The sequence below is a fragment of the Vipera berus genome (assembly GCF_964194415.1).
Source record: "Vipera berus genome assembly, chromosome: 6".
NCBI lineage: Eukaryota > Metazoa > Chordata > Lepidosauria > Squamata > Viperidae > Vipera > Vipera berus.
The window spans coordinates 66,112,199-66,184,287 of NC_138208.1; the positions used below are offsets into that span (position 1 = coordinate 66,112,199).

A 72,089-nucleotide genomic window follows, 5' to 3' on the forward strand; every position below is an offset into this window, starting at 1 on the left:
CAAACCATTTGATCACTCAAAAGTGACTACTTGTCCACATCTGTAAATAAAACCAAGATGGTTAATTCTACAGCCCTGTTATTCTCTCCAGGTCTTTCATCACAATTGGATTAGCTTCCAACTGAAACCAAGTCAGCCTGGTGCTGCCATCTGCAGTCAGATAAGGTATTCTATTTATTCTTCCAAAGCTCCCATGCTGTTTGCTAGGCAGAAATAAAACACGCTCTTTTCCAGAACAGGGAATGTTTACATGAAAAATGCTACTGTCCAGACGACGTTCAGTATTCCAAGATTCCGTTCCTGTGATTTTTAAGGACTTGAGTTGGCAGACCTCGACTGAGATGCCTAAAAGTAGAAGACTGTACTCTCTAATGCTGGACATGTCACTATCCTATTTAGACTTTCTGTAAGATAGTAGATAGCATGATCATCTGTGCATTGTAGGCCTTTGCTGACCTCTGCTGGTCTAGTTGTTTCTGCTCTCTTAATGGGAGCCAGTCTGGCATACACGGTAGTAGTAAATAAGGCAATCAGGCCAGAAACTGGGAGTCTGTGAGTTCTAGTCTTGCCTTAGGCAGGTAGTTAGATAGCTAATTTGGGGCTAGTCATTCTTTCTCAGTCTTAGGAAGCAAACACTTCTGAAATCTTGCCAAAAACTGCAAAGATTAGTCCAAGCAGTTGCCAGGAGTCAACACTGAAGACAACAAAATTTAAAAAAAATAAAAAAATAAAGGTGTGAGGCACAGCAGAAAGTGTTTTTAAGGAGCCCATTGAAAGGAAACCATGATGCTTGTAACATGTGTGGCATCTTGCTGGAATGTATTGAAATTGGCCAGTGACACAATACATGGTAGGAGAAAGAAAGCACGTAACCTCCCATCCTATGCTTGTTGACTGACTGTATCTAAAACAAACACACAGAGACATATATGGAGATTTTCAGTCATCCGGGTCCCAAAGATGCTTTTTTCAAAAGGCACTGAACCTTATTTCATTTCAGTTCTGAAGAAGATGAGAAGCAAAATGTCTTCAGGAAAAAAACAAAGAACAGTTGCCTTTTGAAAAAAAGCATCTTTGGGAAAACACAGAGACAGACACAAAACGCCCCTAATTGTTTTCCTCATAATAATTTACCATTACAATGGAAGGACTAGTTATGGAGTAAACTTGCTTTTTTTTTTTGCTAAAGTTTCTTTGGTCTTCTCCTTTTTGCATGAATCTACCATTTCCTGCAGGGTGCAGTCACCAGCCCTATGCATTCTAAATCCTTTGAAAAGTCCCTAAACACTTCTCAAGCACGTCCCTGAACAGTAATTTTTAGTGAAAAAGCAAGGAAAATTGTTATCTACATGGAAGTAATCATATAAACCACACTTCATTTAAAATGTCATTTAAAATTGATATCTAACATTATTTTGTCCTGTCTCCTTTTAGGAGTGAAGCCCCAGGTGCACTACCCAAGACTAAAAAGCACCTTTCTCCTGAAAAAGGATTGTGCAGCCACGATGTACGGTCATTTTCAACAGAGAGTAAGAGCACACTGGATGCCCTTCCCCCTGCCACAGCCAGTGTCCTTGATGTGGCCTGAGGGAGTGGTCAAAGGCAAAGGCTGCCCCACGTCCAAGAGTTGGGGCTCTCTTTCCCATGAAGATAAACTTGTACACAGTTCAGAAAGATCAAGAAAAGATAGTGCTGCACTGTTTTGCATCATGTGATTCCATGTGACCTTGTATCTAAAAAGGGATTTGGAGTAAACGGCACTTCTATCAGAGGGCTGCCCTCTATCAACTTGAAGCCAGCTCCTCTTTCTCCAGTTTCCAAGAGGACATTTGATATCAACAAGCAGCAAGTACAAAGTAAAACAACACCTTTGGTCACCTGTTTTTTTTTAAAGGAAGGATTTCATTTCTTGAAGGCTGAATACTTAGGTTATAATCAGGACTGCAAGGATGGAATGAAAGAGGAAAAAAGTACAGTAAATGAGTGTCTGGAAAGTCTTTCTACATCTTTACAGGGAAAGCAAATACGGTACCCAGACTGTTCCCCTGAAGGAAGGGAAAACAGTCCTGTGAAGTCTATTGACTCTTAATGGTGCTGCAAATAATATATTTGCTGGATGTAAAGGAGAATCAAAACAACAAGTATTCTAAAAATGTACATACATCTTTATCTCGAGGGTGCTTATTTGTAATTAAGTCCCTCTTATTTCAGTGTGGCAAACTTCTTGGATTATTTTAAGATGCAATGTTAATTTTAATTTAGTGATCAGGAGACTGGATGACTCATTTTTGTAGCCCACCCGCCCCCACTTACAGTGTGTGCCATGACCAAACCACTAAAATGAAGTAGAATCCTGTTCATTTTTAGCAGCAAATCTCATCATTGCCCCAACAGGCCAGGAAATAAATGAATAAAATACAGCTTCTGGATTGGGAAAAAAAAAGTGGCCGTCACATTCTAGTTAGACTACTTAAATTAAAAACAAACTGCACAAATATTGCAGGGTATGAGTCAGCCTCTAGACTATGTTTGATGGTTAAATCCAGCACCTGAAAGATTGCAGATTGTTCTTCTCTGCCTTAAATGTGCATTTGACAAACTCCAAATATTCTTTCAGAATAATGCCTCTGGTTTTAAGCACCAGTATTTTTTTCTGAAGGATAGCAAGTTATTTTGTCGCTGGGAAATGAATTATCATTTAGAGGTTTGACCCGCTGTTTACATGAGAAAACAGGTGCACAAGTTCTTCAGGTAACCTGCTGCATAAATGTCTTTTTCTAATACCAAAAGGCTACAAAGTTCAGTCAACAAAAGGATTTTGTTATACTACCCCTCCTCAACAGCACAAAATAACTGTGTAGCATAGATATGGCCAAAGCCCCCTTTTTGGTTATCACAGTCATCCTGCATTAGAGAACTCCTCATTAAGAGTTCTGCATATGGAGTAGCAAAATTAAAGATAGTCCAACACAAGACAAATGTTGGCAGAACATTCCAGATAGGTAGCAGAATAATGGAAGTGCTTCTCATCAGCAGTTTGGGATGGACATGATTATGAGACTGACTGGGATAGTAAAGGCAAAAGGTCTGTTCTGGACAATGGCAGCACAGGAAATAAATACACCTATAATAGCCAAACCCTCATTAATAACTTAACTTTTTAGTACTTATCTGGCCAGCACCTTACAAATATAGTAGTTGTGATGTGCACAGTATGCATAGATACAACTCTGGTATTGACCTGGGTAATTTGTTAGGAGTTACTTCCTTGCTTTTCTTTTCTTTTTGGCTAGGAACTACAAACTCTTGCTGAGAAGCCTCCTTGTACTCTTTCTCCACATTTGATTAGAAAGTGTATTATACTGTAAACCAAGCCCAAATTTCACAGAAAGCATGTATTGGTAGTGAAGTCATTTCTTTAATATGGCATATACAAAGCAAGTCTCCCAATTTCATGGCATAATTCAACATTGCCTCCCCCCAAAAAACCTTTGTTTAACCTGGTGAATGTCATTTGCAGTTCTTTCTGAGAATGAAAGTGGGACGCAATCTAAGGGAAGATTATGGTGGAAAGAGAAAAGTCATGATAGTAGGTTTCATCAGATTCAATTTCCCCCCCAGAAAAGTCTTTGCCTCCTGAACATTATAGCTTTGAACACTGAAAGAAGAAAGCCTTGGAAGAAATTGATACTGCTCAGAATTACACACTATGCAGCTGGTATCTGGACTGAAGAGAGTATGTGCTTGGCTTGCAAGCAGAATTCTTCATGCAGAAATAGTGGTATGTAACACAGTGTTACATGTACATGCATGTATGAAAAAAGACCATAAGCAGTATTCTTTTTTCACAGCAAATTGGATCCCCTATTGCTAGTGGAGAAAAAAAATACAGAAAAGCTAGCTAAGGATTGAAACAACTGCCCAATTTGACAATTTTACATAACTACCTGTAGGATTGGGAAAAACTGACAAATCCTACTACCCATTTTCAGCACAACCTTTAAGAGTCATCATCATTAGAGAAAGATACAAAACAATGAAGAACGCACCCAAGACTGCCTAGATCTCCCAAGAGAAATCCCAATTCATCTGGCAAATGCATTTGACAGCTCTGCAACCTCTTCCTACTGTTTGCTTTGCTTTAGTGTCCCCTATTGCAGCAATGATTAACCTAACCCAAAGGCGTCTGGAAAGAAGGCAGGAAGAAGGAAAGGGGGAGATTCTCTTCTCTGATCTTGTCTCCTTTGGATTCCCCTCTCTTCCCCAAGAAGTGCAATGCAGAGCAGATAGGCCCTCTTGTAACCACGGCACACCAATCCGCAGAATGGCTCATAAAGCGAACATTGCATCTTCAGCTTTGTCCTTCTTTTGCCGAGGACCGGACTTAGTAGACATGGAAGGAGCCCCTGTGGGGGCACTGGCAAGGGTAGGAAGTTGATCTGCCACCTTTGCACGCTCCTCAAGGAATCTGTCAAACTCTGGCAAGAAAGAATTAGGGAGAATTTTAAGAGAGGAAGAGGAAGAATTAAACCAGGCCTGGAAGGGCACTAGGAGGAATTATAGCTGAAACATCTATGAGGGCTTCTTGGTGCTCTCTGAACTTGGTTGTTTTCTTTCAGACATTTCATTACCCGTTTGGGTAATGAAAGGCCTGCAAGAAAACAACCAAGCTCAGAGAGGACCAAGGACGCCTCATTTCAAGTCTGAGTTACAACTATTCTCTTCTATTGGTGAAACACCTATCTGGAGTTGCACAGTTTATATCGCTGTGGTAATAATCAATCACAAAGAGTTGCTGAAAGAGCTAATGCATAGCTACAAGAACTAATAGATCTAACAGATCTTGGTAACCCTATTAGGGGGTTACAAAAATTATAGGTATGCTAAGAAATCATATGTGTGTGTTGTTTATATAGGATGGTTTGATTTTAGACTTTGTACACAAGGGGGTCAATAAATGAAGAACATTTCAGGCCTAATAGCTGGGGAATATTAGTCATAAGAACAGGATATATGATTGGGTATAACTTGCCTTCACTGGTGACACCCTTTGGATCCACTGTCTCGTTTCCCTGAGGAGGGAAAAAAAAGGCAATATGGAAATGAAATAAGTTAAATGGAAACTTACAGGGCTTACTTGGAACAGAATGTTCTATAAATACTAAGATCTGGTATATGTTCATCCAGAGTAGATAGTGTTTCAAGGAGCAGTTGAGTTTGGGACACAGATATCAAATTTCTGTTTTTAATGCTGATATGTCAATGACAGACAGATCTGGCCATAAAAAAGGAAGAGTAGACATTTCCTTTTCTGCCTCAGAAGAGACTCAAGGAGAGTAGTGCAAGAGAAGAAGTCTCAGTAGTTAATACTTATCATCTCTATAAGCTAGAGATAGAATCTAGGATTCCCCCCCCCCCCCCGATATACCATTTAGTTATTTATGTCCCTCTCCGAAAGACAGCTGGTAGGATGTTCCGGTAATTAGCTCCTTATACACAAGCATTTCATCTTCATTACATACCACTTCAGTGGAGATCCACTGTTCAATTTCTTCCATGAAAGCAGCCTGGGGTACAGGAATCTGACAAGGAAAGTGAGAAAAAGAAAAAGGCAGAATAGACCTTGCATACCCATGTTTGTGAAAAAAATATATCCTCAAACCTCAGGTTTAAAAAATCACAGTTCAAATCAGTGCAATTCCTGGAGCCCATTTTTGATTCAACATTTCTTAAATGAAGAAATGGTTAAAATTCTTTTGCACCCAGCTTGGGTCTTCTTACCTTGCAGGTACAGATGTTATGGATAACATCATAATGTATATGGAGAGACATAATTAATTAGAAGTCTTTGATATATGTTTTAATTTTATCAAGCAAAGCATAAAAAGCTTCTGTGTTTTAGTTTATTTTAGGTCATACCACTGTATTTAACAAGCTTAAAGAACATTTTTCAAAACAAAATCAGGTAATTTATGTCTAGCAAAAGTGCTTCTGCGGGCTTCTGCTTTACTCCCATCTTCTAATATAAAGGCCACTTTAAGCTCTCACTGTGCCACTCTGGTACAACAATCATACAGTTAAGATCCGACAAATAAGATTTCTCAAAGTTTCACTTCTTTCCTTTACACTTTTATCTTTTTTGGCTAATTATTACCTCTTACACTAATCTTCTTCATACAATTGTTTATGTGGGGAACAAATGGAGGAAAGAGTGATGTGTATGCTATTTGGAGTTTCTGAATGAAAGGTAGGATGTAAATCCAATAAAAAATTTAAATAAGATTCTCAGATTTTGCCCATTTCCTGTGTTTAGTAAAATATTTTTAACATATTCTTAAAATTTAAAAGAAATAGGGTTTCTTATATAAACACATTGGTGTATTCAGTCAGCCATTTTTACTTATCGCTGTTAAGCATGTAACCTGTGCCTGTAATACAAAGGGTTTTGCTTCCATTACAAACCAAAAATGAAAACTTGCCTGGGGAATTATATTGTAATTTCACAATATAATGATGAAACTCCACTTCTTACTTCCCCACATCTTCATTTTTAAGTTCATGTTCCTATCTTAGACCAAGTATGGTAAGCTTATCTTGATAGCCAGAATGTGCAAATGAAAGAATATGTATTTTTTTTGTAGCTTTTATTTTTCAAAAGCAAGCAGGTGTGGTCTCAATAGACAGATTCTTAAGTTAAGAAAGAAACGTTCAAAGTTAAAGCACAAATACCATTAAGGCAGAAAAAGTATTGAGCTTTTGTTTACAAAAACAAAGAGAACTGAACCAGAGGAATAGAAGCCAACTAGCCCAAGGGAAGAAATCATGCAATCAGTTCCATTAAAGCCACTCCCAGAGTCTGATCTATTTTTATCTCATTCTCTTCCCTCTGCCAAGATAAAGCTCTTTTTCCCCCTTCAAACTGGGTTGAAAATTTGGCAAAGAGAGGCATTATTAAGAAAAATGCAGTCATATTTTTTTTTATTCTCAGAAGAGCTTTCTGGAACAGATGGAAATGAGAGCTACAAAAGTAATCTAGAACAGTGTATGGGTTCAGCTTGGACAAAGCAGTACAATTCCAATCCTAGGTTGATGTTATTGATTAGTTCAATGGCATTTACAATCTTGGAATCTCAGGATCAAAATGATAGATAGCTGGATATTGATTCTAGTGTTTGTGCATATATTTCTCCTGAAAGTGGATGCTATAGAAAGTCAAAAGAAAAAGCAAAGCAGAACTTGCCATTAGATAACTGTATGTGCCCTATGTGAGAGTACAAATCCTTGCTTGATATGGAACCATAGGATATGGTCACTTCATAATCCTTTATCACTCTTCCTCCTCCCTATCCCCCACCCCTGAAATATGGAGAACATTTCTAGTCTCTTACGAAGATAGTCAGAAAGAAACAATGGATTTTTCGTACATAATCTCTGGATTGTAATGCAATGCAAGTGCATTCAGAGTTATACACATTGTTACAAAGATGGTGGGAATACATTAAAAAACTGTAAAAGATTCTATTTTGGCTATTGTAAAAACTTTTTCTCTACCCAGGTAGTATCTGGAATGTGGCATTTTGAAGAAAAGCTTTCTTAGCTTCAAACCTAATCATATCACTTTGTCTGCTGTTGTGCCCACACAGTGTTCAATCTGTGCCACAATATGCTTGATATTCTTTAAACGCTTCTTAAAATCTTCCCCAGCAGTGATACATTCTCACCATTCCTTGGCGCATCATCCAGTTTGTAATCGGGGCCTCATCAGTAGAAGCAACTGGCTCCAGCTAATTAAGAGAAAATTTGCTTTCAAAGAAGATAGAAAATGTGGGTGACGAGGAGAGCAGGGAGCAATGTTCTCAGTGGGGGAAACTATCTCCTCTTTATCTAAAAGATCATGGGGGACCTTCTCTTCTGCCTGTTATTCTTTTTAATAAAATTGAAGGAACGTATGGCCGAAGTCCATAAGAGAAGGTTGAATTATCCATAGAACAGAAAGAAACTGAATGGAGAAACAGTGCTTTTTGCTCTTAAGCACTGAGTTTAAAAAGGACCTATTTAGGAGTCTAAATCAGACTTCGAAAGAAGCTCGATTCAGATGAACTATATTTGAAACCTATGTTACTATAAAGTGGATTCAACACAAGAAGATGATATATTTAGAGAACTCATCTTTTTGACTGTATTTACCCCAGGATGAATGCATAGGACTAATTCTCTTTTGCAGTTTTTTAGTATTGTATTTTTGGAGCTTGATGACTGTTAATTGATTGAAGAATTTTGATGATGCATACAGCATTTTTAATTAGCATCTTTTCTTATGGCTGAGGTATAATAACTCCAATATACTGTATTGTAGAACAAAAGTATTATGAGGATTAAAATGTTATATAGGTAAATATATTCATATACAAATTCTACATGAAAACATAGAAACCTGTATTATCAAGGATAATTACTACAATCTCCCCAAATTTAGCATCCTTCAGTTATGTTGAATTACACTTCACATTGTCTCAGCAAAAATAACTGATCATGCTGGTTAGAGATCAGTGGTACATATGGGGAGGTACATGATGCCTTGAACAGTTATATAATTACGTAGTTATACATACAACTGTCTAACAGTTTGATAGATAGCTACTCACTGCTCCTGTATTCTGTTGTCTGGCATCCAAGGCTCCAGCTAGACCTTTTGTTGCTAAAGGATCTTCATACTTCACCCTGAAAGAGGAAATCAGGTTAGCCGACATGGGTTTGGGCATTTTATCCAAAGCACAGACATTGGGGGTGCTTTACACACAGACACACACACATCCCACATAGACATACCAATAGTCAGGCCCAATAGAAATGTAATATAAATTATATTAAATGTCTGATTTGTCATTTTCTTTTAAACTTTTTTACTCATTTAATGCATAACAGTTGAATGTTCTTAAGTAAACTACATTTTCTCTGAAGAAAAAACCCACTGTGATTGACTTATAAGACTTGACTTGTGGTAATCTATCTATCTATCATCTATCTATCTATCTATCTATCTATCTATCTATCTATCTATCTATCTATCTATCTATCTATCTATCCTGCCCATAATTTGGTAAACACTGGTACATACATGTACTCAGGTTGGCCGTAAAACCAAATTTTAAAAAAAGGTGAGAGAGAAAGGATTTAGAGAAAATTTTAATGTTAAAATGAATAAACTCCCCTTCAATTGTCTCTTTTTATAGGCTCATACAATATTAAAGAATTTTCTAGGAATATATGGTGACATCAGATATTAGATTTATGATACTGATTAGTTGTGGACATTTGAGGATGAAATAAAACAGCAAATTCAACTGCATCAGAGATTGGAAAAAGTAGCTACAAATAGTTCCATACACAGTTAGAATTCATATTTAGAAGTAAAATATCAATCAGGAAAACAACTATTTCATTATTGGTAATCAGTAGAACTCTCAGATGAATTATTTACAATGTATGTTCACAGTTTTGCTGGACATTCTCAGAATAGTTGCTAGCAAAGCTGTGAACTTGCAGGCTCTTCTGTGTATTTATGAGTGATTGAAAGACTATACCCAATCTCTGCCCAAGTTCCATGAAAAAACTGCTGACTCCTAGAGTTTGTAAATAATTGCTTAAATGTAAATATCAGTAGTTGTTGAAATACATTTGGATAGCATTAATAAGGTTGATAAGACACTGGCAGCATAGAAATGCTGGTGTCAATTTTCCTAAATTCTCAAGCATTCTTTGTAATATATCCTTTAACCACCCATCAATCTCAAGTTTGTACAATCCTTCATACTTTAAGAAATGACTTACTTTGTATTTTGAGAAGGCCATGTGAAAACTGTAGAAAAGTTCTTTCTCCACATTCCATCTCTGTACGTTTTCCACTGTAACTGTAGTACCAGAGTTATGAAATCTTATTCTCAGCTACTTAATCTCTTTTAAGAGGCATGTGAAAAATGTTTTGCCAGGCTGTAGCTATAGTTGGATGATGCTACTGGTGTGAATTATTTATTATTTTTAGTGGACTTAGAATGGCTGTAAATCATCTTAAGCACCAATGTGCAGGAATAAAGTGTGCAAAGGGTTAAGAAGATGCCACAAAGATTTTAAGTCTAAGTCTTTGATAGCTAGATCTTTCTCTATTGCATATTGATTTGCATGCATATATACTAGGTGAAGCAGTTGCAACTGTTTCATCCTAAAATTTAACATTCAATTATACTTTCACTGAACTTTACTGTATGTTTTCTCAATGATATAAAGAAAGTCAAGATTGCATACCTGCAGAATCTGTTTTGTTTTTGACTAGAATTAAAGAATTCTGAGTTTACACATCTATCACCAGAACTAAACGGAATGCCTAGTCATTCCACATAAAAATCCATTCAGTCAGCTTAAACTTTATTTTGGTATAATAGTTTACAACTAATATAGAACCAATTTGTTTGCTGCTAAACTGAGATTTAGAATAAGTAATTTTAGAAAAAAAATAATTTATTACAAGAGTACTGAAGTGGGTTGGCTGAGAATAGGTGAAAGGCTGTAAGTCACCCAATGATTCCGAGTTTTCTCAGCCCAACATCTTACAAACTAAACCTTAAAAACCCAGTTTGTTTGAGAATCTAACCTGATCCTCTAATCAAATCTATTTCCCATTTTGAGAAAAAAAAATATAGTTTTGCAGCCTGCATACACTAAGCAAATAAAACACTTTTGCACGCTATCTTTCAGTTTGATATTTTACAGAAGTTATTTTGATGTTGGTAGTTGGTGGGGAAGGTTAAAGGATTATAATAGCTATTAATCTGCTGTGCCCTGCCCCTAGCAATCTGTCTATCTGCTTGCTTTTTGCAAACATCATTTTAAGTATAGCTCTACAAGAAGAGGGAATAAGATACTTTCATTTAATAGTTTTTATAAGCACTCGATATAGAACTGCTCGTGCACATAGATCTACATTTAACTCTATTTTACTTTAATATATGAACCTAACACACATTACACGCTCTCTTTTACAGATAAAATTAGACTGGCATAACGTTTCCAGATTAATTAATGCATACCGGTAGTTATTGCAATGCCTTTTCAACTGAACATCATCTCATAGAAACTGTTTCATAGAGTTACACACTTTTTGACAAAAATAACTATTTTTTTGTTAATTACTCTAAAGTATAACCAGATCTGCCTTCTGTCTACATTCTACCTAAATAATTTCTTATACAGGGTCAGTGCAATCTTGGATGATGTTGCCCCAGAAATGAGCTCCCCCAAGCTCATATTTCTGTCCCACCCATAATTACTGGGACTTGTTCCTTCTTGCAGCCAGGGGGTTGGGCCACCTCTGCTCAAACTTTTCAAAGAAATGCTTGTCTGTGAAGGGCCCACTGTGCACAATAGCATCAAGGATGAAGCAGAGTGCCACCACCATACCAGTGATAAGGCAGAAAGGTAGGAATGGTTTAATGTGTTGCCAGAACTTCTGCATGATGCTTATGATGTTTGGAAAGACACCCAAGCCCAACTCCAACAAAGTTATCTTGATCTGACAGTCAAAGCATAAAAAAAAAGCACAAACGTATGTGGAAGTAGAGGCAGGCTGCAGAATAGATAATCCCAATCTGGTTTCCGAGCAAAAAAATTAAAATAGGAAGCAACCAGTCCAACTTGAGATAGCAGAATAAACCGAAGGTGTCTGTTTATCAGAAAGATTACATTTGCTTAATCATAAGAGGATCTAGTAGTGCTGGAGAAATATGCTGCCAATTCCTGTGCAATTATCCAGAGGGGGGAAAAGATCAGCCAGAGTGGATGTCAAGAGATTAGGTTTCAGCTGCTTCTAGCGCTGGTTCACTCTTTGCTTTCTTTCCAAATAGTTCCCAATTCTACTTCATATTATATTAGCAGCAAGCAGGCCGGGATTAGTCTTCCTGCCACCTGGTATATTCATGGGGCGTCTGTATTCTTCCTCTGGTATGGTTTCCCTTCATCTTTGAACCAGGCAGAATCTCTGAAAAGGCGCTCTCTGTGGCAAGCATTATAAGTTCTTCAGTGGCGGCAAGAGCTGAATCAGGGATGCCTAAAAGCATACTGGCACATAGCCTATTTTGCTAAGTGTTGGAGAGTGCATAAGTGCACATGCCCATAAAAACATCTGTTTCTATTAGCACCGATGTCACTCAAAAAGACTTGCTCTAATCTTATGCTATCAAGTCTGAAAAATGTGTCAGGGCATAGCTGTGTTTTTTGGGAACTACTGAGTTAGGCAGGACCCTGAAAATTAGCTATATATCACTGTAAGACTAAAGCCAGATGAACAGTACTTAGAATTTTGTATCATAGTTTTTTGGTATACAAAATGCCTCAGGTAGTTTTCATAGCCATTCTGCAGAGTGGACCAGTACTGCCATTATTCCTATTAAACAAATCTTGGAATAAAGCGAGGGAAGGTGCAATGTCTAAGAAAATTATGGCTATTTTAAAGCTATTCGGTGAATGCATGGTTTTGCATCAGGAATGTGTCAGTAGAGTGTGTCAAAATAGCCTGTCCTATTGCAGGAAATTTCTGTGGCTTTATACAGAGAAGAGCTGTGTCAACTTTTAAGATGTTTATTTACCAAACAACTAAGTAATTAAGAATATGTGAGAAAATTAAAATCAAAGAACTTTCTGACAAACAAGCAGTTTCCTCAGAAAAATGCTAACTCAGCCATACCCTGTGGAAACAGCTCATGTTTTTAGCTTGCATAACAGCCTGCAGACAATCTGCATTACGGCTACTAGATAAAAAGAGCCTTGGTGGAGCAGTGGGCTAATGCCTCCTTAAGTAACACCAGCTGCCTGCAATTAGTGCAGGTTCGAGTCCCACCAGGCTCAAGGTTGACTCAGCCTTCCATCCTTCCGAGGTAGGTAAAATGAGGACCCAGATTGTTGGGGGCAATTAAGCTGACTTTGTAATAATGCCGCTTGGGGTGTGTGTGAAAGCCCTAATAAGCAGGCATATACATAGAATGAAGGCTACTGCTAAGCTTGTAAGCCGCCCTGAGTCTTCGGAGAAGGGCGGGATATAAATGGAATTAAAATAAATAAAATAAATAAATAAAATAAACAAGGTGCAGATCCTCAACTGCCAACCACCTGTTAAGCAACTGTTTGAAATTACAATGGTGCTGAACGAAGGGAGCTACAAGTTTTACTTGAAGTTCTGACTGCTGTAACAACCCTGTGCTCACATGATCACAATTCAGGAACTTGACAATTTGCCAATCCTTACAACCGATCTCAGGGATGCCACAACTGCCCCCACCAGCCTATCTCCCCCACCCAATCCTGTCCTATTATGTCTCTCGGGCTTAATTTCCACTTGGCAGGGCCCTAGGGGCCTTGGCCTGTTCCCTGTCTCACTAAGTCCAACACCCTTGGGCCAGTTCTGATGGACTTTGCTCCACTTATCTTTTCCCAAGATTGCCTTTATGAAAGAGAATCAGTCCATGTGCTTTTCTATACAGAAACCACCAGGTGCCATCCTGGAAGCATGCACCATTTTGGAAGCAGTCACAATTCTCACAATCCAAGAATGACAGTCATTTCCAAAATGGCACCTGCCTCCAAGATGGCACTAAGCAGCTTCTATATAGGAAGGCTGTGTGGCACATCAGCTGATTTTCTTTTGGAAAGGAGATCTTCAAAGATCAGTAATCTAATAAGATGGAGGGTTTGTGTCACTGTAAGTTGGGGGTGGGGGCATGAAGGGAGGCTCAGCCAATCTCAATGTATATACATGGTTGTACTTTGACAATAAAGGTTCATTCATTCATTTTCCAACAGAGTGTCCAGCCGATGTGCCCCACAGGCTTTTACAGAGGCTGCCTCGCACCATTCTCGAAGTGGCTGCCATTCTCACAATCTCTCAGAAGGACATGATTTTCCAAATTGCATGAATTGGAAAATCACGCCTCTCTGAGAGATTGCACAAATGGTGCCCACTCCGGAACATACAAAGCTGTTTCTGCAGGAAGACTGCAATATCACATTAGCTGGGAGCTCTTTTGGAGGTCAGAAAAAGTCAGTGGAACAAAGCATGACGGGGACAGAAGGTCCAAGGGGCAGGAAGCTGTGCAAGGGGTGCCTTGAGGGTGTGAGAGGTCCTGAAAATCCAGCACAACCAGAGTGAGCCGGGGAAGTGCATAACAGTAACTAAGGCATTAGTCTTAATTGACTGTTACTTTGCTAAAACTGCACTTATTCATAATTCTGTTCTTCATTTGGTCCATGTTATTAACAACAAACCTTCCATTTTATTGCAGCTGCAATTCACAGAAACCTCTAGAGATTTAGGAAATGCCAAGGAGGACAGGGAGTGGAGGAGAGGAATGTGCTAATTACAGCTGAGGTTAGTCCTAGTTCTTCTGAGTAGAACAACAAACAGACTTTTGAAATTTCAACAATCTAACTCTGCAAACCACACTAGCATTATGGTTAAGGCATAATAAGACACAAAATATGTTTTGTTAGTATCACTGTATTAAAAATTTAAGGAGTCAATACCTAAAATTCAATAGTTTATTGTCAAAAAGGAAATCTAATTCCGAATGGTAATACTCATTCCCAGTGCTTTTTTTGTAAAAGAAAAAGGTGCCAGAACTCACACATGTCATACAACCCGCCTTGCCTACCCTACAAGGTTCCATCCAAAAAAGGTGCCGGAACTCCGTTCTGAGGGTTCTATGAGAAAAAAAGCCCTGCTCATTCCCAAACTGACACCAAAACTAGGAATTTCAACTTCACATACAACATGGAAAGACTGAAGCTATGTGAACCAAGTGACATCACTTTCAAAACTTATTCTTCGTAATAGTGGCAGCCTTGATTTCAGTCTCCTGGTTTGTCTATTTTTCTTTTCTACTTGCAGGACTTAAGAATTTTGGATTAACAACTTCCTTCTCTGCATGAAAATATATGGAAGGGCAGATAGTCGAAAGCTTTTGAAATTATGTCTATATTTAAAAAAATGTTTTGCATAGATTAAATCAAAATGACACCAGTAAAATCTGAATACAGACATACATTAATTTACCAAATTGGGCATTCAATCTCTTAGTTTGAAAAATTTGGTTTACAGTATTAATTTCTGCCCGTTTTAATATAGTGGGTATATTCACTTACTCTTTGCGTTGCTCAGCTAAGGAACTGCCACGGGTCAGTGCAAACATATCAAACTCTTCTTCCAGTTTGCTGGAATTATTGAGGGACTGCAAACCTGCACTGACACTGCTAGAACCAAGATCTATAAGGCAAAAAACAGAAAGGTATCTCTAGAATGTTAAAAATACATGATGATTTAATGAACCTATCAGTCTGAAAAAGAAGAATCAAGCTTTCTTGCATGGAGGGGGGCAAATTCTCCAGAAGAAGAAAGTATTAGAAAGATCTATGACTTCTACACAGCATGCATTTGGCCAAATATGGCGATCTGGTTTTCAGTAATTTCTCAATAAATCTGCCTATTAGTGATTGTGTTTGCCTGCATTCAAACAATGTTGTTTGTTGTTTTTAATTAGGAGGGAAATTGTATAAAAACTAGAGAGCCCTCGCCAAATGGTCAGAAGTTTGAATTGGAATGGGGAAAATAATTTTGCAGCCCTACAAACCCAACTAACATACTTACCAATTCCTGCAAGTTGAGATGAAAGTGTATTGGCAGTTTCAGGAACGTTTTGTGCTGGTGCGATACTAGGTCCCATGTCAAGCAGACTGTTTTCATTCTCTGTCTCATTTTGTTGCTTGGAAAAAAAGTAAAACAAAATGCATTTTGCTAATCTTGGATTGCTGTGAAGGATTATAGCATTTCTTTCAAAACATGCCTCCCAATTCACAGATCATGTGTTTGGATTTGTTGGGGAAATCCAACCAAGGATATGAAAGCCTGAGAAAAGGGTGATATGAATGAAAAGTTGCTACATTAAACAGTCAGTTAAATAGGGAAACAAGGAAACAAAGGAAGAAAAGGCCACATAGCCCTTCCCATGTTCAAAGGAATTCTCACACAAGCATTTCCTGGGGCATCTCAAGACTTCAATACGTATCAGACTTCATGCTTCCAATGTAGGTTCTACTGTGCAATCAGTAAAAATTTTGGGGCTCCCTGGAGTTGAAGTTTATGGAGTTATGAAAGTATATGACAAAAACGACAAGTCTAATAATGTACACAAATTAAGAAAAGCGTTTTTGGATTGAAATGAAAATATTATTCACCATCTCAAACTATTCCCTACATTGATTGGCTGTTGATGTCCCATTTCTATCTGGAAAAGTCAGAACTGAATCTAGGATCTTTGGCACAGAGTACACAAACTCTTACCCTGAATCACAACAATTGCCCTAGTTTAGGAGCAGTCCAAACAACCAGGTACACTAACGAACAATCCTCCTAGAATCTTTCTCTAAATCTAGTAAATGCAAAACTTGGTTAAATTTTAGGCATCATAAAGCGATATGTATCCTGAATCATAAACTGATGTGCATCCTGTATTGCAAACATGTTGGCACAACCAAACCAAGGTAAGTTCCCCAGCAAAATGCCACTAGAACTTTTAACAGCTTTATGTTGTTGTTTAGGTGGAAAAAGCCCAACTATAAATATCTGAAGCCAAGAAGGATTGTACAAAATAAGATCAAGTATGCTTTTGCAGCCACTATCTATTTTATCTTATTCTCTAGCAATATCAGTATGACCTCATGTGCATGCTTTGAAGGAGTACTTAGTGGTCAAAGAATTACATTAGGACAAGGAAATCCCAGGATCAAGTCCACCCACAGCTAAGGAAATTTACAGGTAATTTTAGGCCACATACTCTTTCAACCCAAGCTATCTGTCTGGGTTGCTTTGGAGGGTACAGATTGGTAAAGGCAATGTATGTTCTCCTGAGTTCTTGGCGAAAAGGTGGGTTGTAATTCAAACAAACTAAGTAAGTGATGAAATACCTTTGCAGACTGGCCAGATCGGAGCCGTTCAAACCTATGAGGATCAAGGAGATAGTTTCAATGGAAAACAGCAGGCTGCTTTATTTATAAAAGAGAAGGGAAAGAACAAGGGAAAGGGAAAGTTGATATCAGAAATACCGTTCATGGCGCAGGAAAATATTGTTGAGGTTGTCATTCACAATGAGCAGCTCCTCAGTTAGCTGTTCATTGAGGATGCGGGGAATCAGCTCCAATATACGCTGCTGCATTGCTTTACACGTCCGGTTGAGTTCCTAGACGCAGAAGGAAGGTACAAGTTATGAGAACAGAACCAAAGAAACTTAAGTTAAGAAGCAGCTGCTAATAACTAATCAGTTAAAAATCTAGGTTTACTCATCCAGGTCATGAATCCGAAAATTAGTTTTTGGGTTCAGGCTCAATGATTGCTAGGTTGAACTAAATGTCACTAAATAGTAGATGTCACATTTCAGCACTTCGTACCTGGAGCAGTTCAAGGTCAGAAGGTTCAGTCTGTCCTGGCACTAATTCTGTTAACATCTCAGACATTACTTTTACATTTCCATTCACCACTTCCAATTCACTGCGCAATTTTCCAATCTGAAAACAACAATAGAGACATTTTCTAAGCATTCCGTTACTGATATGTTGCCTTAATTTGTCAAACTAATAGTCATCCATCTAGTATAATCTGGTTGCTCTTGTCTATCAAGTTTTCTCTGTTCGTTAGGTGTGATAATTTACACATAAATAAGCTCAGTATTTTCCTGCTCCCTTCCTGGCTATTTCCAGGAATCTCCTCAAATTAATTTTAGATTCTGAGTTAACAACACCTATTCCTCTTTTACCTTGAATTCTTCAACTCTATGGTTAGACAGATGCAAATAGAGCTGAGTTTGTCCTACGTTAGAACAGATAACTGGAATTTTGTCTCCAGTGTTATGTCGTTACAGTCAATATGACCTAAAGTCTAACAGCTAAAAGTGAAAGCTAAGAGGCACCATTTCAAACTTTGCATATAAGTTATGAATAGATTACAAAGGGTGTGACATATGTACTAATGGAAGTGGTTTTATTAGTGAATTATACATGGGAGCCTGGCTATTCCCTTCTCCCCTGGCTTCTGCTCAGAAGTAATGTTTTTATACTGAACATCTGAAATAAAAAAAAAGATAATCTTCCCTGTATGACAAATGTAATAAGGATTGCTGACAATTTACCGTCATCCCAGGAAAGAGAGAAATCCTTATATCCTGTCTAAATCGTCTGTTTAATATTGTTACTCTTTCAGACAAACATGTCCTTTGACATTGGTCCATAAGATGCATGGATTCTTGTTTCAGAAAGTCAGAAAGTAAAAATGGGCGGCCTTCAACAAAAAACTCTTATATAGAGAGAAAGGAGAGGTTAGTGTTGCTCTTACCTGGTCTGGCGTAGGTGTGATAGAGGCATCAGCTGCAATCTCTGGAACTTGTGGTAAGGACACAGGGTGCAGGATTGAATCTATCGCTTGAGGAGAATCTGCTGATGAAGTAACTCCTGACTGGGAATCTGGTGGTGTGTATACAGTCTAAAGAGAAATCCATAAAGGAGAGGAAGAACAGTTCAATTATTTCTCCTTAAAAAATTCTGCCCTATATATTATATGCTGTTTTTCTTACCCACAACTATAGTGTTTTCTTTTTATCTAAGTAATGAGCTGGTCAAAATGTTTCCCATTCTCCTTAATGTTTCTTTATGGTTTCTAAAGCAGGCACTGCAGTCAGGTTCTTTTCATTTCTCTGCATGAGTAGCAACCAGCAGTAGGATGAAATATGTTACTTTTCAAAACAAAGCAGATTTTCAACTAGACTGTGTGCTTTGGGGGAAATGTCCAAAATAGTTTGTGTTCAAAACCCTCAACTATGTCTTTCAGTGATTATGAGGCCTGTTTCTAGAATTCTGTATGGTTCTTAGACTTTGATTATGATAGCAATAAATTACCCTAAATAAATAAATAAACCAAGTGATCTGCTTACTTTCACCACACTTGATATATCTTGCCATGCAGTTCATTTTTTTTCATAACATGTATCAGTTTGGAAAGGGGGGAAAATTGGAACAGATCAACAGCACTATTTCTAAATACCTTCAAGATACATTTCATATAATATTATTCATATAACATTTCATTCTAATATTTGTAATGCAAATGAAAAATTATTGTGCATCAAAACATTTACCCTCTGTGGTGTATGGATGGGTGATAGCATATCTAGATCTGTCATGGGAAACTCCAGGCCTTTTCTCCTCAGGTCCTCATAAACAGTTACAACCCCAGTCAGGTCCGGTGCACTACGAAAGGCATCAGCCCAGGACTAGATAGGCAGGAAAACAATTACATTTTTTTCATTTTTAAACTCCTGTGTGATTTTTTTTATAAGCAGGAACATTATGATTCTGTTAAGCATGCAAGAAAAGCAGATTGTGTTAAAAGCAAAGAGGAATTACCAGATTTGAACATTCCATAGTACCCTAGATATTTCAGCTTTTTAAAGGTTTTTGGCTGCATGGGCTGGTCAGAGTCTAAATGCTGGAATGATCTGATAAATACTAGATATATGGTAACACTAGCAGCATATAGCTGTTAGAAAACCTGATTTTGACTTTTTAAAAATGCTTGCCACCCATCTTATCACAATGTTAAGTTTCTAGCCCTTGTGACCATAAGCTTGTAACTGCTCCAGCTGAGATCTAAAAGAAACAGTAGGTTTTATGAGTTAAAAAAATAGCTTTTGCCTGTTGCCTGCGTTTTGCCTCTTTCCATGAACAGTAACATAATTATTTATACAAAATGAGGTCTTAAATTATTTATAATAATTATTTTATACAAGATAAGTTCTGATATTATGTAAACTGAATACATGTACAATGTACATAAATGTTTCAGATTTCAGTTATCCTCAGGAAATCAAGTATGGGTAGAAAGTTTACTTTTATTTAATAAGCATAGATTACATACTGCCATGAAAATAATCTGGGTTTGTGGTTTAGTCAAAGTAACTGTGGGTCTGTTATCATTCATGGAGACCCTCTGAAAAACAGAAAGATTGACAGGGATGCACTTACTTGGATGAGGGTCAGCACCTTATCATGTACAATAGCTGGAGGATTGTTTTTGGGAAGGATAGTTCGTACTAATACACCTTCTACAAAATCCTGGCTAGCAACAAGTATGTGAAAGCGATGACCACAGTTTTTGACACATGTCTCAAGGACCTGCAAAGTCAAAGAAGATACATTAGAAATTACTTTTGGTCTACTTGCTTTTTGCTTTTTCATTTCCTGATCACACTACAGCTAGTGTTTTAGAAATACCTACGTATCACCAATCCCAAGTGATTCAGTTCCTTGGTTGCAAAAACAAGATAAGTTCTGATATTATGTAAATTGGATTGAATTGGTGTCCACAGGCAAATAGAAAGGGATGGTTGTTTCACATTAGAGCAATAAAATTATTTTTCTACTGTCAAGTGTATTTGCACTCTTTCAATTAATTCAGACAATCTTCACAATATACTTTTTTTTAAAAAAAACTGTGCTTCCTCTTACTTATATGAAAACTTAGTATTCCAGGTTAGAGGTCACTCCTCTTTTCCATGTATATCCTTGAGATAAGACAATTACCACAACAGCTTTCTCCCTTGCTAGCACCTTCCTAATGGAGCAGAACTGCCTCTCACTCAGTTTGTCAATAAAGCTTAACTGGAAAGCTATCCCCACTGACAGATGGTAAGAAGCAAAGGTGAGAGAGAAAGTGAAGGGATAACTTTATGTATAGTGGAAGTAAGTCTACACACCCGTTAAAATACCAAATTTTTGAGATGTAAAAAAATTGAGATCGAACATAGAATAATAGAGTTGAAAGGGACCTTTTAGTTTTTAACCCCTTGCTGAGCAGGAGACCCTATACCATCTCAGACAGTGATGGAGCACCCACAACTTCTGAAGACAAGCTATTCCATTGGCTGATGGCTCTCACCATTAGGAATTTTCTCCTTAGTTCTAGGCTGCTTCTCTCTTTGGTTAGATTCCATCCATTGTTTCTTGTCTTGCCTTTTGGTACTTTGGAAAATAGTTTGATCCCCTCGTGTCTGTAGGAGCCCCTCAAATACTGGAAAATCACTTCAGAATTTTTTCCACTTTTAATATAACATATAAACTATACAATTCAATTGAAAAACTGAAATCTTTTATGCATAAACATAATAAAAAACTAGAATAACGTGGCTGCATAAGTATGCACACCCTCTTATAATCAGGGATGTGGCTGTGTTCAGAATTAATCAGCCACATTCACAATGATGGTACACACCTGCCATCAATTTAAATGACTCTGATCAAGTTCAGCTATTTTAGTAGGATTTTTCTGACATTTACTCAGTTGCCTTTTACAGCAAAAGCCTGCAAAGGGCTTAGAAAGAATCAAAGGGATCTTATTGTTGGAAGGTATCAGTCAGGAGAAAGGTACAAAAAAATTTCTAAGGCATTGGATATACCATGGAACACAGTGAAGACAGTTATCAATAAGTGGAGAAAATATGACAATGACATCTCCTATAGATATCCCTCCATAACTGAGGGGAAAAAAAACAAGACAAAAAGTGGTCCAAGAGGCTGCCAAGAGGCCTACAGTAACATTAAAGTAGCTGCAGGAATTTTGAGCAAGTGCTGATGGTGTGCTACATTTTACAACAATCTCCCAATTTATCATTTGTCTCGGCTCTGGGGTAGATTTATTTTATTTTATTTATTTTATTACATTTATATACCGCCCTTTCCCGAAGGACTCAGGGCGGTTTACAGGGTAATTAAAAACCAAAATACAAAAGTTAAAAACAAGTTTAAAAAAAAATAAATTTGTCCCTGTATAAGTAAAACCCCAGTTAAAATAAGATTAATCCTCAGCCTGGGCCCGAGAGCTCGAAGAGCCAGGTCTTCAGGTCCCGGCGGAATGAACGGAGGTCGGGGGCAGTCCTCAGCTCCACTGGCAGCTGGTTCCAAAGGGCAGGCGCCCCCACTGAGAAGGCCCTATCCCTGGGTGTCGTCCACCGGCAATCTCTTACCGGTGGCACCCTGAGAAGACCCTCCCTGTGGGAGCGCACTGGACGAAGGGAACTTGATGCCGGCAAAAGGGAGACTTGATGATGGCAAAAGGGAGACTTTTCTCACAAAGAAAAACATCCAAGCCCAGCTACATTTTGCAAAAACCTATAAGCAAGTCTGACAAAAGCATGTGGGAAAATGTGGTCTGATAAAACCAAGTTGAAGTTTTTGGCCATAATTTCAAAAAGCATGTTTGGCGCAAAAACAATACCGTGTCACCAAAAGTACATCATACCACAGTGAAGCATGGGTATGTCAGCATTATGCTTTGGGGCTGCTTTTCTTAGCTGGAACTAGGGCTTTAGTCAAGGTGGAGGGAATTATGAACAGTTCCAAACATCAGTCAATTTTGGCATAAAGCCTTTAGGCCTCTGCTAAAATGCTAAAGCTGAACAGGAATTTCACCTTTCATCACAAGGACCCAAAGCATACTTCCAATTCAACAAAAGAATGGTTTTACCAGAAGAAGATTAAAGTTTTGGAATAATCCAGCCACAGCCCGGATCTGAATCCAACTGAAAATCTGTGGTGTGACCTGAAAGGGGTGGTGGTGCACAGGAGATGCCCTTGCAATCTGACAGTTTGGAGTGCTTTTGCAAGGAAGAGTGGGCAAAGATTCCCAAGGCACAATGTGACATGCTGATAAGCAGCTCTTGCAAAAAACTGAACGCTGTCGTAAAATCAAAAGGTGCTTCAACGAAGTATTAGTTTAAGGGTGTGCATACTTATGTGCTACATTATTCTGGTTGCTTACTGTTATTTTCATCCTAAAAGATTTCGGTTTGTTTTTCAATTGAATTGTATAGCTTATACGTTATATTAAAAGTGGAAAAAATCTTTGAAGTTATTTATCTTGATGTGTTTTTTTTTTACATCTCAAAAACATGGCATTTTAACAGGATGTGTAGACCTTCTATTCTACCGTGACTGAAAAATCTGCATCATACTCACTGTCAAAGCCAGCATCACTTCGTGGAAATTCTTATTCCCGGCAATCCTTTTCTTTATGGCTCGAAAAGCATCTTTGGGCCTAACAATAGCAAATGTCAGATTATAAAAGCACTAACATTGAAAAAGAGACATATACTTACAATTTGCCAGACAATAAGGGTCAGAATCAGGTTTGTTCTTCAATTATACCCTGGAATCACCCAACCAAAGCAGAAAAAGAGCAACCTCCTCTTCACAATACAGTAAATGATTTTCTTTCTCTCCCAACACACAACATTTTTATTCACATAAATTAAAAGAACCAAGATTCCTAAACATAACGAAAATACCTGAAAATGAGGCACTAAGTTGGAAAGGAAGATAATTTAAATTATTTAAAGAATTAACAATTAACATTAACAGATCTAGAGAAAAATACATTAAGAGTCGTTTTAGTTTTTTCAGATGTCAGGAAAAGTGTGTAAGATTGATTTTACCCTTGTGCAAAGAATTACAACTATGATAATGGGATTTTTGGCATTGATAACAAAAAACAGTGTTTGAGCAGTATGCTCCTTTTTGAAAATTGTCAGAAGAAGTTTTATATCAATGCTCCCTGTTACAAGTATCACTTTTCCTGAGCTGGGTGTGTCTATAAGAAACTCGGGAAAATGTGTAGGCGAATGCAAAATCATCAGTGAACATATCCAGAAAATGACTGTTGATTCTCTGTTCAGCACTTATTTCCTTACCCTTCTTCTGTCTCATTAATGATGTCACAGATTTCCATGTTAAGAGCCCAATCTTCATTCTGTAAGGAGCCATCAGTAGCTTTCTCTGCGGAAATAGAAAAAATACAACCTCTATTATTCAATTTACTAGGCTTATATACAGCTTCAGCCACTGCTGACTCTGAGAGGTTTATACAATCAAATACACATAAACTTTGAAATAACCACTGCCAAAACACATAAACTTGATTTTAAAAAAGTAGTGTAAGATCATTACAACTGGTAACAACATTTACAGTGCACCGGGGAATAAATACAATTCAATTAAATGAATACATTCTCAAATGAATACATATCTACTCCTAAGATCGGCTGATAGAGCTAGATTTTGATAGGTTTCCTGAATCTTAGCAAGATTGGGGCCAGTCAGTGTTTAGGAAAAATATTATTTCAGAGAAGGGGAGGAGCAGTAGAGAAAGTATACTTTTTCAGTGTCTTCTGATGGCACTGCCTGAGAAGGAAACCACATGGATTCTACTCTTTCTGATGGTATTGAATGAACAAATACAACTGGGAGACAGTCCTTAAGACATATATCTGTTATACAGAATCATACAGAGCTTTAAGGGATGATGACCATCATCTCAAATTGCACACAAAAGCCAATTGGTAACCAGTGCAGTTCAGAATGTACAGATGCATCCATAACTATTTGAACTGCTCTATTCTGGACCAATTATAACTTCCTAATGGTCTTTAACAACAGCCCCCGTGTACATGGTGTTGCAACAGAGCAAATGAACCAAAGTGTGAATGGCCTTCTGTTCCGGGAAAGTTTGCAGTTGGTGCATTAATTGAAGTCATTTTCCTAGACCAGAATGGGCCAACATGCCATGGCCAATTCAATAATTCAATTTAATTATTTAAAATAATTAAAAAAATATTTTAATTTTTTGTCATTCGTGTTTCATTTTGTCCCAACTTTTGCATTCTTTCTTTAATGATTCTATTCCACCATTTCTTTGATATTGGTGTAACTCTTGTCCTGGGGCGAGTTGGCAGTGGTGAGTTGTCTATGGTGTGCTGTCCTAGACCCGCCTAGACCCAGCTTCAATTGCTCTTCAAATAGGAACTGTGAGTCATAAAGGACCCTTTCAGAATAAACCAGTTCAGTATAGTGAACCATGATCTTATCCACAATTAAAGATGGAACATCCCTTGTAAAAAATCTCTAGATGTAGGCCCCATTCTCCTTAGGACAGATAGCAGGGACCAAGCCAGTCAGTTACGGTGCCTAGTAATCTCTTTGTTTACTCCCATGATACAGACGGTGTTTTGCTACCAAGCCTTAGTCATGTGATAACTCTTTAAAAATGCTTTTAAATCCCAAATACTACAATAAAGTAATACTACGAAAAGCAAAACAAGAAAATGATCAGAAAAAGCTATACAATTATATATACAACAGAACACAAACTCTTAAACAATAATTAAACCTTGACCATACACTAATAGGGCAATGGTGTCCCTCCACCCCATTAGTCATGTGGCCGGTTGCTGAAAACCCTTTGATAGGTTTCTCCTTGTTTGCTTATCCAGGTTTTGGTTATAATAGTCTATTCAACAGCTACCGTCTCCACAGATGTGCAGTTTCAGGCAAACACTTGATTTCTGAGGTCTTATAGAGGCAGTAAGGAGATGGCAACATGCAGTTGTACTCTGCCGCTACTTCTGTAGCACCCCCTGAACTCAAATGAATATTTTCCTGAGCCTGCATGGCTAGCATCACATTGTAGAAAAAGACATGTACCAAGGTGGCTATGCTGAATCTAAACTGTCTTTGCCTATTTCAGAACAACATACTGCACAATGCTAATCTATGAAAGATTCTTCAGAGGAAAAAAATGTGCAACAGAGTATAATAACAGAGTATTATAATGTAGGCAGATCTTGTTCTCTCTACAATGTTGCTAATGCCAGGGTGATGACCAACAAGCTGTTAGTGCTAATGTTTAATCCTGCAATCAGTGGAGTCTCAATTGCTTTTGGCAAACAGTTTGATTTAAGTTCAGGGAAGAGTATTGCCAATGTAAAAAAAAACCCACCACTATCACCACCACCAAAAAGTGGATGTATAGACTTAAACTAATAGTAGCTGATAATAACAAGTAATTAGCTAATGGAAAAGAAAAGAACCAAAGGTACAAGTTATCTACAGTAATATAAACAAGCAACAAACAGGACAAATGAAAGAAAAAGAAATTTCACTCAGAAGAGCAGATTAAAAATGCCACCGATTTTTCCTGGATGAATTACTCTAATAAAGTAATAATAACAGTTTAGCACCAGTAATCTAGCAAACTGAAACCCTTAGAAGGTGCCTGGGCTTTTTGGGATTTCCAAGGTGTGGTTCAGTTTTTAAAACAATGAATACTATTAACTGAAAGCTGTGAAACTAATTATGTTAAAATATATTAGATATTATAAGAGTGAGTTCAGTCTTAAGAGATCTTTATCCTGCCTGCTTCTGAGCAAATCACTAACAGTCTGGTCCCAGGTGTCTTGAAGTCTAAAGACCCTGAAGCCTACTTTTTAACTGATTGGATAAGGTAGTAAAACAATACTTATAAGAAGCCAGTGGTAGAAATTATTAGGGTGTTGAAACTGAGTGTCACAAACATGCTGTTACAAAGCAGCTCTCTCCCTCTGTCATCATTCAGATGATTTATCAGATTTTAGGTGCCACATGATTTCACAATACATGTATTAGTGGAATTAGACAGAATTATTCTGTTGTGATTCCGTGCCAGCCTGTGATCCCGACAGCTGTATATTTTATAAAATATAAAAAACAGACAACTTACTTCACTTCCAGTACTTAGGAGAACACGTCTTATATTAAAAAAATTGTCTTTTCCACTGTTAACAATTAGTGTCCTTTCTGAAGAGAGAATTGTCACTATTGCTTCTGGAACTACTGCCACCAAAATGGGTTTTCCCAGTTACCCCCTACCTGTTACTAACTAAAGACACAAGTGCCAATAGTTGCTGAGTTCATATTTGGATACATTTTGAAAGCAACAATTTATAGAATCATAGGTTGGAAGGAACTCTGTGCCCAAGGCAGGAATCCTTATACCATCTCGTATAAATAGTTCTACAATATTTTCTTGAAAACCTCCACCCCCTATGTGGGTCTACGGAGCACCCATAACTCAGGAACCAAGCTTGTTTGCTCTTCAAATTTGTGAAACACAGAACATGAGCTATAACAAAGCATATTTGTCCATGGCAAAGTGATACTATATTAGTAACTTCTTCCATTTCCTTATGACTGCGCATTATGCTGCAAATGAAAACCACTGGCCTGATTCTATCTCATTGTACAGTTCTCATGTTTGGCTGTGCTGAACATCTCTTTAGATTGAGATCTCATAAAAAGAGCCTCATCCTATCAAATAAACACTTTTCCCCTCTCATATATCAATGAAATAGATTTTGAGTTATAATATTTCATGTTTTTGCATTTGAAGTGGGGAAAAACAAGAAAAATTATTTTATTTAAACAAAAGCTTTTATTAAGCTTTTCTAAACACAAGGTCCTCAATAGTGATGTGAATGATATAGATGCTAAATTCAGCTTTGGAAGCTATAATTAGAACCATCAACACCTCGGAAGTCTAACTCAGGCCACACAATTTCTATATGGAATAAACAAAGCAGTTTAAATCTCACCTGAAAACTACAAACAATTCTAGTTGAAAGACCACAAAATTAAATGTGCCAGCAAATTTAATATTCCAAACTAGTAATATATGTGAGTATTGCCTGAGTTCTTACAGGCAAACTCAGCAAGATATATCTTAGCCTGCTGCCAGGGTGTGGAGATTTGGCAATTAATGACACATCACTAATATGTTAAGAATTACTGGTTATGAAGGTTTTGGATTCCAAGGGCTCCAATATCATCAGAAACTATTATTTTTATCCACTAAAAACAGAAGAGGATTTATCAGTTAATACCATTAACATCTATTACAGTCTAAGCAAATTTCAACTGCTTCAAATTTCAATTTGCTTCAAATTTCAATTTGCTTCAAATTTCAATTTGCTTGTTTAAATTACATTTCAAACACATAAGTTGAATAAAATGAAGCAAAGCACAAAAATCAGTGGAACAGATTTTTTACCTTATTTGGTTTCAGTTGATTTTAATGTCTCTAATCTCTAAGTCTAGATTTTTTTCAGCATTGTGAACAGCATATACATGTGTGTGAATTTAGGCAAAGATCTTATTTAGGAGTTTAACTTCAGATTTAAATCAGAAATATATTTTAGTAAGTCACATGGGATTTTTATAAATGAAACAGATTGTGATGCCACAAGGAAAAGATATACCTGTAGAATAGTAAGATGACACTTGTGTGGTATGCTTTTTTCTTACAAAAATACATGTTTGCGTGGCTATATAATACATATAATACACATCGCTGGCAATGCGTTCTCTGACATAAGAACCCCAAGATCAATAAATGAATCTTTTTGGCATGCCTTAATTTTAAAATTACAGTACCTGTACCTACAGCACTTTTCTTCCAGATAAAGAAGGAAGGATTTAGGAAACAATGTCATTATTTTCTCACCCAATAGGCATTCTTGATTATAGGGTCCATTGCTGAAATCTGTCCTAAGATCCTTAACTTAGAACATATTCATTAAAAAAAGGAACAGCAACAGAGAACGTAACGTTTGAGAACTACAGTTCCCAGGACCCCCGTTTGCATGACGGAATGCTTCAACGTGCGAATCAGCAACAACAGTAAGGCCACAGGTTCCTCGTCAGTCACTTACTCAAACGATACAGATAGAATTTTTCCCCTCTCTCTTAGGAAACCAGGACCAGACTTTTTTTAGTGCTCCAAACAGCCAACCATTTTTCATTTTGTTCCCCACTCAATGCCATCCCCACGGGACAGACCGCACCTAGAAGAGATGGAATTCGTAGTCTACTAAGTACTTCACGTGGACGGTCTCTGGTTACTGGGACGACTAGAGCAGGGGTCTTCAAACTTGGCCCTTTTATGACTTGCGGACTTCAACTCCCAGAATTCCTCAGCCAGGCACGCTGGCTGAGGAATTCTGGGAGCTGAAGTCCACAAGTCATAAAAGGGCCAGGTTTGAAGACGCCTGGACTAGAGGAAGGAAGGATTTAAGCCTCTGCCCATTCTGTTTGCCAATTAGTGCTTTTGCGACAACCTCGAAATCAACTGAAGGGCAGCCTTCGAAGATCTTTTTAAAATTATTTCAACTGTTTGTAGACAGCCCACTCTAAAAGATCTACTACGCTACAGCGAACAGCCTTCCAGGGGGCGTGACGTTTACACCAGAGGCGCGTCCCCTTTAAATAAGCAAACTTTATCCCTTCCTCGAGACCCCCCTCTACTGTTACCGCGACAGGATTGGCCCACAAGGCCTACCCCAAGAACCCGCCTCTTCGATGACACCTCATTGATCGGCACGAAATGTCCGTCAGAAGAGTGTCCTATCCACATCGACCAGGAAAAAAAATATATATCTAAACCCCGCCTCCGTGGTTTGTAAGCTCCGCCCCTCCCGCGGTCAGACACTGACTTGAGGTAAAATCTGGAGTTTAAAACTACGGTCGCGCCAGCAGTCGAACTCGGGAGATACACGGGGGACAGAGGAAGCCCTAAACGCAAGAATCAGGCTGCAACTTACCAATACGCTGTCCGACCGGAGAGCTGAAAGGATTGCCGAGGAGAAACTCCATCACCACCTCCTAGACAACCGCCACGGCTTAGCAGGCATCAGCTGACGGGGGCCGCGAGCGGATCACGTGACCAGCCTGAGCTGCAGGAGGGCGTGCTTCGCTCTTTGCTCTTGCGACACTCCCCGCGGCCTAAGCGCCTCCTTGGCGAGCGGTGTTGTAACGCGGAAATCTGACAGACCGAGAGGTTGGGCGGAATGTAGGCCCAGCCGGCTTCTTAAGCATCTTCGCCGGCAATAAGATTTTCTAATTTCGGGGGAGGCATTTCCTGGCAAGGACGCTCGGGAGACTCTAGACTTTTACAAGGCTCTTGACTGTAGGTTTTGTTACCTGATGACGGCAAGCGGCGACGGTTGGATGATGCCATAATACAGGGGTCTTCAAACTTGGCCCTTTTATGACTTGTGGACTTCAACTCCCAGAATTCCTCAGCCAGCTTTGCTGGCTGAGGAATTCTGGGAGTTGAAGTCCACAAGTCATAAAAGGGCCAAGTTTGAAGACCCCTGCCATAATAGGTCGCAGCCATGGTAGCTTCCCCGGAGGGCCTGCTCGGGGAAAAAGCAGCTTGAACGAGACTCCATTTCGCTCTACCACAATCGAAGTCGTAATTAAGCTAAACTTGACTGTAAAAAAAGGCGCGTTACTGCCACCAGGGCAGAGCTTGAGGTATCTTCCATTACTGATGTCTTTCAGTTCTTTTTCAGTAGCAACCAAAGAAGATGCCCAAGTTGTCAGACTGTTTTTCCCATCCAAACTCATATGTTAAGGGAGTTATAAGCATTTAATTGTATGTAGGAAGCTACAAATATCAACGCAATGCAGGAAAGAAAACACGGTTGAGTAGATTCGGTAAAGCCTTGAGAAAATTTTTGGAGTCTCATCCGGATTCAAATGAATTTAAATTATAAATTTAAAAAGTACATTTGCAACCTCAAACCATAAATGCAAAGCTATTACACTACTGGAATACTGGAAAGTCACATCTTTGAATGTTCATCAGAATAGTTGTTATATGTACAGTATACATATGCAAAATACACCCAATTGAAAAAGTAATTTTAAATCTAACACAGCTATATTGGATTACTGATGATTTCAAGGTATTTTGCACCATGAGTATAGTATTAATATTTCAGTATTTTATAGATGTTATTTAATGTGGAAATAGAAGTAACACCTCAAAAAAGCAAAGCATCTTCCTTGCTAATAACTTTTAATAGCAACAATTTGCTTGATCTGCTGATGCATATTTTTTATTTATTTTTATTAGATTTATATACCGCCCTTTCCTGAAGGACTCAGGGCGGTTTACAGGGCATTTTAAAATCACACCAATACAAAATACAAAGTTAAAAGACAATTAAAAGATTAAATTATCCCTGAAAATAAAACCCCAGTTAAAATTCTCAGCCTGGGCCAGAGAGCTCAAAGAGCCAAGTCTTCAGGTCCCGGCGGAATGAACGTAGGTCAGGGGCAGTCCTGAGCTCCACGGGCAGCTGGTTCCAGAGGGCAGGCGCACCCACAGAGAAGGCCCTGCCCCTGGGTGTTATCCGCCGGGAATCTTTTACCGGCGGCACCCTGAGAAGACCCTCCCTGTGCGAGCGCACTGGACGAAGGGAACTTGATGCTGGCAGCAGTTGTTCCCTCAAATATCCCGGACCCAAGCCATTTAGGGCTTTATAGGTCATCACCAGCACCTTGAATCTCACCCGGAGGGCAACCGGAAGCCAATGCAGCTCACGGAGTAGAGGTGTTACATGGGAGTATTGGGAAACCCCCATCACAACTCTCTCGGCCGCATTCTGCACCAGTTGAAGCCTCCGAGTGGTCCTCAAGGACAGCCCCATGTAGACAGCGTTGCAGTAGTCTAAACGGGAGGTCACGAGCGCATGAGTGACTGTGCGTAAGGCATCTCGGTCCAGGTAGGGTCGTAACTGGCGCACCAGGCAAACCTGGGCAAAAGCTCCCCTGGTCACGGCTCCTATATGATCTTCAAAATTGAGCAGTGAGTCCAGGAGGACGCCCAAGTTGCGAGCCCTATCAACGGGGGGTAACACCTCACCCCCCATCATTAGTGGTGGAACAACCTGGTTTATCCGAGATGCCGGTATGTACAGCCACTCAGTCTTGGCAGGATTGAGACGAAGCCTGTTTCTCCCCATCCAGACCTGGACCGCCTCCAGGCAACGGGACATCACGGCGAGGGCATCGCTGGGACAAAGTTCTCCATTTTAAAACAAGCTTGTGTCAAAACCAATGTAAGAATGTATCTCACATGTTAATCTGTTACAGGCTCAAGTTCTCATATTTCAAGTAAATACAGTACAGGTAGTCCTCAATTTACCACAATTGAGCCCAACATTTCTGTTGTTAAGTGAGACATTTGTTAAGTGAATTTTGTCCCAATTTACGACCTTTCTTGCCACAGTTAAGTGAATCACTTCAGTTATCAATTAGTAATACAGCTGTTAAGTAATCTGGCTTCCCCATTGATTTTGCTTATCAAAAGGTTGCAAAAGATAATCATATGATCTTGGGACACAGCAATGGTTATAAGTATGAACCAATTGCCAAGTATCTGAATTTTTATCACATGATCATGGGGATGCTTTATTAGTGTGAAAAATGGTCATGTCACTTTTTTCAATGCCATTGTAAGTTTGAACAGTCACTAAACGAACTGTTGTAAGTTGAGGATTACCTATACTATGCTTTTCCACTTCAGGACCCAGACTGTTATGAATGCCAGCAGACCGACCCACAAACTTCACATGAAAATTATGACAAACTCATTTACAACTAAAGAGTTTATAACAACTGTTCCTGGAAGACACACTGACTGAATTTCAAACTAATAACCTTGAAGCAAAATTTAAAAAAGGCATAGAGTAGAGTTCTACAGAAGGACATGTATAGGTGATTATCATACAAGGATAGTGACATACTGATGGGAGAGGGAGGGAAAATTTTCTGATACTGAAAAACCTGTACATGAATTAATGGGAGGAAAGAGAAATGAATCAGAATAAAATTTCCAGGTATAAAAACGTTTATGTACAATACCAAGAAGGTTGAATGCAGGAACTAACAAATACATAAAAAACAAAAGCATTTACGTTCAAAACCTTTCACTATCAAATATGACAAGATATGTATTATACAAATGTGTACAAATTTTAAATAAAGATACATCAAGTACATTTAAAACATCAAGTGTACCATATTGCAAATGGTAAATATGAAGCAGATCTATTTAATCCAAGATGCTGAAAACTTAAAACTACATATTGTCTGTTTGTGAATTAAAGCCTTTAATTGACAAGATTATTTGAGCCACTGGAAGAAGGCAATTATTTCTGATTCTCCTGTGCTCACTTTCTGTGTTCTGGTTTTTTCTAGCTTTTGTGATGTATCTGTGGGTGGGGTAGCACAGGACAGGAGGACATAAGTAAAAATTGCCTTTCTTTATTTGTAGGAGAGCCGTGTTAGCCTAGGCTGGCAAAAAAACAAACAAAAAACCCCAGGTGTTTGATAGCACCAACTAACATTAAATGGAGTAAGCTTTTGCAAGATGTAGCTCATTTGGTCAGACGTGAGATATCCGATAATGCCTTTTAATTACATTTCTTAGTTGGAAAAGGTGCTACCAAACTCCTAATTTTAAAGACTTTCCACTCAATGCTGAAAACCCAAAGAACTTTCCAAAAGCATATAGTGTGATGATTCTGCTAAATGTCCAGCTCTAAAGATTGATACTCTTTATTGCTCATTTACTGCTTGTATGTCTGCACATTTCTGAGTGACTGACTCACAGGATGTTTCTTAAAAGTAATTTGCCATTGCTTGTTTCCTAGGGCTGAGAAAAAAATGATTGGCCTAAGGTCATCAGATGGCTTCCATGTTTTCCTGGCTTCCAGCCTGATGCTTAAGCACTATATCAATTGGTCCTTATATTGCTTGTAAAGGTAAAGGTAAAGGTTCCCCCGCACATGCGTGCTAGTCGTTTCCAATTCTAGGGGCCAGTGCTCATCTCTGTTTCAAAGCCGAAGAGCCAGCGCTTGTCCGAGGACATCTCCGTGGTCATGTGGCCGGCATGACTAGACGCCAAAGGCGCACGGAACGCTGTTACCTTTCCACCGTAGTGGTCCCTATTTTTCTACTTGTATTTTTACGTGCTTTCAAACTGCTAGGTTGGCAGAAGCTGGGACGAGTAACAGGCGCTCACTCTGTTACGCGGCACTCTGGATTCGACCCGCCAAACTGCCAACAATCTGATCAACAAGCTCAGTGTCCTAACCCGCTGAGCCACCGCATCCCTTATATTGCTTGTAGCACAGTTCAAATAACACAAAAACTGAATAAGTCTTTAAAGCCTCAAGTCATTAGCTCTTAACACATAGTACTTTAATCTTCAGGTTTAACTAGGGCAGACAAGTCAAACTCGCAAACTCCGAGCTTTTTTACCATTGCTGGCAATGGGATGGGCGTGGTTTCCTGGTGACGCGTCCGGCCTGTGGGCCGGCAGTTTGACACCCCTGAACTGGGGGATAGGAATGGAGACGGGTGCTTCATTATTTAGAGGAAGTTTAAAATGAAATGATGGAAAACCAGTCAATTTAGCACCTTACCAATTAGAAAAATATCCACTATAAGACCTAGGAAAGCGATATATATTTAATCTTGGACTCAAAATTATTTCATTTTCTGTTTTAAGATTTTTAAATCCTATGTGATAAGGTTATATGATGTAGCATTTTAACATTTGTTTCATCCCTTTTTTTAACCACACTGCAAGGACACATCGATTCACAAACACAGTTGGGACCAGAACTTCTGTCCCTAAACAGTGTGGTGGTTAAGTGAGTCATCATGTGACTGCACCTAATTTTATGACCTTTTTGCTATGGTCCTTAAATGAACCTAGCTTCCCCCATTGACTTTGCTTGTGCGAAGCCAGGTGGGCAGGTCACAAATGGCGATCACATTACCCTGGGATGCTGCAATCATCATAAATATATGCAGGTCACATGATCATGAGAACTGCAATGGTCTTAAGTATGAGGATTGGTCATATGTCACTTTTTTACCCTGTTGTAACTCTGAACATTTGCTAAATTAATGGCTGTAAGTTGTGGACTACCTGTATTGCTATTTTCATTTGAATATTTTTTAAAAAATTCAAAATCTCCTTTGAATCAATACTTGTTATAACATAAAGTTCAATTCTGACAAGATCATATAGATGAGAAAACCAATATAGTCCTTACAACCATTTGTTTAATGACCATTTCAAGTTACAACCGCACTGAAAAAAGTGATTTATGACCATTTTTCACACTTATGACCATTGCAGCATCCTCATAGTCATGTGATCAAAATTCAGATGCTTGACAACTGGCTCATATTTATGACTGTTGCAGCATCCCAGGTTGTGTGATCACCTTTTGTAACCTGACAAGCAAAGTCAATGGGGAAGTTAGATTCACTTAACAACTGCATTACTAAGAGTTACAGTGATTCACTTAACAACTGTGGCAAGAAAGGTCATAAAATGGGGCAAAACTCAATTAACAACTGTCTCAGCAACATAAATTTTGGGCTCAGTTGTGGCCATAGGTTGAGAACTATCTGTACATGTTTTCTGAACAATACTAAGAGGAGTTTTTTGTGTCCTAATTAGAACTATATACAAAAATACACAAAAATGTAAATACCTATATTAAGAATACCATACTTAATCCTATGAAAATGCTTTCCCAGAGAAGAACAGATTCAGAACACTAAAGCCTGTGCTGGGACATTGGATTTCTCTTCCTCTTATTATTAAATCCTTCAGTATCACCTCTCTAACTGCCTCTACATGAATATTAGCACCATAAGAGAAAAAAAGTCAATTTGCTGGTAGTAAGAATTGGAATTTGTGTAATTGGGGGAACGCTCTTTGCCTTCTATGACAATATTTTTAGCTGCTGTTTCAGAAGTCACTAAATGTGAAGAATTTGGAGCTTGGAAATGTAGGCTAAGGATCTTTTCTCTCATAATCTGAAGATTGTGTGAAATATTACATTTCTATACTCTAATTATAGTGCTATGTTTTGAAAATTATTTGGAAGAATTGCTTCAAAACTTGATTGAACTTGAGTTAGCACTTCACTGCTACTTATTAAAACAAGTATGTGTGGAGAAAAATATAGCTGCTTTTAGCAGTCACATTAAAGAAATAACTGTTTTAATGATTTGATTTCATTCACTACCATATTCGTATATAGCCCTGTCAATCAATGAATGCAACAATTAATAAGAAGTCCTAATGTCAGAACAATTCTTTAGGGATAGGACAATTTTTTCCATCATTACTTAGAACAAGATGTCCATTATTTTTTCCCCATTCCACTGTTTCCACTTAGAGAAGTACTATTTTATAGCAACAGCAGTAACATTTAGGCTTATATACTGCCCAATAGCATTGTGCAGCACTCTCTGGATGGTTTACAATGTTGAAGCATTATTTGTATATTGCCCCAACAATCTGGGTCCTCATTTTACCTTTCTCGGGAAGATGGAAGGCTAAGTCAACCTTGACCTCTGTTAGGATCAAACTCCAGGTTGTGCACAGTTTGCCTGCAATACTGCACTTTAACCACTGCACCATCAGGGCTCTGTTTTATACTAAAATATTAGTGGTACTGGGTCCATGGCACTTATTTGCCCCAAAGTTGCTTGACATCTCTAATTAAAATAATTCAATATATTTTTCTTTTATATTAAGGCTGATATGTAAAAAATACTAAACTCTTAATTATGTCAAAACACAGACTTAAGAAAACATCTTTCAATACTTGCAAATTAAGTGCAGAACTTTTCATAAAATCAAGTTAAACAATTATTGACAAAGTTAAAATTCTGTAGGTTGAGACTTGAAGAACACAATATATATGTATACACACCAGTAGCACAGCAGTAGATTACTTTCCACACTCCCTTTTTTTTGTCAAAGACCGGGCATTATGTAGGCAATATTATCTAATGTATTTGACTGAAAAGACAGAAACATTAAATTAATTCAGTATGTATGTTACAAAGTGAAATGTTTTTTGCTTGAATAGAATATTTAAGGAAAACCCCATCAAAGGTAACTTGTGTCTTCCCAGCCCCACTTCTGCATTGCCCAAATTGACAACAAATCTTCAATTTTTGATTCAGTATAATTTTTCCTGTTTACTTTGTTTTAAAACCAACAGTGTCTGAAATAAATGTGACAATTTCCTATTTCACATAATACAATTTTGTTTTAAGTCTCCCTTCTCACATTAGCATACAGAAAATGCTTAAAATGTGAGCCCTGGACACTGTTGATCGTGTCATGGTATCTACCATATTTTGGCTTACGACCATAATTGTACTGCCCATCCCTGTTGTGAATAGATACCAAAGGCTGCATTTCTTCGGAAATACTTTCCTCTGACCTGGATTATATAATTGTTATAAAGCTAATAAAGATGTTAGAAGGGTTTTTTTTTGGCTCCCTTTCATAGTTAGGTATAAACTTGTATCTAAATCTTATTAAACTCATTGGGACTTATGTTAGAAGTAATTTAATTAAGTAACAGATTCAAATGAATATTTTATCTCCATTTTATGCTCCATTTCCAAAAATGGAGACCATTTCCTCTCCACCTTGGATTTATAGAGATCAGCTGAGGCATTTGTACTGTTAAAATGGAACTCTTCAGCTCCCTTTCAGAGCCAAAGAATGGGAAAGCAAGTTGGAATGTATTTATTAGCTGTGATAACTCTCCAAACCCCATGCAATTAAAAGAGAGCTGCTATTTCAATTACCAGTTAGGAAAAAGGATGGAGCTCCTTGCCCTTTTCAAGCCAGGATGAAAAACTCACTTTTTGATGATAGGATTAAATGAATGTTCAGCTTTTAAGTCTCTTTCCCCCCACTTACAATACATGTATTTCAGGATGTGGTAAGAGAGAGTTGTTAGCATAAAAGAACACTCTATTTATGAAAACTTCCCAAGGAGTGTATTACCTTATATAGCTTGTCCTCGATTAACAGTGGTTAATAGAGACTGGAATTTACATTGCTAATCGGTGTGGTTATAAAGTGTGATGTCACATAACTATTGCTTAGTGATTGCAATCCTGGTCGTCCCCATTGCCATTATTAAGCAAATTGTCATGTGAGGACCACCCCGATCCAAGCCATTCTAGACTTGGTTCCTCCCAGCTTTGGTAAGGTAAAGGAGTGCCTCCTTTTGAATAATCCTCACCTGCCTATCTCTCTCACTGTCTCTGCCGTTTTGGTTGCCTGCCTGCCTGCTGCCACCCAGTATCCCCATCACCTAGCTGTCCATTGCCCCTGCATCTGCAGCACTGAATGCAACTATTGGACTGGATGGGGTCTCTGTTTGCGCCCTGCATAACTAAAATTTAAGACCTAGTAAGACAGCTTGGTAATTAAAGGTAACTTACCAAAACATGTTTGGGGCAGCCATTTAGCTCAGGTAACTGGGATGTGAGGCAAGTCAAAGGGCCCAGAGCACAAATAATTGAATCCAGGAGTACTGATAAACTTCCTGATACAGCTACCATTCCCTGGGAGGCCAAAAAGGAATGAGAAAAGTTGTTAATCTAATATACTCAGTATCAATGTACCCTTCCTATTTTAGGTCCATCATAATTTTCTCAAATTCAGCAGCCCTATTCTGCTCTGTGAAAGAGCTTTTACAGAGAAATCGCACACAGAGAAATGAATGAACATGAATTGAACTGAAAGCAAGAAAGGCTACATTCTGTACCACACATGTATAAGATAAGCAAACACAAAATGTAGCACTTCATAAAATACACAAGCAAAGTAGATTCTCAACCTAAATATTTATGCACTGGGTGTGCAGTTAGAAAATTAAGTGCACTGTTGTTCAGCAGGCTAATATATTTAAAATGGAGAGCCTCCACACTTCCTCTCTCTTTAGGCAGCTTCTTAGTAATCTATTCTACAGGGCAGATCATAATACCATAATTAGGTTAGAATATCATGGTGGATCAGAAGTCCCATCTTCATCCAGCATTTTGTTTCCTAAGACAATAGTTGCTGCTGAGATGCTCTCGGCAAGAAGTGGAAAAATAGCTTATTTCCAATATTTGCCCTACCAATTTGATACTTGGATATCACTTTCCATCTCCAAGGTTAAGAGTTTTTGATATAATCTGTCCATTACTTTTTATTTGTATCCATTGGTATCTACTGCCATCTTCTGTGATCCTGTGTATGCCAGAGTTTAATCAGGCGCTCTATGATAAAATATTTTCTTTGATCTGTTCTAATTAATCTTTCAATTGCCTTTACCAGATAAATTCAGATCTTTGGATGAGGTAATGAGATTTATTCCTTGTTTTCTTTTTTAAAGTAATTTCAGTTGTTAAACAATCAGTGGAACCTCTGAATACTGTAGGTTAGAAACTTCATGATTTACAAGAAGCAGAAGTAGTGGTATATCAATTGCATTCCAAGTATGCTAAATTTTGTAGATTACAGTACAATCTTCTACAACATAGCATACTATAGATTTTTGCTGCATTGCAATTGCCATTAACCTAAACTACTCACTACAAGAAGTGGGACTTGAATTTCCAGCTCCAACTTTTGTAGGTGAGTTATTTCAATACTTGTAGTTGTTTATTTTTTAAAATGAAAGCTTATTACAAAAGGTAGACATCTGCAATAAAATCTTAGGATGCAAAAAAAACTAGAGGTGGGGACCTCATGTGACCTAGGGATTATCCACTCATGATCTGACTGAAGAATAGAGCAAGAAATCAACTACACAGGAAGCATACTACTACTTTTATTAAGATTGGCTACAATAAGAATCTTGCAAGTCTGATTGTGCTTCTTCTTTCTTATAAGTCTGAATTAAGGAGGTACCTGTCTGAACTGCTTCCAAATATCTGTCTATGGAAGACTTAAAATATGTTTCAATTTGCTATTGTCTGGTAACAGATCTTGTGCATCTTTTATTTTCTATAAATATTAAAGAGGAATGAAACTACATCATAGCTCTTGTACCTACTTCAGTCTCCTGCAGCCTGTGGCCAATAAGACTTAGAGACTCTCCCAGTAATTGCAGATGTGCAGCTACATCAATGGGATCTGTCTCAGGAACTTTCACTGGTGAAGAGGATAATACCATCATGCTAGTTGGGGACTTTTTATGGGGTGAAGGCACGCTTGTTAGAGAAGCTGAAAACAGACAATAAAACAGTTAAAAAAACAATATACCGTTATACAATATACAAAAAAGTTAAAATGGGAACATCATATATATATATATATATATATATATATATATATATATACACACACACACACACACACACACACACATTTCTTTAATTCATGCCTTTTGGAAAAAAAGAAGAGCTGGAAAAGCTGCCCAGAGATCCAGAGAGCAGAGAAGTTTAATAATTATTATCAATTTCCCTCACAACTCAAATAACTCATGTTTGCGTTGGCTCTGTCCAAAAAAGCTTTCTCTAAATTGTTAACCTTCCATTATACTGGATTTGAATTTTCACAATTTCCAGGTAATTGTGGGGCTTGAATTTCTCCAATCACTGGTCCATCAAAGTTCTCCTCTTCGTATTTCACATTGTGAATATTTTGTATTGATTGTTCAATAATCTTTTGTCCTTAAGTCAAACCCTACCTAGGAGATAAAAGCAAGATTAACACAAAGTTCAAGAAAGTATCTTTAATGATAGTCTGGATTAAAACAGAATCTTGACAATAGCAAGAGTAAATTCTCAAATTTGGCTATAATGAATTAATTTAAGTGGAGTCTCTTGGAAATATACTGTTCTCACATCTGGACTGTGCTGCTTCTTCTCGGATAATTCAACTCCTCAACTACTGCTTTCCTACATCTCTTATAACTTTCCATCTATTACTTTATTTCAAAAAGGCAGCTGATAATTCTGTAAAAGTGAAATCAGTTTAATACACAATTATCAAAAAATGAAACAAATTTACATTTTTGGTGCCTAGTCTTTTGGTATTTGATTCATTGTTCTAATCTATGCAGACTTATTCTAGATAGTCTGATTAATAGCAATCTTGGCTTAAAGCAGCTTTTACAGTACTTCTCAGACCTTCATATTTGAATTTTGAGGTCTGGGAGTAAACCAAAGCCCTAATATCTGCCAATTTCTCATCAGCTATTAATGATAAAAATTTTTGTCTGGAATCTTGGAGCAGTTTGATGAAAGAGACAAATGTCCCAATATATTTAGTTACAATAATACAAATTAACTTGGGAGGAAAACATGAATATAATGGAATGTGGAAGCTACCTTTCGATTTTGGGGAACCCTCTGATGACATTGCTTTCCTCTTCACTGTCGTTGCCTCTGCTTTATTCTGCTTATGTTGCAAATACTGAGCCTTTTGCTTCCAAACCTGCAAAGAATAAGGAAAGCAAAACTGACACGAAAAACTGCACTGTTTAGGCAATTGATTAGCAAAATGTGCAGCCCATATAGTTAAAAGTACTTAGATCCCAAGTATTTCATAATTATTAAATGTGGAGGGGACTGCTATACATAAACTACTCTGGGGAGTAAATTAATGCAAGCATCATCCCAGGTGCAAGCCAACTCAGATTTTTTTTTAAAAAAAATATCTTCTCAAATATTTACCAGCTTATCTTTCTCTGGAAGCTGTTTCCAAACCTCTGCTAGCTTTTTGCTCAGCTCACCAAAATCTAGCAGGAAATCAGAGAAGGTGAACAGTTCAGAATAAAAGCAGATAGTTTCTAATTTTAATGAGGAATCTGATTCATGAACATTTAGTTAACCACTGAATCAATTATAAGACACATTAACAAAACATGCAACAATAAATATTTTTCAATAACTATAAAATATAAAGCTATCTATGTCAGATTTTATATTAAATGTACAAAGCAAAGGCATCCCATAATAATTTTATTTATTTCGGCAATACAAACTACTACCATAAGACTGCAAGTAGTTCTAAAAAAATTCTGAGTGAAAGGAACTGGTGCAATCTGGCTGCTAAAAGAACAAAATAAGAGATATTTAATTATCCTGATTTATATTAGCCAATACCAGTCCACATGTAGGAAGATCAGTAAAGCAAATTCTTATTGATAGGTGTGAATTAATTTATTTAGATACTCAGCAAAAATTAGTATGCTTGTCTTTTGATACTGCAAATTTAATTGCTAGCATAATTGATTATAGCTACAATGGCAGCCATTTTTATTTATAATAGTTATCAACATTTAACTGAGCTGAGAGGAAATCAGTTTATACTTTAACCAAACTACTTAGCTTAACTAAGAATTAAATGACCATCTGCTGAAGTAATTATTTTACAATGATAGGCAGTAATCCTACAGTATATGTACTTACCTGAAATCAGTGGTAGTGAGTACCAAGTTGTCTTGTATAAGAATTTAATAATTACTTTTATTTTTTTTCCTTATGCAAAAATTTCCCTACACTGTAAAAATATTAGAGATGGTTTCAACATTTGCACCAAGCTAGACTACCTGACAACATGTTTAATTCAAAAACTGTGTAACAAGACAAAGAAAAGGAAACTCAGAACCTGAATTATGTCTGGCCATGTTGTCTTGAGAATTAAAACACTGTTTGCCATGTCTTATTTTGTTTGTTTTAAAATATGCCAAAATATAAATCATTGCAGTATGTTTTATGTGGGCCTGCCCTGATCAGAAACTGTAATTGTTTTAAACTACAAGCACTAGAATAGAACTGGGAAATAACTTTCTATTCTTTAAAATTTGTTCTTTATAGTTCTAACTTAAAGATGGCCAGACAGGTTATTACAGTAAGTGTCAAAAACTATTCTCTGGGTTCTAATGTTATTAATAGTGAGGAAAAGACTAATTGGAAATTTAGACTTTTCAGTGGTGACATCTCGAATCTTCCCATCAGGATGATTCATGTAATGGTGAATTTTGTAATTTTCGGCAACCAGCTAAAATGTTTTTTTAAGTTTGACTATGAAATGCTTCTTTTGTGATATATAATTTCTTAACACAGATTCAAATTGTATTGTCAATCGCTATAATAATTTCTGGAGTGGAAAGTGGAGTAACAGATGGTATCGTAAGAAAAGTGACGCTTATGAGGAAATATCTCTTTCTGAAAGTGCAGATTTTAAAAGCATGTGCATAATCTTTATAAGCATGTGCATAATCTCACTTACTGCTCAAATGAGTATTTTAATCTTTAGGCAAATAATTTGAAGAAAATATAATAGAGGTTGGATTAAACAAACAACAAAAACTCAACCCTCATAGGGCTGTTATTTTACCTATTCCTGGATGCTCAGCCACAATGTTCACACGATATTCCTTACAGAATACTTGGTAGGCAGACATATTTTTCTTCTTTGGCTAATTAGAAAAAGGGGGGGAGGCAGATAATATTTTACAGTATGTACTAGTATCAATTTCTTTCTAATGCCTACAGAAATAGCTGAAAAACCATTTCATATTCCATTTCTTTATACATTAGTACCTGAGCTGAATTTTTTTGTTATGCAGCATATGTTTTTAACAAACCATAGTTTTACAGTTGGAAGGAAAAATGCAGTATTTCTTATTCCCTTCATGATGATAATGAAAAAAGACAGCATCTAAAACATTTTGCAACACAAAAACCTCTGGAATAAATAGCAGATTATGGCTTAAAATCTGGAGTTACAAAGGACATTTTGAATTTGCTATTGCAAGAATCAACCATAACTTATATTACTCACTTCCTACGCAGTTTTACCTTTTCTTTTTCAATTTTCTCAATCTTCTCTTTTTCTTCTTTCTTCTTCTTTTTCTCATTCAGGCCATCTGTACAGAAAACAGGTGGTAATGGTGAGGGAGGAGGAGGGGCAGGTAGAGCAAACTGGATGCTAGCTGGAGAAACAGGCAGCTGTGGTGTTATTTCTACTGCTGCTGGTGATGAAGAGAGTCCAGAACTCTTCTTCAATTTAGAGTGTTTTTTCTCCTTGTGTTTCTCCTTGTCTTTCTTCTTTTTACTCTTCTTTGATTTCTTTTTCTTTTTTATCTCCCGATATGAATCGTCAATGATTAGTTCTCCAGCTTCCAACTCACCTCCAGATGAAGATCCAGATTCCATTTGTGGTTCCAAGTTTGAAAGCTCAAAGTCACTGCTTTGGCCTTCAGGGAAAAGGGATGTGTCTGGGCTGAAGCCCTCAGCAGGAGAAAGGGGATGGGGATCTGGAGGTGGCTTGTGCTTCTTCCGGGATGATTTCATGAAGCTGTGTGTATCAAGGCTTGGGGGCTGCGAGCTTTGTTCATCCCGAATAGACTTCTTAGAGGTCTTTTTTATAGCTCCAGAATGTGAAAAGGGGTCTTCTGTTATGCTACTGGCTTTCTCTTTTGGTGAGAGGATTAACTTCATTTTTAAGCCATCAGGCTCACGTAAGGTTAGCATTTCAGTGTTTACATATGGTGGTTTTATTTTTTTGGACTTGTGGAAAGTTCCATCATCCAAGGGTGGATCGCTGCTTCCACTTAGCTTCTTCTTGTGATGTTCCTTCTTACTCTCTGAATAACTGGGAGCACTGAATGAAGAATGAGATGATTTTTCCAAAGTCCTTTTAGATGATTTGGAGCTAGTGGCTAAAGGAGTGTTGATGGCTTTAAGCAAATCCATGGCAGTGTTAGTGGAGAGTGAAAAAAATTACTTTTTCCTATTCTTTGATGACTCCAAAGGCAGGGAAAGTTCAAAAGGACAAAAGTCTAAAAGAGCACAGAAAAAAACAGGTAAAAATAAGTACATGCACCAGACATCAAAACCAACTGTAAACAGTATTTAGAGTAAGAAATCAGAAGAATAAAATACAGGGTTGGAGTAGCAAGAAACTAAAACATAAAATGCCTAAAACAATTAAGAAGGGCTTGTCTAGGGCCAGACATATATAAAACAGGTACCAGGCAGATTTTCAGGAACAGGGATTTCCACAACTGAATACCTTCAAGATGGATAATATGACTAAAGCCCTGCCCTATTTTAGGTACCCATTACACCCATTAAAAAAGTGCAGGGCTTCCACTGCATAACCACACCTGCCACTTTGACTTTTTTATCACTCTCAGTAGAACTCCCAAAAGAATGTTCAGCTGTGCTTTTGCTTTTCTCAGGTAAATATCTTTGGATCTTGCTTAAGATGTGTGGTGGGAAAAGCTCTCCAAATACCAAGAACCAGAAAGGTTTTTTAAAATCAAAAGCAATACTTTGATATAGACTCAGAAATGTGATGGCACCTGGTGAACATGATGGAATACTGCTTAATATACTCATGATGTCCAATGTAAAGTATTATGGTAGTAGCACAATTTTGATCCACCTGATTACTTTTAAAGGCAGAATCATAAATTGTGACTGATTGAATGAATACAATATTAATCAGACTAGAAACTAACTTAAGTATTTTTAGAAACCATTTGAGAGAAAAGAGGAGAGGCAAGAAGGTTGCTCAATGATTACGGCTGTTTCCTGACATCTGTTGATTGTCCATTAAATTGTTGACTGCACTGATTGCAGTTAATTACTGAGTATGACACTGGAGCATGGTTTTAACACACCTGGAAATGTGAGAAGTTCCTGGACAAGATAGATGAAACTCCTCAGGAAAGACACATAAAAGTGAACACCAGAGAAGGGGAAAACAAGTAGAAAAATGTGACAACCCCCCCCCCCCAAAAGCAAGAGAGTCAGCAAATACTCAGTGCTAGTCTAGTTTGGCAGCTGGTATTATAGTTTTCTTCTAGAAGTCAATTCACGGCTACCCTAATCGTCTGCTAATCCTGGTTTCTCAGAATAAGGTGGGTCAAAGAAACCAAATAACCACTTTAAGGAAGAAGAAGAGAGTTGTGGTGATTGGTGATTCTTTGCAGAACCAACATAGCAGTGAGAGATTTGATATAACATGCGGAAGGTGATTCATGTAGGGATGAATTATATTACAGAATATCTAAAACAGAATATCTGAGCATTAGAGGAAGAGAACAGAAATTATGATCAAAATGATCTGCTTATAATTCAAATCTCACTAATCAGATTTCGAAACAGAATGCTTTGCTAAACAGACTAATTCAGCAAGAGTACTTTATATTTTTATTGTTAATTTTTCAGTTACTCCACAGTAGTTTACATAATAACAATAATAATTTCTTAAGTTCTTTAACATTTACCTAACTTCAACAAGTTAAAAGACTGAAAATAAGTTCAAACATGTGAGAAGTGCTGTTGAGCTACAGGAAACCTGGCAAAGAATTGGGGTTTACCTTATTCTGGATAGTAAGTGCTTTTCAGCTGTTTTAACCTTCAAACTTGTGAAAGGTGTATCTAGTTGGGTCCAACATCATTTTATGATAAATAAATAAATAAATTTATACAGGTCTGAGTTACATCCCAAACTGATCACAGCAATGTATTCTGCATGAAGCTACTGTATTCCAGAATAGTTTCTGGAAGTTTCAATTAGTGAAAAATGCAGCAGTTCATGATACTGGGTATATATTACACTTGTGTTAAAAGTTCAGCACTTATTGACAATTATTCTGTAAAACAGTTTAACATCTTTGCGTTAACATCCAAAGTCCTAAATCTATCCTGATGAGTCTATATGCTGAAAAAAATGCAAAACTAACTCTCTTGAAGTTGCCTTTACTTTTCAAGGCCTGTTTGCTGGGCCACAGCAGATGGCCTTCTCTGTTCTTGCTCTCAAGCTATGGACACTCCCTCAAGAGCTGCTCTTGGCTCCCATTCTTGCCACTTTTCAGAAAGGAATCCCCCATGGGCAGAAAAATGGGATATAAAACAAAATAAAGACAGTAATACTAGTAGTATTGGTAATAACAATAAGCATTTATAATTTAACTTTTTAGATGCTGGAATTTGGATTTCAGTTCATAAAATAATGACACTGAATAAGAAACTCATTGTCAATGCATTCCTAATTCAATTGTTACCATTTTAACAAAATCAGAGCAGAAAATCTTCTCCTTCTCTCACCTTCAGTCTATTTTCTGCATTCCTCCTGACTTCAGCAGCTCTCTCCTCTTTTTCCAGAAGCAGATTCTTATAGGAACGTTTCTTTTCTTATTGGGTTCTGCCAGCTGCTAGTCCCACACCATCTATTTGGTTATTACCTAAGAAAGGAATACAATTAAGATGAAGGGCAGTGCTTTTTTTGTAAAACAAAAAGGTGCCGGAACTCACACATGTTATACAACCCGCCTTGCCTACCCTACAAGGTTTCATCCAAAAAAGGTGCCGGAACTCCGTTCTGAGCGTTCAATGAGAAAAAAAGCCCTCATGAAGGGAAGCCTTAATTATAAGATACCATATTATGACCCCAAATAAATGATGATGCAGAAAAGAAAGCAGACAATACAGGCAGACACCCCTTCACATTTAAACAACAGTGGTTCTAAGTTGCAAGTATGCTTTTAAAAGAATGAAATTGTATTCTTACTCAATTCCTTCCCTCTGATAACAATTGAAAAGGCTGTGTATACAATCAAGGACATAGATATAGTATACTGCCATGCAGAAGTTATGCATTCGGGCTCTAAATTGAATTATTATTCGTTGGAGCTGACAGAATTAAGTATGAAGACAGAATTCTACCCTATCAACATTCTACACTATTCTTTATGACACTCTTGTTTCAGTCCTGATTCCCTGAGAATAAGGAGAGAGGATATGAAAAGCTGTAGACACCCAAACCATGCAAGGCATTGGTTTCCCCCCCCCACCCCCTAGACATGGCTGGGCTACTATACTCTCCATAACATCTCTTAGATTAAGAAATTATCCTACCTTTTTTTCTGGGAGTCATCATAAAGCCATGTCTCTCCTGCACGGATCTGGGAATGTGTTGCCACATCTAGCCTTCTTCCCAACTACAGAGTAAGGTCTAAGAAACAGAAAATAAGAATCACCCTCCCATAAAGTGAGAATCATAATGCAGAAAGGGACTAAATATTTAAAATAATGAAAAGTAGAAGGATAAAGAGATGCTACTGTCTACAACTTATTATCTTTACCCTTCAAAGAGATCAAAGCCCAGAGAAAGGAACTAATTTTAACAAGAATTCATTTATCCAATGTCCTTATTAATAGGTAGAGAAGGAATTCTTATTAAGATGATAGCTAATATTCTATTTCAAGTAGCTGGATGCTAGGTTCCAGATTTTATTTAAAAAGGACAGTGATCAAATGGCTTTTATAATGTTACAAGGCCTTTCAAACAGAGAGCTGTATTTAATTCCATGTATTTTAAGTTAAGGTTATATAGAATGAGAGTATGAGATAGAAATTGTGAGGTATATGAGTAGTTTTTGATTATGTCAAGACATAAATGAAATAATCCACTTGGAAACCGCTTTTGGACTTTGTAACTGAAAATGAAATATTGACTTTCCATTCTGCTGATTAGATAAGTTTGTTGTCATAGAAATGTAAAAATAAAAAGTTGATACTGTATGTTATTTTATTCTACTGTGCTAAAAACCCAGAAGTCAGTGCTTTTCTTCCTTTCCCCCCTACACTTTCCACTCTCCTCTCTCCCCCCTTTCCCACTATTTCCCTTTTATATTCTAATAAATAAAAAGAAAGAAGATAGGAAAAAAGAAAACTCTTTCCCTGAGCCTCTGCAGCATTTCTAGCTTCTTGTGACCTACGTTGTTCAGAGGTTCGTCATCCTGGCTCAAGAATGACAGTTCAGTGAGAAGGGCAGCTGCTACCTCTGTTACTGAAGCCTTCCTTCTCTCCTCTCAGAATGACAGCTGCATGACAGCTTCTTCCAGAGCACATTTTTAAAAATTGCTTTGGAGCGTTACCATGAGGTAAAAAAAAAGTTGTAGGATTAATTTTTTAAAATTTGTTATTTTTATATGAACAATTTCAACCTCCACTTCTAAAAGACAGCCAAAACAAGCTAAATTTACAACTGATGCGCTCCCGCGACAGAAAAACTTTCTCTAGGTATAAATGGGAAATAGAAAGCTCAAGTGTCAGAGACTTTATTCATTACAAGTGCTATAGTGCCTTGGAAGACAAATCCCGAAGAACACAATCATCCTCCATCAAGCGAATGCCTCCTAGATCAGGGGTAGGCAACCTGGGCTCTTTTATGACTCGTGGACTTCAACTCCCAGAATTCCTGAGCCAGCCGGCTCAGGAATTCTGGGAGTTGAGGTCCACGAGTCATAAAAGAGCCCAGGTTGCCTAACCCTGTCCTAGATAATAACAGTTCCCGCCACAAGTCTCTCCGGCAGCCTGTTGCTTATTCGGCGTTACCGTCCTTCAGCCAAGGTTGTGCTTACAGTCAGAGATCAGGCCTCACGCAGATAGACAGGCACGAGCCGTAAAATCCGGCAGGCAGCGTCTTCTCCCTTCAACCGCGGCAAGAGGACCGCCCAGAACAAGGAAGTCGACGCCGGCGGGGATACCCGGAGCCTTTCGCAAGGCCGCGCTGACAGTGACCAGAGTCCCGCCCCTCGCGAGAAGGCGGAGAGGCGCGAGATCTCGCAAGAGTCGGTAGCGTAGACATCGCGCGAGATTTCAGCGGGAGAGGGTGCGGCCCTTGGAAGTTTGTCTCTCGTGGGTTTTGATAGCGGGAGACATCGGGCGGGCGGGCGGGCTAGAGCCGGTTCTCCCTAATGGGGCTACTGCAGTCTAGGCCAGGGGTCGGCAACCTCGGCTCTTTTATGACTCGTGGACTTCAACTCCCAGAATTCTTGAGCCAGCTATGCTGGCTCAGGAATTCTGGGAGTTGAAGTCCACGAGTCATAAAAGAGCCGAGGTTGCCGACCCCTGGTCTAGGCTAAGGGTGGGCAGCAGTATCTTATATTAATTTTCAAGACCCACAATTTGGATTTCTCTTGAGATAACACTTTATAATCTCATAAAGAAATTGGGAATGGAAGAGCGGAGCGTCGGATCAAGCGCCCGTGGCTCCCCAAGCGTGGGGGGGGGGGGGCGGTTACCAAAGACGCTGTTAGTTCCTTAGTTCAAGCATCGCGCTCCATGGGGCGCATTTCGATGACTCCTACTCCTGCTGAACGGCAGATATGTCAAACGATAGTCATATATGTTTCACAAATCAAATTTAAGACCGAGTTTTCTTTAAAAGATTTCCTAGTCTTTAGCCTAAAAAGGCGTGATTTTCGGATTAATTCGCTTAGGAGCCTCTCTTAGCCTGACCAGCGGCCGGCGGTGTAAACTGCCTCTTTTCAAGCTGTTTGAAATTGGTAAAACTGCAAGGTGAAATAATTGTATTAAAAAGAGGCACGAGTGCATCTAAGATCTAACCTTATTTAAAATTTGAAATGTTTCCCTTGCTTTTGACTCCAGAGTCGCAAGAGTAGGTAGAATGGCAGTCCATGCTAGCTCAGAAAGCTTGACTAAGGAAATTATTTTACAATTGTTTGTTCGTCTATTACAACAAACTTTATTACAGTCGTGGACCAGAATCCCAAACAAGAGCATTAAAAACAATGTTAGCTGCGAAGTCGTGTCTGACCCATCGCGACCCTATGGACAACGTTCCTCCAGGCCTTCCTGTCCTCTACCATCTTCTGGAGTCCATTTAAGCTCACGCCTACTGCTTCAGTAACTCCATCCAGCCACCTCATTCTCTGTCGTCCCCTTCTTCTATTGCCCTCAATCTTTCTCAGCATTAGGCTCTTCTCTAGTGAGTCCTTCCTTCTCATTAGGTGGCCAAAGTATTTGAGTTTTAGCTTCAGGATCTGGCCTTCTAAAAAGCAGTCAGGGTTGATTTCCTTTAGGACTGACCGGTTTGATTGTCTTGCAGTCCAAGGGATTCGCAGGAGTCTTCTCCAACACCATAGTTCAAAGGCCTCAATTCTTTGGTACTCAGCCTTTCTTATGGTCCAACTTTCACTGCCATACATTGCAACTGGAAAGACCATAGCCTTGACTATACGCACTTTTGTTGACAGGGTGATGTCTGCTTTTTAGTGTGCTGTCTAGATTTGCCATGGCTTTCCTCCCCAGGAGCAAGTGTCTTAATTTCTTGGCCATAGTCCCCATCTGCAGTGATCTTGAAGCCCAGGAAAATAAAATCTGTCACTACCTCCATTTCTTCCCCACCTATTTGCCAGGAATTGAGAGGGCCGGATGCCATGATCTTGGTTTTTTTAATGTTACGTTTCAAGCCAACTTTTGCACTCTCTTCACCCGCAATAAGAGGCTCTTTAGTTCTTCACTTTCTGCCGTTAGAGTGGTATCATCTGCATATCTTAGGTTGTTGATATTTCTCCTGGCAATCTTAATTCCAACTTTTGATTCATCTAGCCCTGCCTTTCTCTTGATGTGCTCTGCATATAAGTTAAATGAAGGCTACTGCTAAATAATGAAGGCTACTGCTAAGCTTGTAAGCCGCCCTGAGTCTTCGGAGAAGGGCGGGATATAAATGGAATTAAAATAAAAATAAATAGGCAGGGCGACAGTATACAGCCTTGCTGGACTCCTTTCCCAATTTTGAACCAATCAGTAGATCCGTGTCCCACTGTTGCTTCTTGGCCCACATATATTTTATTTTATTTATTTTATTTAATTTGTATACCGCCCTTCTCCCAAAGGACTCAGGGCAGTGAACAGGGCAATAAATACTAAAATACCAAAATACAAAAATTAAGAACAGATTAAACAAAATGCCCAAATACAATAAATAAATAAATAGGTTTCTCAAGAGACAAATAAGATGGTCTGGTACTCCCATCTCTTTAAGAACTTGCCACAGTTTGTTGTGATCCACACAAAAGCTTTAGCATAGTCAATGAAGCAGAAGTAGATGTTTTTCTGGAACTCCCTAGCTTTCTCCATAATCCAGCGTATGTTGGCAATTTGATCTCTAGTTCCTCTGCCTCTTCGAAATCCTGCCTGTACTTCTGGTAGCTCTCGATCCACATACTGCTGGAGTCTAGCTTGTAGGATTTTAAGCATAACTTTACTAGCATGAGAAATGAGTGCAATGGTGCGATAGTTTGAACATTCTTTGGCACTGCCTTTCTTTGGAATTGAAATATAAACTGATCTTTTCCAATCCTGTGGCTACTGTTGAGTTTTCCAAATTTGCTGGCAAATTGAGTGTAGCACTTTTACTGCATCGTCTTAAGATTTTGAATAGCTCAGCTGGAATACTGTCACCTCCACTAGCTTTGTGGTTGCTCAGCCTTTCTAAGGTCCACTTCACATTCTAGGATGTCTGGCTCGAGGTCAGTGACCACCTCATTGTGATTATCAGGGACGTTAAGCTCATTCTTGTATAGTTCTTCTGTGTAATTTTGCCACCTCTGCTTAATCTCTTCTGCCTCTGTTAGGTCCCTGCCATTTTGGTCCTTTATCATGCCCATTTTTGCATTAAACGTCCCCTTCATCTCTCCAATTTTCTTGAAAAGATCTCTGGTCCTCCCTATTCTATTGTTTTCTTCTATTTCTTTGCACTGTTCATTTAAGAAGGCATTCTTATCTCTTCTAGCTATTCTCTGGAATTCTGCATTCAATTGGGCGTATCTTTCTTTTTCTCCCTTGCCTTTCGCTTCCCTCCTTTCCTCAGCTATTTGCAAAGCTTCCTCAGACAGCCATTTTGCTTTCTTGCATTTCTTTTTCTTTGGGATGGTTTTAGTTGGAGCCACTTGATTGGCTCCATAATCTGGGGTCCCCAAGCCCACTGACAGAACCATGTTTTAAGAGCCTTTCAGAATAATAATAAAATGGGGATTAATCTTAATCTGGGGAATGATGGTTCACAGTGGGGGAGCCACTACGAGAAGGTATAGTGCAACATACCAAGCATATAGTCATTTAACTGTATGCATATATAATGAAATTTGGTTATGTACTATATTAGAAGATATTTCAGAATTTATTTCAGAGTACATGTAATTGGAACATAACATTCAATCAGGTTTTAACGACATCATTTGGCTTATGTTGCATTACTCTAAGGATGTTGCTAATTACTGCTAATTAATTCAGAGTTCTATATATGTCTGCAAGATGTTGATATGTCATGAGCTTTCAGTGATTGGTGGAGTTTTTTTTTAAAAGCCCAGTTTGTACTTTTATATAAGCAAATCCAGTACTGCTTCTGAATTCTGTATGCAAACCCTCAAGAAGCCCAACACCCTGGAGGCAATTTTAGCATCAGAAGCTGAAGATTTTTTTAATAGTCTATTAATAAACAAGCTGTCAAGACTAAAATAGAAGTATGATTAGAAAATGAGGATAGAAGCTTAGTGTCCGTCTCCTATTTCATGGGAAGTCCCTTTGAAGGTCAGTTATTTTACCAATGATTTAGAAGTGTTGCATTCCATACATGATTGAAAAGACGTCATTTCATTCTTAAAATGCCTGGGTTCCTTGATAGTTTTGTATTTTAATTAAAATTCCACTCACTACTTTTGCTCTAAGCTGCTATATCCTGTCCAAAGCATACAGAATTCACATAATGAATTCCCTCTGAAAGCTGTTTAAAAATGTGCTATTTTCAAAGTCAAATTGCTGTATGGCTCTATATCATTTATTCTCATGAAGCATTTAGAACAATTGCATCCTATTTCAGTCTGGCATCAGCTGGTTGTGGGATTGCAATTCCCAATCCCAAAACATCTGGAAAATGCCAAATTGCAAAAAGCTGTTTTGTTGTTATTAAGCCAAATATGACATACATTATTCTGCTTAGTTCTGTTTCCCGTTCTCCTGCTCCAGTTTTTTTGTTCGCTAAAAAATTGAAAGCATGTGCGATACAGGCCTGTCACATCCGTTCTTTGTGAAGTGCTATTTACATGGCTGAAGAAATAATTATTATCTTGCATTTATTATAGTTGTCTTTGACACTGAATATTGTCAATAATTTAACTTGAAAACAGGGCTCTTTATTGAATTCAAATTAATTCTGAGTTGAATTTAATTATTTTTGTCTCACAGATTGATGGAGCTAACAAGATAGGGTTAGCTCCTTTTCTAATCAGAAGCCTGGGCATTAACATTTTCCAGAAAATAGAAACTTTGCTTTGAATTCTTCTGTTGTGTACTGGGTTCATTGTGCAGGAATGAAGACGAGGCGAGTGAGTTCAGCAAAGATCATGGTTTATTGCTTGCAGGATCTGAACTAGAGAACAGGGCTGCAGATGCAGCAATTTATACCCTGGCCCCTAGGCGGCGGCCAATAGGTTTGAAGCAACCTATTGCTGCCTACGGGCAACCAATAGCAGCGCTGGAGACGGGCTGTCTGAGATGCTGGGAGTCGTTAGCTAGTTCCCTGCTCCAGCAGCCTGCCAGCCGTTACCACATGGTGTTAACAAGCAAGCCCAATACATTACACCCCTCCCCCCTTAGAACAAACAACACTATAGCAACAATAGAAAGTAATTACAGCAGTACACTTTACAAAGACTTAACACTGGTGTGAATAGGTTCCACTTAGCAGCACAATAAAGTACTTACAACATTATAGCTCCATTGTCCCTTACAATCTTGTAGGTCAGCATTAAATACAAGGGTGCATACAACATTATAGCTTTATTATTTCAGAACAAAATCTTGCAGATAAGCAGGAAGTTTGCGTGGCCTTGTGGAACGCCTGGGGGACCCAGGCACGTCCTGGCCTACCAGCTTGCATGCCGGGCTGGGTAGATCAGTGTCTCTTAGTTCAAGTGATTCAGAGTGGCTCGATGCTCTCTGGCTGGCCTTTCCAGGTTGGCCCAACCCCAGAGTCAGTTTGTTCAGCAGAGTTAGCACAGCGGCTGTAGCCATCAGGTTGGCTTTCTCCATCAGGGGACCCATGTTTCATGTCTGGGCTCCCCTCCTCTACAGCCAACTCCTCGTTGCTTGGGCTGTGTGAGCCTTCAGGGTCTATGCATGGGCCGGCTTGGCTGGTGGTTTGTGGACCTTGGTAAGGACTTGTGATGAAGTCCTCGCTTTGTGGCTGTTCGGGGAAACGCTTCCTAAGCTGATCAATGTGGCGCCGGACAACTCGCCCGCCCTCCAGCCCCACTTCGTAACAGAGGGGGCCTGACATTTTAGTAATTTTTCCAGGCACCCACAAATTCCCATGCCCATAGTTCCTGGCCCACACCCCATCGCCCACTTGCAGCCCTCTCGGGGGTTTTGGGCGCGAAGCTTCTGCTGCCACCCTATCTGGATGCAACCTGTCCAGTTTCATGATCAGTCGCCTCCCCCAGCGCAGCTCTGCTGGTCTTTTCCCTGTAGCCATGCAGGGCGTGGAATGCTGGCAAAGTAAAAAATCTGCCAATCTTGCTTGATGTCGAATTCTGCTGGTCTTCATGGCTGGATCTCAGTGTCTTCGAATCCTGCCTCTCCGTTGCCCAGGGACTGGTCCTCTGAGCACATGGTCGCTAGTGTGGCTTAGTTAGCCGACCGTAGGGGGGGGGGAATTTGCTTTTCCTGCCAGGCGTGCACTGCCTCTCCCCTAGTGACTTTCAGCTTCGATGGAGAAGCAGGATCCCACCTTCGTCGGCAGTGTTGTGTACTGGGTTCGTTGCACAGGAATGAAGACGAGGCGAGTGAGTTCAGCAAAGATCATGGTTTATTGCTTGCAGTATCTGAACTAGAGAACAGGGCTGCTGATGCAGCAATTTATACCCTGGCCCCTAGGCGGCGGCCAATAGGTTTGAAGCAACCTATTGCCGCCTAGGGGCAACCAATAGCAGCGCTGTCTGAGATGCTGTCTGAGATGCTGGGAGCCGTTTGCTAGTTCCCTACTCCAGCAGCCTGCCAGCCGTTACCACGTGGTGTTAACAAGCAAGCTCAATAGATTACATCTTCTATCTAGCAACAGTCCCCAGTAGCTAATCTGCAGACTCAAATCAACTATGTATACTTGGACTTTCCAGGAAATGGACTTGGCACAAAGAGTATATATACAGATTTTACCTAAAGCACACTTTAGGCTTTTTGTCAGATATTTATCTTCTATAAATACAGGGGCCTTGGTTGCTTACAAAACATACTGCATTGGTGTGTTCCATCAATGGCCTAATTTCTCCTAGAGAACTTGAGAGCAGTTATTTCAACAGCTGAGTGATGGGGATTTCCATACCTGATATCTAGCTCCATTGACATAATAAATGAAAACAGTATTTGGATTTAATACAAGTTAGCTTTCTTGTCATACACTGGTATTGTTATCAGATGTGTCATTTAATTTAACTGAGATGTACTACTATTAAACATTTTCCATTCTCTACCATGAGAAATATAGCTATTCAAATGGCAAAAGATGCATTCATTTCTTATTCGATCCACAGTAATTGTACTTTTATTTTGTTTGGATATCTCCTACTGAGCCTATTTTACTTCTTTTTAACTTGCTTCTGAGTTATTTTTTGTTCCTTAATTGTTTCTACTTGAAGAAACTCAAAGGAAAAATTATGATGACTAATAGATTTGCAAATGATCAATGCTTAACCACCCTCATAAATTGCTTTGGCAAAATTAGCAGAACGAACAGCTGTTGGCATGCATTTATTGCAGTAAGAAACATAAATAAATTTGAAAACATTGTTCACATGAAATTCAGCTATATTTGTAGTGAAAATTAGAGATAAATTAGGTTCAAGAAGGAGATAGAACATAGGAACAGAAAAGCTAAAGAGGAAAATGAAGTAAGAAAAACTTGGTGTTTTATTCTATTATGTTACCTTCATTACTTCTCATGGTAAGATAGAACAGCAACTGCTACTTTATCTTAGCAATATAACATTACCATGATGTTTCTGTATTTTGATTATTTGTTCCTACATGAGAAAAATACATGAAAAAGAAAATTATTATTAATTAGAGATCTATGTGATGTAGAGGCATGTCTTTCATCTCAGTTTCAACCACTAATTGAAAACAGTCTGTTACAAGCAGCTTTTATTTGTTCATAGAGCAGCATGAACAGACCTTTTAGACTGCATTGACTTCATAGATAGTTCCTTGCCTTTCTCATTTCATACTGATTTTGTTGTCCTGCTTTTACATAGACATTTCTATCAAACTATTCAAGGTTTGCATTTTAAAATGGCTTTTCCTTGCTTTGAATTCTTCAGATCTTTTGGGACTTGCCTCATATATTTTAGCTCTTAAATGGATAGACATTCTGGGAGTTATAGTCCTAATATACCTACAGAATTCCTGGGGAAGATAGGGTTAAAATAAAGCTTAAGATGGGATTGGCCAAACTTTATCACATTAAAATCTTGATCACATAGTAACTTTATTAACCACAAAAATAGGCTTGGGAGAGCTGGATATTGTGCACCACCAGCCTGGAACCAAAGATCCATGATATAAGAAAGAAGAAAAGAAATACCTCCATATACAATATTAGTTATTTCATAATCCTGTATAGTTAAATTAGATAATTAATAATCAAATGAGATGGTAGCCATAGAAGAAATTTGTTATACATACAGGAATACAAATGGCAGGGCCCTTGCTATCTACTCTGGTGGAATACTACCATAGAATTTATTAGATTTACATCAACTTTTTCTTCAGAAACTCAAGTGGTGGTTAATTTTTAACCTATATTGTCTACCAACACAACTGTAGAAAAAAATGTAATTTCTAACACATTGAAATTGATGTGGGAATTCTCAAACTGGTTAAGACTTCCTGAGGGCAAAGGATTTTTTTACTCTTGTGTAAAGGTAAAGGTAAAGGTTCCCCCGCACATGCGTGCTAGTCGTTTCCGACTCTAGGGGCTGGTGCTCATCTCCGTTTCGAAGCCGAAGAGCCAGCGTTTGTCCGAGGACATCTCCATGGTCATGTGGCCATCATGACTAGACGCCAAAGGCGCACGGAACGCTGTTACCTTCCCACCGTAGTGGTCCCTATTTTTCTACTTGCATTTTTACGTGCGTTCGAACTGCTAGGTTGGCAGAAGCTGGGACGAGTAACAGGGACTAAATAGGCACTTTAACCATCTGCCATAATGAAAGTATCTTATATTAGTTTTCAAGGCCCACAATTTTGTATTCTCTTGGGGTAACACATCATAATCTCATAAAGAAATTGGGATAGAAATCTAAGAAAACTTGGAGAAAACAATAGCTGATGGATAGCTAGGTTTTTTAAAAAAGAAAAAATAGTATAGAATGATAGCAATAGCAATAGCACTTAGACTTATATATCGTTTCACAGTGCTTTACAGCCCTCTTTAAATGGTTTATAGAATTAGCATATTGCTCCCAACAATCTGGTTCCTCTTTTTACCAACCTCGGAAGGATGGAAGACTGAGTCAAGGTTAGTGAGCCTCAGGAAAAGGTAAATTATCTCCCTTGTGAAGGAAATAAAAATGGTGATCTACATATCTAAACAGAAAATTTATATTCCATATATTCTTGTTCATATGCTGTTGCTGTTACATGAAATTTTGCTTGTTTATGAAGCTCATAGGTAGGTAACAGTTCTCTTCAGCTGTTGTTCCTTAGTAGTTGGTACTTAATCATGTTGCCTTAGATTCTGGAGATTAGATATAGCCAGTGCTTTTTTTGTAAAAAAAAAAGGTGCCAGAACTCACATCTTGTTAATCTTTTATTTAAAAAAATATATATTCAGTTCTTAGCAGGACCAGTGGTTGAGAAGTAATTAGTATTTTGTTTTTCATTTTTAAATTCGGGGTCACACTTTTACACTAAAAATTTTAAAAAAGATTTTCAATTCACCACTATTTTTTTGAAATAAATTGTTTACCTTTCGCACTTAGTCAATCACTGTACACACACCCACACACGTCAGTTGTGTAATGAAACATAACGGTCGCCGCCTGCAGTAAGCGCTCAGCGTGCGACCACAGGACCAATCACAAGCTGAGCAGTGCCACAAGCCGAGCAGCGCCATCACAAGCAATGCGGACAAAGTATGCATGCTTTGGACTCGACACACAAGCAGCCCGCATGCACCATTTTAATAATTTTGCCACCGACCTGCTATGCTCGACAGGGCAATTCGAGTCCACGTGGACCAAATATCAAATTTTCAAACTTTTAAAACTTGGAAAATCTATCAAAAAAAAGAGGTGCCGGAACTCCGTTCCAGTGCGTTCTTTGACCAAAAAAAGCACTGGATATAGCCACTGAGACAAATAGCTGTGTTGCTGAAACTCTTCAAACTATCTTGCTGCATCTGATGGTAGCCAGTTTCACTGTGTTATGAAAAGAAATGCCTCATCAGGATCTAATATTGTGAGAGAGGAGGAAGGCTGGATTACGTAAAACTGTATTACATATAACCCTTCTTGGCAGTCTTCTAAATTAGAAAGTCCCAAATTTGTAGCTTTCGGGCAGACTAATTTTGATTACCCTTTTAGAACTTTGTCCAACTCCACAATACCCTTTGTTGGATATGCCAAACAGAATTATGGGCAATAATCTTTAGTGTGATCACGGAACTCCTCTGAAGCTATGACTAAATTTACAGTTTTATTTTCATTCCTTTTACTGTTGATGGATAGCAGTCAAATATCAATTTTGTATATAGAAGCTACTAAATAGGGTTGACATTTCACTGAAGCATCATAACTCTTGATCCTTTCTTGATTATATATGATGATCAAGAAAGGATCAAGAGTTATGATGCTTCAGTGAAATGTATATGTTTAGGCCTTATTATTGTATACTGTATATAAAATTTGGCTCTTTTGCTTGAATGTGCATCACTTTGTATTTGCTTCCATGGCATTGCATTTACTAAAATTTTAAATTCATGGCTGGGAAAATCCTTTTTAAATTGTTTGCAATAATGAACTCTTGTCTTAGCATCCTTTTAAAAGATCTGCTTAAGTATGATACCTGAATGATACTCAATTTTGCATTTTTAAGCAAACTAGGTCTGACTTAATCTTACCTGATAGGTCAGAAACAATCTCTCTCTCTCTTTCTCTTCCTCCCTCCCTCCACTGGGATTTATTTACCACTCCAATCTAGAAAGATTCAAATTTCAAAGTGCAAGAGAACACTACTGAAGAAGTTATAAAGCACATTAATAACATGAAGATAATGATGGTAACTAATGGCCATTTCCCCAGGGCCTGCTAAGTGAATATGATGTTGCTAATTACTTACTCATAGCTACTGATGTGTTCCTGCTATTTTAACATTCTTGTAAGTTTGTCTTTAGAATTAATAATCTATAACTGGATTTAAGATAACTGCAAGCAGTTTTAAAAGCAATTGGCAGAGTTAAGCAAGTACCTTTATTTAGGAAGATGTACTAGTTATTCTTAATCAGTAGTCTTCAAAATAGCTAGGGCAGTGATGGCGAACCTTTTAGAGACCGAGTGCCCAAATTGCAACTCACTTATGTATCGTCGGGTGCCGTGTGGGCGTGGCCCATTGGGTGGGCGTGGCCCATTGGGTGGGTGTGGCCCATTGGGTGGGCGTGGCTGTAGTGGTAACGGCAGACGGTGGGACTAAAAAGTTCAATCAATTCCAACTTTGCAAGATCTTTTTTTTTCCTGCAAGAAGTTGAAATTGATTGATTGAATCTTTTTTTTTTGCCCATGGCGGCAGAGGTCTAAAGCGAAAAGGTTTTATAAAAACCAGCTGAAGTCCTAGGACTGGGCCGATGGGGTGCGTGCCCACAGAGAGGGCTCTGTATACCACTTGTGGCATGCGTGCCATAGGTTCGCCGCCACGGAGCTAGGGAAAACTTGTTAGAGCAATATTTGTCCTACTGTCCAATTAAAAATGATGTGATTAGAAATACTTGATCTGGATGTGCAATCAGTTGATAAGAGTTTTTGATTCTTACTTGTCTAACAAACACCAAATGAAAAGCTCATCCTTAAATAAGGTCTCTGAAATATGACAATCAGCTTGTAATTTGTCAGTAATACAAATAAGTGCAAAGATCTTTTTAGCCAAAGATGGATAGCTCGGTCCCCTAAATTCCTGCCTGGGGAACTCTGTGCCTTAATTCTGGCATCATTTTGCTCATTCTGAAGTATTGCTGGTTGGTGAGTCTCAGTAAATAGCCACACAGTTAATTTGGCAAGCTTGAAAGTCTGCTAAATGTCTATGTGCAAAGACAGAGGCTTCAGTTTAGACAACGAATGGAACAAAAAAGAAATGTTAAGCAATCAGAAATGCAAAAGTATCTCTTCCCATATATAGATTTGTAAATGTGAAAATATTATAAATCCCACTAATGTTCTGTTTCTGCCCACCTCCTCCCAAAAAACAGCTAAGTACCTTCTTTGTGCAACTTTACACTGTTGAAGGTTAAGCATAACTACTAATTTGTACTTCTATATACGTCCCCTTGGTGGTGCTATTAACCAAGCTTTCCATTTTTTGTCTTTTAGCCTGAAATTCTGATTAAAATTACCAAATGGCAGTATGCCATAGTTGTTCTAACATATAATCATTGCAAAGCATGATCAGGCTTCTAAATGCTAAAAGACTGCATTAAATTTGAAAGATTGCAGTAAAATAAACCAGCTCTGCTTCAGAATGGTGCATGTCGCGTATACATCTCTGTCTCTGTGAGATTGGTTTTTCTCCTTCAAATGTTTTCTTTAAGTAACTTTTCAGATTCTGTACTAGAAAACTGAAGCAATTATATCAAAGAGACACAAAATGCTAATAATGGTATATGCAATCTTTAGCTGGGCTATAATTTAATATAATGATACCATTCAATATTACTTGGTTCCCTTCTGGCCAATTTATTGGAAATATTCAGCCTTTTTATTATCCAGAATATAAGTCTTCATGGTAGGATTTAAAGAAAATGAATGATGATGCTGACTACCAGAGGGCCATCTGATCTGAACAATAATGTTTTATTGTTAAAATAAAATGCTTCTTAGTAACTTAAAGATTAATAGTTTTATTAAGATGTAGGATATCACTGGCTAAAGCCTACATCCCAGATATATTAACTGTTCTTTTCTCTCTCTCTCTCTCTCTCTCTCTCTCTCTCTCTCTCTCTCTCTCTCTCTCTCTCTCTCTCTCTCTCTCTCTCTCTCTCTGTGTGTGTGTGTGTGTGTGTGTGTATGTGCATGTTACATATACCTTAACCAGGCTACAAAAACCCAGATGAGCACCAGATGGTAGCAAACAGTTTCTGTATTTTAACATTTTCTTTAGGGTTTAAAACTTTCTGTATTTCATGGCTGCTTGGGAAAAGTATCATTACAGAGGGCCCCCTGACTGAGTAAAAAAAGGTTATTTTAACAATTAAAGAATAGTTTGGTTTCAGAGGAGAAGGAGGAAATTTTGAGGCTGAATACCTAAAAAACATGGCTAGAAAACCTGGACATTCACAGTCAGATATACAGCTGAAATCAGAATCTTTTCCATCTAATGGATGGACACCTAATCCCAAGATAGTGATGATGCTGTTGTGCAGAAGTCCAGGAAATTGAATGGCACAAGTCTGAATATGCAAATCTGTTTTTCTTTGGACCAGCTATGGTTAGTCATGTGCCAGGTAATCTTAGATTGGACTTGTTTGAGCATTAACAGCCATACCTCTGACTGAACAAACAACTAAAAGTTTTATAACCTTTTTGTCATCCTGTGCTCAGAAACCCAGATTTGGTGAGAACCACACAGTTGTTGATTAATCATCTGCTGAACATGCTTTAAGCCTGACTCCTGATCATGACTACATCTGCAGCTGTTGCTCAAACTTGGCTTCCTCTCTCATTTATTCCTTGTGCTGATTATCATGCTTAAACCTGGGACTATCTGATTATTGCTCTTCACTTTCCCCAGAATAGAACATAATCAGGTATGGCCTTAGAGTTAATGTGCGGCTGCCTTCCAATTAGTCCTTTGGTTAATCACTACTGTACTTAATAATGTCAGCACTAACATTAAAAGCTTTATTAGCAGGGTTGTGCTTATTGTCAGAGCTATACAAGGCTTTAGATTGGAAAGAGATGTTTTCAGATATCCAGGAGTATGAACAGAGAACCTATCTGCCACTCATTAAAGCAGCCATGTGTGTATCAGGCTTGTATATCTGTTTGATCTGGAAACAGATGTAAATGCTTTAATGCAGGGGTGTCAAACTGCCGGCCCACGGGCTGGACACATCACGAGGAAACCGTGCCCACCCCATTGCTAGCAATGGGGAAAAAGTTCCAATATATTACGCGACATCATGTGACATTGCGAGTTTAACATGTCTGCTTTAATGGGATTGCAGACAGAACTGTATTAATTCTCCTTGGCTTTCTGGATCACCTCTTCCCAATCATATCCAAAACAACAAACAATCCAAATAGTAGCTCATATTGTGCTGCAGTTTATTTCCCTGCTTCATATATGCCTGACTGCAAGGGACTGGGGATCACAAGATAATATGAAATCAAGAGAGGTAACTTATCTTATGTTGGTGTTTCACAATTTGTTGTTGTCCGACTGTATTAGGGCTACATCTACAATTTCCAGCTAGTATGTCCACCAGTGATCGGACATTCTGGACACTGGTCAAAACCTCTAAAGTGGGAGGGGGGCATATTTCCTTTAACAATTTGTTTAACAAAAATGTTTTAATCATTTTTTTAAAAAAATATTTTCAACTCAAAACTTGGCTTGGCTTGAAAATGGCAAGGTTCATACAGTCTTATGTCTTTAATCAACATTTTATTTCCACTGTATGTTACTTGAAAATTAAATTAGTAAGCCCTTATGGATATAAATGCATCGAATACCATCAAATTTTGTTATTTTATAATTAAATAAAGTTTTACTGTTAAAATAAATAAGCCTGCCTAATATGCTGTATAGCTTAGCCTTCAGGGCTATCATCTAAATTCATCAAAAAGAATGTCATCATAAAAAATTCCTGTCCCTGAGGCTTTAGAATAAAAAGAGGAAATAGTGAGTGAGAAAAAAAATTAATGGAGCTTCATCAGCATCGGAATAAACTCAAAAATAGATACGACAAGTTGGATTTGAATAAACTTGTCAGTTGCTACGATAGAGACAGAGATCTATTACTTCTCTGTTATGCTGCTGCTAACTTAATTTATAGCAATTTATTCTATAAAAGTAGATTGTAACTATGTTGTCTTGGAACAGGAAGAAAAGAAATCACCTTGCTCTTCTGAAAATAAAAATGGTAATGTGTATAATAGATTTCTGATAAAGTAATTTGAACAGAAAACTAATATTCAGGCTAAATGTATTTTAGTGAACCTCATCACATCCCAACAACTCTAGATGCATTTATAGATAGAAAGATAATTGAGTCACATGATCTATAAAACGTCTGTTGTGGGGGAGAGGATATGATTTTGCCTATAATAGCATATTCTGGAGAATATCTAAGAAAACAGAAGCACTAGCTCACAGCCTGGTATTAATTTTATCTCCCATATAAACTACTGTTGCACTTACAATATAACTTTTATGCCTTTCTGAGATGTATATAAAAGTTAGAAAAAAAATCTAGGTATCGTGCAAAGCTGGAGCTACAAGATCCCAAGTTTGAAAATAGATCACCAAACAAGTTTCTGCAAGGAATTTAATTGACTTCATTCAACATTTTAGACGTCTTTTCACATGTTTCATTTTGAAGAAGCAACTAAGATTTTTTTAAAAGGCATGCATAAAGCATACCCAATGTTCAGAATAAATTTATCATTGTATAGGTACATTTACAGTGATTGAGTGAACAGTCAGTGACTAACCTGATTTTTCTATCCTGGAAAAATGAAATGTTCCTTGCACTTAATTTGACTTGTTTTAAAACATTCATTTCAACAAAATTACATATCATTGTGCTATAGTGTCCAGTATTTTTGTAGAAGTCATGCTAATACTACTTCAGGCTAAAGAATTCCATTTTACACTTGCAAAATTAACATTCTTCAAGATGTTGTCTTCCCTCCCTTGCTCAAAGTCAACAGGTTAGGAGCATGCAATATAAGGCTACTGTATGGTAGGATCGGATAGTAGCAACATTCGTAGAGCTGTTTCTCCTTTGTCTATCTTGTAACATCAAGTACAGAACTGTAAAATACAATTCGTAATATGATGTTATCATACACTTGTATTTCTTCACTACTCTCTTCCATCGTTAAAGCTGGTAAAGGGACGCAATGGAATTCAATGTGATGACTGCATTCCATGTATTGTGTTACTTTGACATTACTGGGAAGAATGGAGCAAGAAATCCAACACAGGGCTTCTTGTCTTTATTTAGCTATCAACCCTATTAATTTATATTTTCAGAAGCATTCCACAATACCATTATCTCAGGAGCATAATGGTGTGTTATACTGGCAAGGGTACATCACCAGTATCAGTACTCATTTATAAATGTATTGTGCTATGCATTGAAAAGGGACGTAGTGGCTCAGTGGGTTAGGACGCTGAGCTTGTCGATCAGAAGGTCGGCAGTTTGGCGGGTCGAATCCCGAGTGCTGCGTAGCAGAGTGAGTGCCTGTTACTCGTCCCAGCTTCTGCCAACCTAGCAGTTTGAAAGCACGCAAAAATGCAAGTAGAAAAATAGGGACCACTATGGTGGGAAGGTAACAGCGTTCTGTGTGCCTTTGGCATGTAGTCATGCCGGCCACATGACCATGGAGACGTCCTTGGACAAGCGCTGGCTCTTCGGCTTGAAACGGAGATGAGCACCGGCCCCTAGAGTCGGAAACGACTAGCATGCATGTGCGGGGAACCTCTTATGCATTGAAATCAAATGATAGAGAAAAGGATTGTGGTTTCATCCTACTGATGTGTTACATGTAGGGATAATTTATATATAATTATATTCATTCTCTTGTGAGCATTTGAAGAGGTAATTTCTCTTCACCTGCACAATCAGATTATTACTGGAAAAATAGAGGGAGAGATGGGGGAGGGAAGGAATAAGAGCTTCCTTTTGAGGACTAGAGATGGCTTTCTGATGGGCTTCCTGAAAACAATCTGCAGGTCTATAAGTAATATTTATTAGACTATTCCATCCATCCATCCATCTCCATATAATGCAAATCATTATATAATATTATGCAGCAACATACAGTTTCATGTGAATATGTGTGAATAGTTGTATGTAAAAGAATAAGTATATGAGGCTCAAAACAGGTCATGGAGATAGAAGGGTTGGCTTAAGAAGATTGCAGTTTGTGCAACCTGTGGAAAAATATCAGAATGTGGTGTCTGAAGAAGACCTTAGAAGTTCTGATTCTCAAAATAAAAGCTGGTTTCAGAAGAGCTGTCAGGTGCAAAAGACATATGAAAAGTCAATTAACCTGTTTTTTTGCTAAAAGCCTATGAACAGAAATTTTCTCAACAGTCAGCATCTGGTTAGAATTAAAGAATCAACAGCATTCAAGGGAGATTGGACTTTCCTTGTAGCTACATAGAAATGCTAGACTCATCCCCCTTTTCATTCTACCCCCATGGTCTGCTATTCCTTCTTCCATAAGAGCAGATGATTCCCATGTAAAGTGGATAAGGTAATAGCATTCCAGTGAAACAATATCAAGAAGTCTGAGAAAAATGCCAGATGTAGATCCTCTGCAAATGCAAGATTTCTCATTTGCTCTAAAAGTTTTTGCATAACAGTGTTGGGATAGAATGACTGCTGATAATCAGTTACGTTTTTTGCTAAAGCTATCCAGGCTTTATAAAGTTCATGGTAATTGAAAGAGGGTCACATAGAGTTTCATAAACAATTCTGCATATTCTCATGGGCAGGTCAAAAATATCAGCCATACATGTGCAGTCACAAAAACATGCACCAAAACAACTCCATCATTAAAGAGTGGTAATGAAGCTGGAGGTCACAGCAATGGCAGAGTCTTAAGACTCTAGCTATTTCTTTGTGCTGAAGGTGAGATCTTTCTGTACCTTGTGGCCAGTCCTGATCTATAAGCTCTATTGCTGGGAGATTTTGTTTTGTCCATACTTACGGTAAGTAAGATTCAATCAGGATCTGTATAAGAAATTTAATTTTGTCCTTCACCTAACAAAAATCAGCCCAGATATAAGTTTAACAAGCAAACAAAATCACTCTTCAATGCCATATCTTTTGAAAAGAATACTGTAAGTATAGTCTAAAGAAGACAAACTTAACCTTGATTAAAATTGGGAAGCCTGTAAAACATTGGCACTTGAATCGTATTTCTTTACAGGTCATAAATGTGTCATGTCATTCACTTCTGCTTTAAAACATTAGTACAGTACCTTACTCATTTATTAAGGGCTTATATCTGGATTTTTGTCCCCTCAGAGTACACTAGTACAAACAAGATAAAATGTCCTGCTTGATTGTGCATTGTGGATTTTTTCTTTTTCTTTTTGTGCTTTCAAGTCAGTTTTTATATTCCTGGTGACTGTCTTGGCAAGTTCCTGAAGTTTTCTTTGCAAGGTTTTTTCAGAAGTGGCTTTCCACTGTGGATACATCTTCTAAATTTATAGGATGAGTTTCAAGGACTGCAGCTTCATTGTTTCTTCATTGTTCCTGCTTGCACTAGTCTTGCCCTAGAAAATAGTGGCTAATATTGCTTCTTGTTTCTTAGCTGAAGGACTAGTGCTTTAATTCTCTCAGGGTGAGATTTTTCCACTGAAATCAATAGCCGAATTTCCTATGGTTTCAGAAATAGATTAGGCTTTGGAAAATGATCTTTGAGTGAGGCTATAAAAGGAGAAGAGAAAAGTATAGGAAACAATCAAACCACCAATCCATAGCGGGATTGGTGCCAAATTGATGAGTTACTTAACCTCAAAAGCAATGATTTGATGACCTCAGAAGTTTCTTTTAATTATTATTGCCTTTGCAATAAAGGTATTGCTAGAAAACCTATAAAATTAACCACCTTCTGAAAGTAAAGTTTTGCTGGAATGACATCTTAAAGGCAAGGTATTCCATAATTTAATACTATTCCACAAATATATTTTTGTTGTTTTATTGATTTGCAACCTAGTTGCTTTACATTGACAACGTGGCTGATTTTGAAAAATAATTTTGTGGGGCAAAGTACATATGAAGAATCAATCTGTTTGGCAGGAAATGTTTGATCTTTTAAAGTGCTTTAACCATCTTAGAACTGTTCACCCTTGTAGTCTAACAGTTCTTTATCTTACACAAATTCAGCCTGCCTTTTCTGGTGACCTTCCTCAAGCTTCTTTATGACTTTTACCTACCCTCCTTTTGCTGAAAAACTGAAAAGCAATCTATACTATGCAATGGGTCAGTTTCCTTATCTGGTTCTATTTTGGGATGAGGAAGAAGGATTTATTTCTTTAATACATTCATGTGTAGTGCCTTTTAATCTTTTAGGAGACATTCAGCTTCTTTATATTCAGCAGAGACCTGCTTCAAAATATTTGTTTATTTATTAAGTTATTTATAGGCACTTTGGGATTTTAAAAATATCCTCTCCCACTCTTCCCACCAGCCTCTCACAGAAAAGACAAGATGAAAACAGTATTGTGGAAATTTTGTTAGCTTGTCGATGCATATGGGGAACATTGGGAAGAACAGATAGTCCTCAATTCCTACCACAGTTGGGAATGGAATCTTGATAGTTGAGTGAAATGAACATTAAGCAAGATGCCCACAAGGGCAGATCTGACCACAAGGGCAGATCCTTCAGTTAGTGACAGAAATGCTCACCTTCTGATGATTTCAGCTCCGTTCTTGCAGCCTATTGAAAGATTTCAGCTGCCTGTTGTCCCCTCCATTTGCCAATCTTCCCTGCCATCTTCCCCATTGACTTACTGAGGAAGCTGGAAGAGAAGATTGCACATGGTGATCACATGTTCGTGGAGAACTTGGCAACTGGTTGTAAATACAAGTTAGTTGGCAAACACCCAAAATGTAGTCCACCACAGTGTCTGTGCATAGGCATGATGTACTACGACAGAAATGCACCCTTGAGGCTGCTGTAACTTTGAAAGGTTGATAAATTACTGTTCATAACTTGAAGACCACCTGTATTTTTAGGGAAAATAGAAGAAAGAATAATTTTGTATGTTTAATTTACCCCTTTAATGATAGCTTTTTAGTAACCTAGCAAACCATAGCATGGAATAGAATGTCAAGTGAACAGAGTCAAGTGGGGCATGACTCTGATTTATTTTGTATCATGATGTAGGATGCTTAACTTGATCACTTCACCTTTTTTGTTCCTCTTTCACCCCTCTCCAAGTGGTCACAGAGATTACTAGCTCGTGAAACACTGGTCTTTATTCAGTATTTACTGCCACATAAAAAGGAAATAGTCTACAAAACCTCTGCCTAAAACTAAGAGGAGAATGAATTTGCTCAGATGGTAGGATGGGGAGTTACCTCTCATTATTTCTGTTATTACACAACCTCAGTCCCAAAGCTTGATTTATTTTATTCATGAATATGAATCTCATTTCAAGCCTAGTTTTTTTCTCCAAGAACTCAAGCAACAGACATGGGTGGTCCTATCCTTCACTAAATCCTCTCAGTATCTCAGCTTCTCTGGTGGCAAAGATGGGTGAAGTGAGGAATCCGTGAGGCTTAACATTCTGAAAACCTAAGAATTTCCTCCCATGTAGTCTTTTGAAGCTCTACACTTCATTCATGTATTTTAGCAAATTGTTATCTGTATTACAGAGACAAAGACTCTGTAATATCATCCAAATTGTGTTTTCCTTAAGCAGTGTCACATATTACAGAAGTTGAGTATTCTGTGTTAAACAGATATATCCAGAAACTAATATACATGAACAGAAGGGTGATATTGGCTTTTCATTTTTGCTCCTGAATAGCTGATATTTAAACGTGGCTGATGATTCTTGAGTTGCAAAGCCAACAAAATTAGTAACCATTGTTAACTCAGTCTACTACCTATCCAGTCTATTTTTAAAGTTATCTAAATCTCAGATCATTCCCACCCCTGATGGAAGCCAATTCTATAGTTTGCATTGTGCAAAGAAGGAAAGAAGCCAGGCTAACAGGACAAAATCATGTAGGGAAAGAACAAGCAACATAAACTAAACAGCTGCTTTGGACTAATGGCAGCTTTTATATAGTCAAGATATTTTTTATGATGGACTATTGCATTGTGATATATGCTTTGGGGATAACCACGACATATAGCTGTGAACTTTTAACACTGCAAGGAAAATCAATGGGAAACACTGTTATGGGGCATTTGTGAGCATTTATGGTGGACTTTGACTGCTGCTTTTGTTTATTATATTTGCCAGAATTCTGGAGAAATGTTAATTATGACTCTGCCTTCTTGTCTAGGTTCTTATCATATGACAAACTCCTAAAAATTCACCTTGAATTGTAGATGAATAGAAAGAATATGAAAATCAAATTCAAACTTTTTAATTTGAGTCAAATATTGCTTAATATTCCCCTACCCTATCTCCACTGAGTTATTTTTGCATTGTTATTTAAAACCAAAACACGCTTAGACTAAAACCCACAATTGTTATCTTTTAAAGTGGACTGTATCAAGGGGTCTGAAAGAAGAGATTGACATAACACTTTAATTCATGGATGAGGCATTTTCTCTGTTCACTCATAAATGAAAAAATGAGCAGATGGTGAGCTGTTCAGTGGTGCAAATCTCTATTAAACACAGATGTAAAGATTAATGCAATAGAAACAAGAATATGTAGAAGAGAACAATTTCTGTTTTAAATAACTGACTTAAAGTTTAAATGAATAGTTACCCATGGCAATGTAAAATTGGATTTGGCAAGTAATAAATGAAGAAGTGAGGAACAATCTTCTGTTGCTTCCATATGTAGGAGACTTCATTACTATTCATATATTATTTATCATACAGTTGTCCATTATCTTTTTCAATTCCCTGTAAGTTGATTGCATTCTATTTTCTTTAAGACTATTTTTGTATCTTTCTGTACCCTTTTTTAAAAGCCAAAGTGCTGAAAATATTTGTAACTGCACTAAGCACATTTGGAGTGTTAGAGGCCAAGCTGGATAAATGCAGGACTTTGAATGTGAATTTTTTTCAACATCCTGATTAATATATTCTTATACCAGCCTTCCTCTAAACTGGCACCCACCAATTGTGTTAGGTCTTCAACTCCCAGAATTCCTCAGCTATGCTGACGAAGTATACCTGAGATTGTTGATCCTTCCTTCCTTCCTTCCTTCCTTCCTTCCTTCCTTCCTTCCTTCCTTCCTTCCTTCCTTCCTTCCTTCCTTCCTTCCTTCCTCCCTCCCTCCCTCCCTTCCTCCCTCCCTCCCTCCCTCTCCCCCTCCCTCTCCCCCTCCCCCACCTTCTCCTCCTCCTCCTTTAGAAAATATGGTATTGTTTGGAGTGCACTTCTGTATTTTGTCTACATGATCTCTGCCATATCCCCCAGCCTTCATAATTGCTACACCTTTCCCCAAAATTTTAAAATGGATTAATTTCAGTGATGTATTAGTGCTCTGTATGTATATTTGTATTTTTAAAGTAGTTATAAAATAGGACACCAGATTATAAATAGATGCATGAGTCACATTATTTTATTTCACATTTTCACAAATGTGGCACTCTTCAGATGTCTTGAGATCCCAGTTGCCAGCATTCCAATACAAGAAAACAATACCATGTACTTAGGAAATTCTGGGAACTATAGTCTCAATCCATCTGAAGGACATTAAATTGGGGAAGACTGTTATAGTACATGACATGCTTAGAGTGCTGCCTTTCACTTCACCCTGTGTCCATCCTCCATATCTCCCAGTGATGTGTTGATGAGCTAATTTTAGACAAGGGTTTAATGTTTTTTTCAAAAGGTACCAGATTGTGTTCAGAGATAGCTCAAGTCCCAGGGCTGTAGACCTCTTTACCTGTGACCTATTACCTGAGCAACTTGAAAAATCACTAAAACTCTGTCCAAGGTCTTTCCTGCAGTCCTTGGCCCTGTCCCATGTCAGGGAGAGCAACTACTTATTTTAACTGTTGGCAGGTGATATTCAGTGGAAGAGAAAATGAAGCCAAGAGAATCCATCAATTGCTTTTCTTAAGTTCTGCATCAAAACAGTAAGGACAGCACCAGTTGCCAAAACCTTGTTATTGAGGCAGAACAGATCCTGGCGTTTGAGATGGTGGAATTTATATTGGCATACGTTTCTCAAACACTAAAGGATAGCACATTAACATGGATGATGGTGGTGACCCAAAGCTCTTCTACATTTCCCCAGTTTTCCTTATAAATTATTGATTGTTTTTCACTGCCACTAATTCAAGGGGGTGAAGAACTGAAGCAGATTATGCCATCTTCTGACCAATTGTCATAAAAAAGCAAGACTCTAACCATGTTTATTCCATGGTAATCAGACTTAATTCAATGACACTCTTTGTATTTAACCTTAGTATTTATCTTTTCAATTTCAGACTGAAAGAGCTGCATGATGCATTTAAGTAGATATACAGCCAAAGAGGAATTAC

The 72,089-nt window shown here is 38.1% G+C and overlaps 2 protein-coding genes and 1 long non-coding RNA gene across 8 annotated transcripts in view; 1 reads left to right on the forward strand and 2 right to left on the reverse strand.

Annotated features, from left to right (window-relative positions):
• Positions 1-3,398: 3,398 nt before the first annotated feature.
• TOM1 (target of myb1 membrane trafficking protein) lies at positions 3,399-29,955 on the reverse strand. Of its 4 annotated transcripts, none has more exons than XM_081332007.1 (16): positions 29,547-29,955; positions 23,829-23,913; positions 23,098-23,176; positions 20,110-20,259; positions 19,224-19,358; positions 18,425-18,571; positions 17,485-17,601; positions 17,143-17,276; positions 17,005-17,038; positions 15,689-15,803; positions 15,187-15,307; positions 8,646-8,721; positions 7,722-7,784; positions 5,523-5,582; positions 5,033-5,072; positions 3,399-4,478 (listed from the first exon to the last, which is right to left on the reverse strand). In XM_081332007.1, the coding sequence occupies exons 1-16, from the start codon at positions 29,596-29,598 to the stop codon at positions 4,330-4,332; spliced, it is 1,557 nt and encodes a 518-aa protein (XP_081188133.1). In that variant the 5' UTR covers positions 29,599-29,955; the 3' UTR covers positions 3,399-4,329. The 4 variants fall into 4 exon arrangements, with proteins under 4 accessions (XP_081188133.1, XP_081188135.1, XP_081188134.1 ...); XM_081332009.1 differs by lacking the exon at positions 29,547-29,955 and adding an exon at positions 28,659-28,790; XM_081332008.1 differs by lacking the exon at positions 7,722-7,784.
• An 836-nt stretch (positions 29,956-30,791) lies between these two features.
• HMGXB4 (HMG-box containing 4) lies at positions 30,792-44,356 on the reverse strand. 2 transcript variants are annotated; one of them, XM_081332011.1, is made up of 8 exons: positions 43,770-44,356; positions 43,438-43,505; positions 42,974-43,055; positions 41,305-41,369; positions 40,960-41,065; positions 39,681-39,850; positions 38,080-38,202; positions 30,792-36,631 (listed from the first exon to the last, which is right to left on the reverse strand). In XM_081332011.1, the coding sequence occupies exons 1-8, from the start codon at positions 44,332-44,334 to the stop codon at positions 36,587-36,589; spliced, it is 1,224 nt and encodes a 407-aa protein (XP_081188137.1). In that variant the 5' UTR covers positions 44,335-44,356; the 3' UTR covers positions 30,792-36,586. The 2 variants fall into 2 exon arrangements, with proteins under 2 accessions (XP_081188137.1, XP_081188138.1); XM_081332012.1 differs by having other exon boundaries at positions 43,438-44,355.
• An 11,992-nt stretch (positions 44,357-56,348) lies between these two features.
• The window catches only part of LOC308669731, a 15,792-nt gene continuing 51 nt past the window's right edge, over positions 56,349-72,089 (forward strand). Inside the window, exons 1-5 of one of the 2 annotated variants that reach the window (XR_014026834.1) lie at positions 56,349-56,398; positions 57,902-57,973; positions 59,656-59,733; positions 62,262-62,467; positions 72,036-72,089. The exon at positions 72,036-72,089 is cut by the window's right edge and continues 51 nt beyond it. This is a non-coding gene — a long non-coding RNA (uncharacterized lncRNA). Of the gene's footprint in view, positions 56,399-57,901; positions 57,974-59,655; positions 59,833-62,261; positions 62,468-72,035 lie in introns of those variants that run through there. The other variant, XR_014026835.1, reaches the window with a different exon arrangement.

Bases quoted from the DNA above. Each gene is read 5' to 3' on its own strand.
- HMGXB4 (XM_081332012.1), bottom strand. From the start codon at position 44,334: ATGGATTTGCTTAAAGCCATCAACACTCCTTTAGCCACTAGCTCCAAA. The intron at 43,056-43,437 runs GTAAAACTGCGT...TTTTCTAATTAG, and splicing joins AGAAAATTGAAAAAGAAAAG to CCAAAGAAGAAAAATATGTC. The intron at 38,203-39,680 runs GTAGGTACAAGA...TTGGCCTCCCAG, and splicing joins ACAGGCTGCAGGAGACTGAA to GGAATGGTAGCTGTATCAGG.
- TOM1 (XM_081332007.1), bottom strand. From the start codon at position 29,598: ATGGAGTTTCTCCTCGGCAATCCTTTCAGCTCTCCGGTCGGACAGCGT. The intron at 5,583-7,721 runs GTGAGAATGTAT...TTTCCTTGTCAG, and splicing joins GGATGATGCGCCAAGGAATG to ATTCCTGTACCCCAGGCTGC. The intron at 5,073-5,522 runs GTATGTAATGAA...TTCCCTCCTCAG, and splicing joins AGTGGATCTCCACTGAAGTG to GGAAACGAGACAGTGGATCC.